Source organism: Hordeum vulgare, chromosome 5H (assembly GCF_904849725.1).
Source record: "Hordeum vulgare subsp. vulgare chromosome 5H, MorexV3_pseudomolecules_assembly, whole genome shotgun sequence".
In the NCBI taxonomy this organism is placed as follows: Eukaryota; Viridiplantae; Streptophyta; class Magnoliopsida; order Poales; family Poaceae; genus Hordeum; species Hordeum vulgare.
In genome coordinates, this window is record NC_058522.1 from 300,901,497 (window position 1) to 300,973,585 (window position 72,089).

General features: G+C 47.2%; 2 protein-coding genes across 2 annotated transcripts; one reads left to right on the forward strand and one right to left on the reverse strand.

Moving 5' to 3' along the window:
- The first annotated feature begins 30,980 nt into the window (after positions 1-30,980).
- On the forward strand, positions 30,981-33,495 carry LOC123400143 (protein LEAD-SENSITIVE 1-like). Its single transcript, XM_045094561.1, has 2 exons — positions 30,981-31,362; positions 32,373-33,495. Exons 1-2 carry the CDS (start codon positions 31,266-31,268, stop codon positions 33,173-33,175), a joined length of 900 nt encoding a protein of 299 aa, XP_044950496.1. The 5' UTR covers positions 30,981-31,265; the 3' UTR covers positions 33,176-33,495.
- Positions 33,496-33,631: 136 nt separating this feature from the next.
- LOC123400142 lies at positions 33,632-37,898 on the reverse strand. Its single transcript, XM_045094560.1, has 13 exons — positions 37,558-37,898; positions 37,304-37,401; positions 37,103-37,185; positions 36,857-36,983; positions 36,273-36,333; positions 36,007-36,104; positions 35,833-35,917; positions 35,555-35,678; positions 35,191-35,292; positions 34,909-34,973; positions 34,296-34,377; positions 34,089-34,168; positions 33,632-34,001 (listed from the first exon to the last, which is right to left on the reverse strand). Exons 1-13 carry the CDS (start codon positions 37,764-37,766, stop codon positions 33,944-33,946), a joined length of 1,272 nt encoding a protein of 423 aa, XP_044950495.1. The 5' UTR covers positions 37,767-37,898; the 3' UTR covers positions 33,632-33,943.
- Positions 37,899-72,089: the final 34,191 nt, after the last annotated feature.

A 72,089-nucleotide genomic window follows, 5' to 3' on the forward strand; every position in this document is an offset into this window, starting at 1 on the left:
TATCTTGATACAGGAATTATAATAATAACTATATTTATTATTGCCTCTAGGGCATAATTCCAACAGTCTCCCACTTGCACTAGAGTCAATAATCTAGTCCTCACATCATCATGCGAATTACATTGTAATAAATCTAACACCCATACAGTTCTGGTGTTGATCATGCTTAGCCCGTGGAATAGGTTTAGTCAGCGGGTCTGCTACATTCAGATCCGTGTGCACTTTGCATATATTCACGTCCTCCCCTTCGACGTAGTCGCGGATGAGGTTGAAGCGTCGTTTGATGTGTTTGGACTTCTTGTGAAACCGTGGTTCCTTTGCTAAGGCAATGGCACCCGTGTTGTCACAGAACAAGGTTATTGGATTCAGTGCGCTTGGCACCACTCCAAGATCCGTCATGAATTGCTTCATCCAGACACCCTCCTTAGCCGCCTCCGAGGCAGCCATGTACTCCGCTTCACATGTAGAATCTGCTATGACGCTTTGCTTGGAACTGCACCAGCTTACCGCACCCCCATTAAGAATAAATATGTATCTGGTTTGCGACTTAGAGTCGTCCGGATCTGTGTCAAAGCTTGCATCGACGTAACCTTTTACGGCGAGCTCTTCGTCACCTCCATATACGGGAAACATCTCCTTAGTCCTTTTCAGGTACTTCAGGATATTCTTGACCGCCGTCCAGTGATCCACTCCTAGATTACTCTCGAACCTACCTGCCATACTTATGGCCAGGCTAACATCCGGTCTAGTGCACATCATTGCATACGTGATAGAACCTATGGCTGAAGCATAGGGGACGGAGCGCATATGCTCTCTATCTTCATCAGTTGCTGGGCACTGAGTCTTACTCAATCTCGTACCTTGTAAAACTGGCAAGAACCCCTTCTTGGACTGTTCCATTTTGAACCTCTTCAAAACTTTATCTAGGTATGTGCTTTGTGAAAGTCCTATCAGGCGTTTTGATCTATCCCTATTTAGGACAGTAAAACTTCACCTAATCCCAGCCCTCTCAAGCCTTCAACATTTTTTGCCATTGGATTCCATATGTTGAACATTGGTGGCCGTTAGATCTTCCGTAAACACTTTTTTTTCAGGACATGGGCTGGCTGTCCTAAAGGGCAGCTATTCCGGTAGCTTTTTTGGCCCATCGTGGTTAACTGGGCTGATATTTAGTTTCTAGCCCATTTCTTCTGCCGATTCGTCGTTGCAAATCTCTCCGCCTCGACTCCTCCTATCCCTGATCTATTCCTCTTTCTATGCGCCTGCACGGTTTGCGCCCGGACTGCGACAGGTCCTGCCGCTGGGGAAGGAGACCATGCGCTTGACCGCTGGTGGGGCTTGCACCCGGGCCGGGATAGTTGCCGCGGCGGGTGAAGGAGTCTGTCCCGGAGCGGCCGGCTCCTCGCCACACTTGACGATCTGGAGTTCTGTACAACCTCCAATGCAATCCGATACTTCGGCTTCTCCTTGGTCAGGGAACTAGCGAAGGTTGCTTGTGCGCAGGCTTCGCCGACGGGGCCGAAGGCCGGCGGCTCCCGCCTGCTTCGACGCTGGTGGCACTAACCAAGCCGGCTTGGGGCTCGGTGACGCTAACAGAGACTGTTTGTGTCATTGTACAGTGAATAAACCGGAGCCACTACCACCTTGGACAGAGGCGAGGAGGGCTTGAGGTTTGTGCCAGCGACGGGGCTTGGCTTGGAGGGACGCGGCTAAGGTGTGGAGATGCATCCTGTTGTCCAGCCATCGCCATTTTGCATCACCGAACAAGGAAGATCATATGGGCGAGAGGAAGGCGTTGCAACCATTCAGATCCGTGGTGAACCATCCATTCCCTACCTCAAGTTGTATGTTACCCAGCCGCCACCGCCAAAAAAGTACAGGACAACATATACCCCACCTATGGACGCAGTGGTCAGCAGCCACTGTTGGATAGAGGAGCTATACTTGTTACGTCAAGATTGTGTGAGCATAGGTGAACGAGGAATCTGTGTGCCCAGCTGTCGTATGTGATGTACCATGGAAATCATATATTTTTCTCTTTTCATTCTCCCTCTGTTATTTAAATACCTTTTTCTTTTCATTTTTTTTGCAATTGATCCTGACGTCAATTATCATCTTTACAGAGGTTGGTACAAAATCATGGTATATTTAGGTTATCAAAAGTGCAGTTTGTTAATGAGCAGCTACTAGCAGAGGTTACGAAATCATGTTCATATATTATGCCTTTTTGTGTGTTTGTGTGTTGGCAGCAGCTGCAGCACATTACAATGATTTTTATGTTTCTCCCCATGTTCGTATTGTGTAGGTTTGATTTGGTTGTGGCAGCAAATGAGAGGAAGGAGATCAAGATCACCTCCGTCTTGCCCAACCTCTTCGTGGCAACCCCAAGGCAAACCAGGAGTAGATTGCCAAGGGAGGCTACACCATCCAACTCCAGCCGGATCCGAAGGATGGTACACCATCGTTCACCAAGGTCATCGTCGTGACTCGTGAGGTTCGTCGTCTATTTGTCGGTCGTCGTGTGTCTGTTTGCCGGTTTCCCACGACAACGGTGGTGTCGGCTCATTTTGGTGATTTCTTATTGTTGGCAGGTTCATCCAGCACAACGGAGTTTGTGGAGTAGGTGATGACCATCGAATCTGACATAGTGCTGCTTGAGGACACTGCTGTCATCCAGAGCAATGAAATCTTGCATTGATATCTATAAGCGGAGCATATATTATAACCTTCAAAATAATGTGCACCTGTTGAGAGATCTGTGATTATGCAATATATCCTCTCCTCCTTTGGATGTTGATGTCAATTCCCCATCTCCAAGGTAACCATACAATCATTTCCATACAAATTTACAAGCTTTGTTTCTCTCAAATCATGCACTCACCCTCGTACAATATTTCATCGAGTCTGTGAATTTTCTCGTGAACTGATAGAGCCAGTTGCAGGTCAAAATGTTCTGATATGTGGAAATGGAAATATTTATGGAGGAAATTTACTTTTACACATTCTATAGATTATCTTTATCCAAATCATGTGGTCTTTTTTCAATTATGAGTTGCAGTAGTATAACATGAAGATTATAAATTAGGTTAGATAGTTTTTGCTCTCTAATTCACAAGTACCTGAGTATAGACTTAGTATCTAATTTTTACCATGTGATGGCACGTACACCGTGCAGCGAATATGATTGAACCTTATAAGCTGGCCTCAAGAACACAAAGATATGTTCATTTTATTTTTCCTCATCCTCATAAATACTCGTTTTGTTTATTACAGTTCCAAGGTATGCAAAAGAAAGCAAAGAAAGCAATGTTTCCTACATATTCCTGTATTTGTCTTTCTTAGAGATAAAACCACCTAATCTAGCTGGGGTCTAAATTTATGAAATTATTTTTTAGTTGTCGAACAAGGTTTCACAACAGTGGTAGCGATAGTTCAAACTTCAAACTTGCAATAGTTCTGTGTCAAATGAAATAAATACAAGAAACGAGCATACCAATCAAGGGTACACTGTTAATGCTCAACTTTTTCAGTAGTGTTGCAGTAAACCTGATTATTGCCAGTTCAACAGATGTTATGTTTTCAACGAGGATTCAAGTTTCCTCTTCTATGTATGTACATACTCATGAAATAAAATTTGATTGAATCTTTGGTGAAATGTATTTCTGTACTAATGCATAACTAAGTAATGATATCTAGCTTGAGCAGCTCAAGTACGGCGCACTGGATACGTGCTAGGTGTACTGACATCTTACACATAATTTGCATTTATTTCTGTTATCTTTTTTGTTGTAATTGATGGGGAACGTCGCATGGGAAACAAAAATTTTCCTACGCGCACGAAGACCTATCATGGTGATGTCCATCTACGAGAGGGGATGAGTGATCTACGTACCCTTGTAGATCGTACAGCAGAAGCGATTAGAGATCGCGGTTGATGTAGTGGAACGTCCTCACATCCCTCGATCCGCCCCGCGAACAATCCCGCGATCAGTCCCACGATCTAGTACCGAACGGACGGCACCTCCGCGTTCAGCACACGTACAGCTCGACGATGATCTCGGCCTTCTTGATCCAGCAAGAGAGACGGAGAGGTAGAAGAGTTCTCCGGCAGCGTGACGGCGCTCCGGAGGTTGGTGATGATCTTGTCTCAGCAGGGCTCCGCCCGAGCTCCGCGGAAACACGATCTAGAGGAAAAACTATGGAGGTATGTGGTCGGGCAGCCGTGAGAAAGTCGTCTCAAATCTGCCCTAAAAGCCCCATATATATAGGAGGAGGGAGGGGGACCTTGCCTTGGGGTCCAAGGGAACCCCAAGGGGTCGGCCGAGCCAGGGGGGAGGACTCTCCCCCCCCCCCAAACCGAGTCCTACTTGGTTTGGTGGGAGGGAGTCCTTCCCCCTTCCCACTTCTTCCCCTTTTTTTTTCTTTCTTTGATTTTTCTTCCTTGGCGCATAGGATTTGGTGGGCTGTCCCACCAGCCCACTAAGGGCTGGTGTGACCCCCACAAATACCTATGGGCTTCCCCGGAGTGGGTTGCCCCCCTCCGGTGAACTCCCGGAACCCATTCGTCATTCCCGGTACATTCCCGGTAACTCCGAAAACCTTCCGGTAATCAAATGAGGTCATCCTATATATCAATCTTCGTTTCCGGACCATTCCGGAAACCGTCGTGACGTCCGTGATCTCATCCGGGACTCCGAACAACATTCGGTAACCAACCATATAACTCAAATACGCATAAAACAACGTCGAACCTTAAGTGTGCAGACCCTGCGGGTTCGAGAACTATGTAGACATGACCTGAGAGACTCCTCGGTCAATATCCAATAGCGGGACCTGGATGCCCATATTGGATCCTACATATTCTACGAAGATCTTATCGTTTGAACCTCAGTGCCAAGGATTCGTATAATCCCGTATGTCATTCCCTTTGTCCTTCGGTATGTTACTTGCCCGAGATTCGATCGTCAGTATCCGCATACCTATTTCAATCTCGTTTACCGGCAAGTCTCTTTACTCGTTCCGTAATACAAGATCCCGCAACTTACACTAAGTTACATTGCTTGCAAGGCTTATGTGTGATGTTGTATTACCGAGTGGGCCCCGAGATACCTCTCCGTCACACGGAGTGACAAATCCCAGTCTTGATCCATACTAACTCAACTAACACCTTCGGAGATACCTGTAGAGCATCTTTATAGTCACCCAGTTACGTTGTGACGTTTGATACACACAAAGTATTCCTCCGGTGTCAGTGAGTTATATGATCTCATGGTCATAGGAATAAATACTTGACACGCAGAAAACAGTAGCAACAAAATGACACGATCAACATGCTACGTCTATTAGTTTGGGTCTAGTCCATCACGTGATTCTCCCAATGACGTGATCCAGTTATCAAGTAACAACACCTTGTTCATAATCAGAAGACACTGACTATCATCGATCAACTGGCTAGCCAACTAGAGGCATGCTAGGGACGGTGTTTTGTCTATGTATCCACACATGTAAATGAGTCTTCATTCAATACAATTATAGCATGGATAATAAACTATTATCTTGATACAGGAATTATAATAATAACTATACATTTATTATTGCCTCTAGGGCATAATTCCAACAGTCTCCCACTTGCAATAGAGTCAATAATCTAGCCCTCACATAACCATGTGAATTACATTGTAATAAATCTAACACCCATACAGTTCTGGTGTCGATCATGTTTTGGCCGTGGAAGAGGTTTAGTCAGCGGGTCTGCTACATTCAGATCCGTGTGCACTTTGCATATATTTACGTCCTCCTCCTCGACGTAGTCGCGGATGAGGTTGAAGCGTCGTTTGATGTGTCTGGTCTTCTTGTGAAACCTTGGTTCCTTTGCTAAGGCAATGGCACCAGTGTTGTCACAGAACAAGGTTATTGGATCCAGTGCACTTGGCACCACTCCAAGATCCGTCATGAACTGCTTCATCCAGACACCCTCCTTAGCCGCCTCCGAGGCAGCCATGTACTCTGCTTCACATGTAGAATCTGCTACGACGCTTTGCTTGGAACTGCACCAGCTTACTGCACCCCCATTAAGAATAAATACGTATCCGGTTTGCGACTTAGAGTCGTCCGGATCTGTGTCAAAGCTTGCGTCGACGTAACCTTTTACGGCGAGCTCTTCGTCACCTCCATACACGAGAAACATCTCCTTAGTCCTTTTCAGGTACTTTAGGATATTCTTGACCGCTGTCCAGTGATCCACTCCTGGATTACTCTGGAACCTGCCTGCCATACTTATGGCCAGGCTAACATCCGGTCTAGTGCACAGCATCGCATACATGATAGAGCCTATGGCTGAAGCATAGGGGACGGAGCGCATATGCTCTCTATCTTCATCAGTTGCTGGGCACTGAGTCTTACTCAATCTCGTACCTTGTAACACTGGCAAGAACCCTTTCTTGGACTGTTCCATTTTGAACCTCTTCAAAACTTTATCAAGGTATGTGCTTTGTGAAAGTCCTATCAGGCGTTTTGATCTATCCCTATAGATCTTAATGCCTAGAATGTAAGCAGCTTCTCCTAGGTCCTTCATAGAGAAACTTTTATTCAAGTAACCTTTTATGCTCTCCAAAAGCTCTACGTTGTTTCCAATCAGTAATATGTCATCCACATATAATATTAGAAACGCCACAGAGCTCCCACTCACTTTCTTGTAAATACAAGATTCTCCAACCACTTGTATAAACCCAAATGCTTTGATCACCTCATCAAAGCGTTTGTTCCAACTCCGAGATGCTTGCACCAGTCCATAAATGGATCGCTGGAGCTTGCACACCTTGTCAGCAATTTTAGGATCGACAAAACCTTCGGGTTGCATCATATACAACTCTTCCTTAAGGAAACCGTTAAGGAACGCCGTTTTGACATCCATCTGCCAAATTTCATAATCAAAAAATGCAGCTATTGCTAACATGATTCTGACGGACTTAAGCATCGCTACGGGAGAGAAAGTCTCATCGTAGTCAATTCCTGGAACTTGTGAAAAACCCTTTGCCACAAGTCGTGCTTTATAAACGGTCACATTACCGCCAGCGTCCGTCTTCTTCTTAAAGATCCATTTGTTCTGAATAGCCTTGCGGCCCTCAGGTAGTATCTCCAAAGTCCATACTTTGTTCTCATACATGGATCCTATCTCGGATTTCATGGCTTCTAGCCATTTGTTGGAATCTGGGCCCACCATTGCTTCTTCATAATTTGCAGGTTCATTGTTGTCTAACAACATGATTGTTAAGACGGGATTACCGTACCACTCTGGAGCAGCGCGTGATCTCGTCGACCTGCGTGGTTCAACAGAAACTTGAACTGGAGTTTCATGATCATCATCATTAACTTCCTCCTCAACCGGCGTCGCAATCACAGGGGTTTCCCCTTGCCCTGCGCCACCATCCAGAGGGATGAGAGGTTCGACAACCTCGTCAAGTTCTATCTTCCTCCCACTCAATTCTCTCGAGAGAAACTCCTTCTCGAGAAAAGTTCCGTTCTTAGCAACAAACACTTTGCCCTCGGATTTGAGATAGAAGGTGTACCCAACTGTCTCTTTTGGGTAGCCTATGAAGACGCACTTTTCCGCTTTGGGTTCCAGCTTTTCAGGCTGAAGCTTTTTGACATAAGCATCACATCCCCAAACTTTAAGAAACGACAACTTTGGCCTTTTGCCATACCACAGTTCGTATGGTGTCGTCTCAACGGATTTCGATGGTGCCCTATTTAAAGTGAATGCAGCTGTTTCTAATGCATAACCCCAAAACGATAACGGCAAATCAATAAGAGACATCATAGATCGCACCATTTCTAATAAAGTACGATTACAACGTTCGGACACACCATTACGCTGTGGTGTTCCAGGCGGTGTTAACTGCGAAACAATTCCACATTGTCTTAAGTGAGTACCAAACTCGAAACTCAGATATTCACCCCCACGATCAGACCGTAGGAACTTGATCTTCTTGTTACGATGATTTTCTACTTCACTCTGAAATTGCTTGAACTTTTCAAATGTTTCAGACTTGTGCTTCATTAAGTAGACGTAACCATATCTACTCAAATCGTTAGTGAAGGTGAGAAAATAACGATATCCGCCGCGTGCCTCCACGCTCATCGGACCACACACATCGGTATGTATGATTTCCAACAAGTCACTTGCACGCTCCATTGTTCCGGAGAACGGAGTTTTAGTCATCTTGCCCATGAGGCATGGTTCGCACGTGTCAAGTGAATCAAAGTCAAGTGACTCAAAAAGTCCATCAGCATGGAGTTTCTTCATGCGCTTTATACCAATATGACCCAAGCGGCAGTGCCACAAAAATATGGCGCTATCATTGTTTACTCTAACTCTTTTGGTCTCAATGTTATGTATATGCGTATCGCTATCGAGATTCAATATGAACAATCCTCTCACATTCGGTGCATGACCATAAAAGATGTTACTCATAGAAACAGAACAACCATTATTCTCAGACTTAAAAGAGTAACCGTCTCGCAATAAACAAGATCCAGATATAATGTTCATGCTCAACGCAGGCACTAAATAACAATTATTTAAGTTCATCACTAATCCCGATGGTAGTTGAAGTGACACGGTGCCGACGGCGATTGCATCAACCTTGGAACCGTTTCCTACGCGCATCGTCACTTCGTCTTTCGCCAGCCTCCGTCTATTCCGCAGTTCCTGCTTCGAGTTGCAAATGTGAGCAACAGAACCGGTATCGAATACCCAGGCACTACTACGAGAGCTGGTTAAGTACACAACAATAACATGTATATCAAATATACCTGATTTTTCTTTGCCCGCCTTCTTATCTGCCAGATACTTGGGGCAATTGCGCTTCCAGTGACCCATACCCTTGCAATAGAAGCACTCTGTTTCAGGCTTAGGTCCAGCCTTGGGTTTCTTCGGCGGATTGGCAACAGGCTTGCCGCTCTTCTTCGAATTGCCCTTCTTGCCTTTGCCGTTTCTCTTGAAACTAGTGGTCTTGCTCACCATCAACACTTGATGTTCTTTACGGAGTTCAGACACTGCGACTTTCAGCATCGCAAACAACTCGCCGGGAGACTTGTTCATCCCTTGCATGTTGTAGTTCAACACAAAGCTTTTATAGCTTGGCGGCAGTGATTGGAGGATTCTGTCAGTGATAGCTTCTTGCGGGAGTTCAATCCCCAGTTCAGCTAGACGGTTTGAGTACCCAGACATTTTGAGCACATGTTCACTGACAGACGAGTTTTCCTCCATCTTGCAAGCATAGAATTTATCGGAGGTCTCATACCTCTCGATCCGGGCGTTCTTCTGAAAGATGAACTTCAACTCCTGGAACATCTCAAATGCTCCATGACGCTCAAAGCGACGTTGAAGTCCCGGTTCTAAGCCATACAAGACTGCACATTGAACTATTGAGTAGTCCTCCTTACGCGCTAACCAAGCGTTCTTAACATCCTGATCAGCCGTAGCGGGTGGTTCATCTCCTAGCGCAGCATTAAGGACATAATCCTTCTTACCAGCTTGTAAGATTAGCTTAAGATTACGAGCCCAGTCTACAAAGTTGCTTCCATCATCTTTCAACTTAGCTTTCTCTAGGAACGTATTAAAATTGAGGATGACACTTGCGTGAGCCATGATCTACAACACAAATATATTCAAAGTGGACTTAGACTATGTTCAAGATAATTAGAGTTCAACTTAATCAAATTACATGCTAAACTCCCACTCAAAAAGTACATCTCTCTAGTCATTTGAGTGGTTCATGATCCACCTACACTATCCCAAGTCCGATCATCACGTGAGTCGGGAGTAGTTTCAGTGGTAAGCATCCCTATGCTAATCATATCATCTATATGATTCATGATCGACCTTTCGGTCTCATGTGTTCCGAGGCCATGTCTGCACATGCTAGGCTCGTCAAGCTTAACCCGAGTGTTCCGCGTGCGCAACTGTTTTGCACCCGTTGTATGTGAACGTCGAGTCTATCACACCCGATCATCACGTGGTGTCTCGAAACGACGAACTGTAGCAACGGTGCACAGTCGGGGAGAACACAATTTCGTCTTGAAATTTTAGTGAGAGATCACCTCATAATTCTACCGTCGTTCTAAGCAAAATAAGGTGCATAAAAGGATTAACATCACATGCAATTCATAAGTGACATGATATGGCCATCATCACGTGCTTCTTGATCTCCATCACCAAAGCACCGGCACGATCTGCTTGTCACCGGCGCCACACCATGATCTCCATCACCATGATCTCCATCAACGTGTCGCCATCGGGGTTGTCGTGCTACTTATGCTATCACTACTAAAGCTACATCCTAGCAAAATAGTAAACGCATCTGCAAGCACATATGTTAGTATAAAGACAACCCTATGGCTCCTGCCGGTTGCCGTACCATCGACGTGCAAGTCGATATTTCTATTACAACATGATCATCTCATACATCCAATATATCACATCACATCATTGGCCATATCACATCACAATCATATCCTGCAAAAACAAGTTAGACGTCCTCTAATTTTGTTGTTGCATGTTTTACGTGGTGACCAAGGGTATCTAGTAGGATCGCATCTTACTTACGCAAACACCACAACGGAGATATATGAGTGGCTATTTAACCTCATCCAAGGACCTCCTCGGTCAAATCCGATTCAACTAAAGTTGGAGAAACCGTCACTTGCCAGTCATCTTTGAGCAAAGGGGGTTACTCGTAACGATGAAACCAGTCTCTCGTAAGCGTACGAGTAATGTCGGTCCAAGCCGCTTCAATCCAACAATACCGCGGAATCAAGAAAAGACTAAGGAGGGCAGCAAAACGCACATCACCACCCACAAAACCTTTTGTGTTCTACTCGAGAAGACATCTACGCATGAACCTAGCTCATGATGCCACTGATGGGGAACGTCGCATGGGAAACAAAAATTTTCCTACGCGCACGAAGACCTATCATGGTGATGTCCATCTACGAGAGGGGATGAGTGATCTACGTACCCTTGTAGATCGTACAGCAGAAGCGATTAGAGATCGCGGTTGATGTAGTGGACCGTCCTCACGTCCCTCGATCCGCCCCGCGAACAATCCCGCGATCAGTCCCACGATCTAGTACCGAACGGACGGCACCTCCGCGTTCAGCACACGTACAGCTCGACGATGATCTCGGCCTTCTTGATCCAGCAAGAGAGACGGAGAGGTAGAAGAGTTCTCCGGCAGCATGACGGCGCTCCGGAGGTTGGTGATGATCTTGTCTCAGCAGGGCTCCGCCCGAGCTCCGCGGAAACACGATCTAGAGGAAAAACTATGGAGGTATGTGGTCGGGCAGCCGTGAGAAAGTCGTCTCAAATCTGCCCTAAAAGCCCCATATATATAGGAGGAGGGAGGGGGACCTTGCCTTGGGGTCCAAGGGAACCCCAAGGGGTCGGCCGAGCCAGGGGGGAGGACTCTCCCCCCCCCCCCAAACCGAGTCCTACTTGGTTTGGTGGGAGGGAGTCCTTCCCCCTTCCCACTTCTTCCCCTTTTTATTTCTTTCTTTGATTTTTCTTCCTTGGCGCATAGGATTTGGTGGGCTGTCCCACCAGCCCACTAAGGGCTGGTGTGACCCCCACAAATACCTATGGGCTTCCCCGGAGTGGGTTGCCCCCCCCCCCCCGGTGAACTCCCGGAACCCATTCGTCATTCCCGGTACATTCCCGGTAACTCCGAAAACCTTCCGGTAATCAAATGAGGTCATCCTATATATCAATCTTCGTTTCCGGACCATTCCGGAAACCGTCGTGACGTCCGTGATCTCATCCGGGACTCCGAACAACATTCGGTAACCAACCATATAACTCAAATACGCATAAAACAACGTCGAACCTTAAGTGTGCAGACCCTGCGGGTTCGAGAACTATGTAGACATGACCCGAGAGACTCCTCGGTCAATATCCAATAGCAGGACCTGGATGCCCATATTGGATCCTACATATTCTACGAAGATCTTATCGTTTGAACCTCAGTGCCAAGGATTCGTATAATCCCGTATGTCATTCCCTTTGTCCTTCGGTATGTTACTTGCGCGAGATTCGATAGTTAGTATCCGCATACCTATTTCAATCTCGTTTACCGGCAAGTCTCTTTACTCGTTCCGTAATACAAGATCCCGCAACTTACACTAAGTCACATTGCTTGCAAGGCTTGTGTGTGATGTTGTATTACCGAGTGGGCCCCGAGATACCTCTCCGTCACACGGAGTGACAAATCCCAGTCTTGATCCATACTAACTCAACTAACACCTTCGGAGATACCTGTAGAGCATCTTTATAGTCACCCAGTTACGTTGCGATGTTTGATACACACAAAGTATTCCTCCGGTGTCAGTGAGTTATATGATCTCATGGTCATAGGAACAAATACTTGACACGCAGAAAACAGTAGCAACAAAATGACACGATCAACATGCTACGTCTATTAGTTTGGGTCTAGTCCATCACGTGATTCTCCTAATGACGTGATCCAGTTATCAAGCAACAACACCTTGTTCATAATCAGAAGACACTGACTATCTTTGATCAACTCGCTAGCCAACTAGGGGCTTGCTAGGGACAGTGTTTTGTCTATGTATCCACACATGTAAATGAGTCTTCATTCAATACAATTATAGCATGGATAATAAACGATTATCTTGATACAGGAATTATAATAATAACTATATTTATTATTGCCTACAGGGCATAATTCCAACAAGCATGCCACCCAAAATTATTATCTCTGTTTTCAAAGCTTGAGCTCTGGCACCTCTGCAAATCAATGCTTCCCTCTGCAAAGGGCTTGTCTATTTATGTTCCTGTTGAGTCATCCTCCTCTTATAAAAGCACCAATTAGAGAGCACCTCTGTCATTTTTATGCTTTGCTTTTAACTGTGTTGAGTATGACTGTGACTGGATCTTCTTTTCCATGAATTACAATGTTTAGTTAGCCCTTGGTCTTCGAAGGTGCTCTGCATTTATGTTTTGCGGTCTTAGAAAGAGCTAGCGAGATACCATCTGTTCATACTGCTTCATGATTGTTTTGATTGAAGTGTTGACGTTTGAGACTTATTATTATTTGCTCGCTAGTTGATTATGCCATTGATATGAGTTTACCGTGAGACCTAGATGTCATTTGCTTATGTGGTTTGCTTGTGATCTTGCTGAAATTCTGGTTATGAGTTAGACATAGTTGCAACAACAAGATCAAACAGAGTTCGTCAAAGTGTTTCTTTTGTCTCTTTCAGTTTGTCGGCTGAATTGCCTGAGGACAAGCAAGGCTTTAAGCTTGGGGGAGTTGATACGTCTTCGTCATATCTACTTTTCCGAACTCTTTTGCCCTTGTTTTGGACTCTAATTTGCATGATTTCAATGGAACTAACCCGGACTAACGCTGTTTTCAGCAGAATTGCCATGGTGTTGTTTTTGCGCAGAAATAAAAGTTCTCGCAATGACCTGAAAATTTACGGAGAATTTTTCTTGAATTTATGAAAAATACTGGCGCAAGAATCAGCGGAGGAAGTGGAGCCGTGAGCCCACAAGCCCACCAGGCGCCCCCCCCCCCCTCCGGCGGCACCTGGCAGGCTTGTGGAGCCCACAAAGCTCCACCGCCTCCAAATCCAGCTCTATTTAGTCTGTCTCGCCCGGAAAAAAAATCAAGGAGAAGGGTTCATCGCGTTTTACGATACGCACGCGCTGCCACCTCCTGTTCTTCATCTGGAGGGCAGATCTGGAGTCCGTTTTGGGCTCCGGAGAGGGGAGATCGTCGCCATCGTCATCATCAACCTTCCTTTATCGCCAATTCCATGATGCTCTTCACCGTTCGTGAGTAATCTCATCGTGGGCTTGCTGGACGGTGATGGGTTGGATGAGATCTATCATGTAATCGAGTTAGTTTTGACGGGGATTGATCCCTAGTATCCACTATGTTCTGAGATTGATGTTGCTACTACTTTGCCATGCTTAATGCTTGTCACTAGGGCCCGAGTGCCATGATTTCAGATCTGAACATATTATGTTGTCGCCAATATATGTGTGTTTTAGATCCTATCTTGCAAGTTGTAGTCACCTACTATGTGTTATGACCCGGCAACCCCGGAGTGACAATAGCCGGAACCACTCCCGGAGATGACCATAGTATGAGGAGTTCATGTATTCACCAAGTGTTAATGCATTGGTCCGGTTCTTTATTAAAAGGAGAACCTTAATATCCCATAGTTTCCATTAGGACCCCGCTGCCACGGGAGGGATGGACAATAGATGTCATGCAAGTTATTTTCCCTAAGCACGTATGACTACATACGAAATACATGCCTACATTAGATTGACGAACTGGAGCTAGTTACATATCTCTCCGTGTTATAACTGTTGCATGATGAATTACATCTGGCATAATCATCCATCACCGATCCAATGCCTACGAGTCTTTTACTACTGGTCCTTGATACGTTACTTTGCCGCTACTGGTGTCACTGCTACTATTGTTACTCTGTTGCTACTGTTGTTACTTTGCTGCTACTGTTGTTACTCTGCAGCTACTGGTTACTGTTGCTACTACTGCTATCACCCTACTTTGCTACTGATACTTTGCTGCAGATACTAAATCTTTCAGGTGTGGTTGAATTGACAACTCAACTGCTAATACTTGAGAATATTCTTTGGCTTCCCCTTGAGTCGAATGAATAAATTTGGGTTGAATACTCTACCCTTGAAAACTGTTGTGATCCTCTATACTTGTGGGTTATCAGCCGCCAGCTGAGTCGCCGCAGCACGGGACTCTTTCACAACCCGGTGGTAATCATCTTCAGTAAACTCCGACTCATCGTCCTTCAGCTTAGGGTAACTAGCTGCTACTTCCTCTGGCTTGAGTTCACGGGCATACGCTAGGCACCAGCTTAGGGTGGTCAGAGCTCCCTTGCGGGCGGCTGGCCTCTTTAGCTCCTCTACTTGTGGTGGCAACGTTGACAAGCAGCCCAACATATTCTTGATGGACTTGATTGGTTCCTTGTTTCCCATTACTGCCTTCATCGTCAGCATGCTCCATGTATACAGCTACTCCGTAAAGGTGTAAATCGCCTTAAGCTTCAGGATGCAGTCGTCTTGGAGATTGGCGGCTCGTGGACCTACAAAGGATAAAACAATGACAATCAAGATTTGGAAACTAACGTTATGACTTCTCTTTTTGAACGAGGGAATTGCTTCTTACCAAAGATGGCTTGAGTCATGTTGGAGACATGCTTTTTAGCCACGAGAGCTCTTGTAGGGTGGCTTCTAACTTTGCCTCGGCTTTTTCTGCCCGCTTGAGGAGGGCGGCTTGATCATCATTGGCTTTCTTCTCAAAAATTTTATGGTCGGCCTTCATCTTCTCCATGTCAGCCAGAGCCAACTGATATTTCTCTTCAGAAACAATCCGAGCATCCTGCTGTTCAGCTAAGCTTTTCTTCAAGTCAGCAAGAGATGACTCGGCCCGGGTCACAGATTCCTGCAAACAAATTTTGGGGAGACAAGTTTCAGAACTGTTGCAAGCAACATCACTGACACTTGGGGGCTAATGTATGATTCTATTCGAAGTCATACAAAATACAAGACCCGACTCATCTTTCAAAAGATGACCCGGCCCTTGGGGGCTACAAGTTGAAGTTGTTATCTAATGCAGGACCCGGCTCATCTTTCAAAAGATGACCCGGCCCTTGGGGGCTACAGGTTGAAGTTTTTATCTAATGCAAGACCCGGCTCATCTTTCAACAGATGACCCAGCCCTTGGGGGCTACATGTTGAAGTTTTTATCTAATACAAGACCCGGCTCATCTTTCAAAAGATGACCCGACCCTTGGGAGCTACAGGTTGAAGTTTTTATCTAATGCAAGACCCGGCTCATCTTTCAAAAGATGACCCGGCCCTTGGGGGCTACAGGTTGAAGTTTTTATCTAATACAAGACCCGGCTCATCTTTCAAAAGATGACCCGGCCCTTGGGGGCTACAGGTTGAAGTTTTTATCTAATACAAGACCCGGCTCATCTTTCAAAAGATGACCCAAGCCTTGGGGGCTACAGGTTGAAGTTTTTCTATCTAATGCAAGACCCGGTTCATCTTTCAAAATATGACTCGGCCCTTGGGGGCTATAGGTTGAAGTTTTTCTATCGATTCAAGACCCGGCTAATCTTTCAAAAAGATGAACCGGCCCTTGGGGGCTATGGACAGATATCGGTCTACCAGAGATTGCAACAAATATTATTTCATCAAGCAACACTAGTTTCCTCGAAGGCTAATGGGTGGAAGAACACATAATAAAGGACGTACCTCATGTTTGACTTTCATCATGTGGATCAAGCTCTTATCCATTTCATAACTCGTCTCCAGGCGACCTACGAAGCCAGAGCAGAGTTGGTCAAATTCAAGCTTCTCATAATGGGGAAGCTTCAGCTTAGTGAGATCTTGTTCTGCGGACGGATGGGATTCTTTTGATGTGTGTTTGGATAACACCGCCGCTGCAGGTTTGGAGTAACAAGTACCAATGATAATTATGGTATCTGGATCTTCAGTCGCCTTGGAAGAACTCGGCGGGTTAACATTGTTAGTAGTTTCCTTTAAAGAGCCTGGAGAGTCATTCCGGACGTCAGGAATGTCATCTGGAGGATCATCATGAGCCGCCGCTTGCTCCTCATCAAGCTCTGGGGCACAGGTGCTCACGCCTAACACCTCAGTCGTCTTAGGAGCAGAAGACAAGTCGCTAGTTTTTCTCTTCTTTGCTTGTGCTCTGAGATAAGGACATCAAAGTTAGAACAAATATCATTATTGGTAAGGGAAAAGGTTAATAAAAGAACTTACCCTTGTACACGAATCATTGGCGGAAGAGCTCACATCACTGAGTCACCAGATGAAGGAGGAGAAACCTGAAAGAATAAAAGTTCAAGGAGTGAATGAGTTGTGAATCACATTTTCTACAAGGAGGAGAGTGTGTTTAATAGAAATATACCTCACTTGTGCGCTTCCGACCGGTTGTCTTTTCAGGTAACCCGGAAACTAAGTCGCCAGAGCGGCTCCGGGTATTACGTTTGGGAGTATACTTCGCCTTCTTCAAAAGGAAATCAGGGTCCAGATAAGAATTTGGGTGAGACATGGGAACTTTTCCACAAATCCGCCTGGCCGGCTTAGGTGAAGAGGAAGTTGAGTCGGAAGAAATATAAATTACCTCAACCATGTCATCTTGGCTCTCATAGTCATCGTCCTACACATAAAGGTAACAGGCTATAAGCATAAGTCGGGGCATAATGATGATAAACAAAAGGGTAAATTTTTACCTCTGGCTATTCTTCGCCGGCTTGGGATTCGCCGACGACGGATGAATCATTGACGGTGGCTTTGCCCTTGCTCGTCTTCTTTTTCTTCTTCTTCGGTGGCGGCTTAGTTGTCTTCTGGGCGGTCACCTTTGGCCTTCGAGACCAAAATGGATCACCTTTCTGATGGACAGAATCAAAATTCAAACCTGGAACACTGACACATATGTTGAAAAAGGTAGATGGAGGCGAATTAGATTGTTACCGGTGGAGCCAGGTTGGTGAGGCAGAAAGGCTTGAGCCCGACCTTGGCACAGTTTTCCAATGACTCGCCAGTTAACTTCTTGATTATGTCAACAATGTCTTTCGAGGCGAGTCTTTTATGATGAAAGCATTGCGGATGATTCACGCTGCCGTCGTATTCGCACATCAGACCATTCCGGCGAATCCGAGGAAGAATATTCCACTCCACCCAACAACGAAATAGGTCAACCCCGGTGAGCCCATTATTGGTCAAAGACCACAGCTCGGAGAAGATGTGGATGAATTCCGATTCTTCTTCTTCAGTAAGTTTCTCTGGCAGCTTGAAGTCCATGGGTAAGCGATCTTCTCTATAACCCGGAAGTGGGTTCTCACCGGGAGGAGAAGTGTCACGACAATAAAACCAAGACTCAGCCCGGCCTTTGGGATGGCTGGGCAGGAGGACAGACGGGAACCCACATTCGCGGCGCCGCTGGATGTTGACCCCCCCCCCCCCTTGAGTTCCAAGTTGGGCCCGTTGAAAAATTTGGTCTGGCGGTTCAGATGGAAGAAGTTCCAAAATAATGGAACCGTGGGCTCTATCTGCATGTATGCCTCACAAAATACTTGAAATTGACAAAGGTTGCTGATGGAGTTGGGTCCCAGATCCTGAGGGTGAACATTGAGGAAATGCAGAGCATCCCTAAAGAACTTTGATCCAGGCAGCTTGAAGCCCTGTTCAAGATGATCAATGAAAATAACTACTTCCCCCTCGGCGGGATTGGGAATCACCTCGCCTGGAGTGGTCCGCCAACCAATGACTTCCTTACAATCAAGGTGACCCGACTTGACAAATTTCTCGACAAAGGCTGGTAGCCAATCGCATTTTGAGATGCTAACCATGACTACAAAAAGAAGAAACAAGGAGGCTCATTAAGGACCATAAAACGTGGTAACTCGCCAGTTGGAGATCTACGGTATGTTTGTAAAGGCCCTATGACTCGCCATTAGGTGACTAAAAGCCTGGATATAAGGACATTCTAACTCGCCAGTTGAGCGATTTATGGTATGTCTATGAAGGTGTTATGACTCTCCCTCCGACGATCAAAAGCGTAGCTTTGGCGATGTTCTAACTCACTGTGGTGGAAGATGGCGAATGGCGATTCAGAAAAGATTATTTCCTTAGGGACATTCCCGGAGTGGGATAAACAAGTTTCTAAAAACTAGCAATGAAATACGGATCTACGGGTGGATCAAATTAAGGAGATAATGCTTAAACGAAGCTATGAAGACTACGAACGCACGAAAGTGACAGGGGTGTCTCATGAATCTATGCAGTAAATACATCAAAATGACCAACAGATGTGGCGGTGCTACTATGCTCTACTACTACGAAGGATCCATTGGAAGTATAGTTGATGGATCTAGAACGAGAGGGGGGTCATCGTTGCATTCCGAGGATAAACTTAGACGAACATGGCAACAAGGTCTAACCCTAATGGGGAAAATGCTTACCTGAGAAAGGAGGACGATCCCCGGAAGAGGATGCGGAAGGTTTGCGGCAGATCTTGCTCCTTAGGTCGGTCTGCAAACGTCCGGGCTGCGATGGCTCGCGGCGAAGCTTCGGGAATGGCGGAGAGACACGGGCGCTGGCGCGAGGAAGACAAAGGTTGATGAGGGAGTCGAAGTGGGGGTAGGTGACGGTGCCCCCACTCCCCCCTGCGGTTCTTTAAAGGCCAGGTGCTGGAATCGAGGAGGCAGGCGCGGGAATAGAGGCGACAAACTAAAAATTTGCAATGATGGCGCCTGGATTTTCGGGATAAATAAATGGCAGTGCGAAAGATCCATTGGGTGGTTGCATCATTAAGTCCCAAAATTGAAGGGCTAAGGTGATGTCATCGAAAAATGCTTGGCGGCTCAAACAATTCATGATGGATGGCGGCTTACCGTTCGTCAAAAGATAGGAGTAATACAAGTCGCCCCAAAATGAGTGGAAGTTTATTGACGTGAATAAATTCAAGACAATCTGGTCCTAATGTTGGGGATGTTACCTGCGGTGTAACCCACCCTAGCTGGGCCGGGTCACTAAAGGGGCGACTCATCCATTGGTAATACAAGCCTTGGCCCAAGGGGCCCAGGAGCCGGATTGCGGTTCAGGATCTATACAGAGGATAGGCCGCCAAGGAGGTTTCCAATCTTGGAAAGCACGGCGACTTAGAGATAAGGAAGACCACAATCTATAGCGTGGCTAGGACTCTTGTAAATCCTAGGGCCTCGGCCTGTATATAAAGGCGAGTCCGTGGGGAAGATAGGGCAAGTTAGAAATCATCAAGAGCTAGGTCAGGCGAGTTACACCCTCCTTGTAATCGAAACCATCATCAATCTACACAAAGCAGGACGTAGGCTTTTACCTCCACACGAGGGGCCGAACCTGGGTAAATCTGAGTCGCGCTTTCGCTCACCCCCTTTGAGTCACCACCAAGGTGCGATGGCTCCTTCATTAAGTCCTTTCACGAGGACATCTGCTGTGACAAAACCACGACAGTGGACTTGCCCGATGATCGGCGAGCCAAAGAAAATAAATGGGTCTTTAAGAAGAAGACTGATGCGGATGGTAATGTGACCATCTATAAGGCTCGACTTGTCGCTAAGGGTTATCTACAAGTTCAAGGGATTGACTACGGTGAGACCTTCTCACACGTAGCGATGTTGAAGTCGGTCCAAACCATGTTAACAATTGCCGCATTTTATGATTATGAAATCTGGCAAATGGACGTCAAAACGACATTCCTAAACAGATTTCTTAAGGAAGAATTGTATATGATACAGCCGGAAGGTTTTGTCGATCCTAGCAATGCTAACAAGGTATGGAAGCTCCAGCGCTCCATCTATGGGCTGGTGCAAGCATCTCGGAGTTGGAACATTCACTTTGATGAGGTGCTCAAAGCGTTTGGGTTTGTACAAACTTATGGAGAAGCATGTATTTACAAGAAAGTGAGTGGGAGCTCTGTAGCATTTCTCATATTATATGTAGATGACATATTGTTGATGGGAAATGATATAGAACTATTGTAAAGCATAAAGGCCTATTTGAATAAGTGTTTTTCAATGAAGGACCTTAGAGAAGCTGCTTACATATTAGGCATCAAGATCTATAGAGATAGATCGAGACGCCTCATAGGTCTTTCACAAAGCACATACCTTGACAACATATTGAAGAAGTTCAATATGGATAAGGCTAAGAAGGGGTTCTTACCTGTATTACAAGGTGTGAGATTGAGTACGACTCAACACCCGGCACGACGGAAGATAGGGAAAAGACGAGTACCGTCCCCTATGCTTCAGCCATAGGCTCTATCATGTATGCCATGTTGTGTACCAGACCTGATGTGAACCTTGCCATAAGTTTGGTAGGGAGGTACCAGAGTGATCCAGGAGTGGACCACTAGACAGCGTTCAAGAACATCCTTAAGTACCTGAAAAGGACTAAAGATATGTTGGAGGTGTCGAAGAGCTCGTCGTAAAGGGTTACATCGATGCTAGTTTCGACACAGATCCGGATGACTCCAAGTCACAAACCGGATACATGTATGTTTTGAATAATGGGGCAGTCAGCTCGTGCAGTTGCAAGCAAAGCATCGTGGCGGCATCTACATGTGAAGCGGAGTACATAGCTGCTTCGGAAGTAGCACAGGAAGGAGTCTGGATGAAGGAGTTCATCACCGACCTACGAGTGATTCCAAGTGCGTCGAGCCCGATGACTCTGTTCTGTGACAACACTGGAGCTATTGCCATTGCAAAGGAGCGCAGGTTTCACAAGAAGACCAAGCACATCAAGCGCCGCTTCAACTCCATTCGTGGATACATCCATGATGGAGATATAGATATTTATAAAGTACATACGGATCAGAATGTCACAGATCCGTTGACTAAACCTCTTCCACGAGCGAAACATGATCAGCACCAGAACTCTATGGGTGTTCGATTCATCACAATGTAACTAGATTATTGACTCTAGTGCAAGTGGGAGACTTTTGGAAATATGCCCTAGAGGCAATAATAAAGTGGTTATTATTATATTTCCAGTTCATGATAATTGTCTATTATTCATGCTATAATTGTATTAACCAGAAACCGTAATACATGTCTGAATATATAGGTCACAATGTGTCCCTAGTGAGCCTCTAGTTGGCTAGCTCGTTGATCAATATATGATCATGGTTTCTAGATCATGGACATAGGATGTCATTGGTAACGGGATCACATCATTGGGGAATTATGTGATGGACAAGACCCAATCCTAAGCATAGCACTAGATCGTATTGTTCGTCTGCTAAAGCTTTTCTAATGTCAAGTATCATTTCTTTAGACCATGAGATTGTGCAACTCCCGGATATCGTAGGAGTTCTTTGGGTGTATCAAACGTCGCAACGTAACTGGGTGATTATAAAGGTGCACTACACGTATCTACAAAAGTATCTGTCCGGTTGTACGAATCGAGACTGGGATTTGTCACTCCGTGTGACGGAGAGGTATCTCTGGGCCCATTCGATAATCCTTCATTATACTGAGCTCAATGCGACTAAGGAGTTAGCCACATGATGATGTGTTACGGAACGAGTAAAGAGACTTGCCGGTAACGAGATTGAACAAGGTATAGGGATACCGACGATCGAATCTCGGGCAAGTATCATACCGGTAGACAAAGGGAATTGCATATGGGATTGATGAATCCCCGACATTGTGGTTCATCCGATGAGATCATCATGGAACATGCGGGAACCAACATGGATATCCACACCCCGCTGTTGGTTATTGACCGGAGAGGTGTCTCGGTCATGTCTGCATGCTTCCCGAACCCGTAGAGTCTACACACTTAAGGTTCGATGACGCTAGGGTTATATGGGAATAGTGTACGTGGTTATCGAAGGTTGTTTGGAGTCCCGGATGAGACCCCAGACGTCATGAGGAGTTCCATAATGGTCTAGAGGTAAAGATTCATATATAGGAAGTGAGGATTTGATCGTCGAAAGTGTTTCGGGCGTCACCGGTAATGTACCGGGACCACCGGGAAGGGCCACGAGCCCCAAAGTGCTACATGGGCCAAAAGTGGATGGGAACCAGCCCCTAGGTGGGCTGGTGCGCCACCACTAAGGGCCCAAGGCGCACAAGGGGTGGAGACGGGCAAAACCCTAGGCGTGGAGGCCTGGAGGGGCACCTTTGGGCCCAAGGCCCACCCTAGGGCGCCTCCTCCACCCTTGGTTGCCGCCCCTTGCCCAATCTAGGGCTGCCGCACCCCTTAGGGTGGGAAACCCTAAGGGTGGGCGCCCTCCTCCCTCTCCTCCTATATATAGTGGAGGGTTTGGGGCTGTTTTGAGACACAATTGCCTCTCTCCACGGCGCAGCCCTACTCCTCCTCCTCATCGTCCTCCGTAGTGCTTGACGAAGCCCTGTCGGAGTACTACGCAGCTCCACCGTCACCACGCCGTTGTGCTGTCAGAGCTCTCCCTCAACCTCTCCTCCCTCCTTGCTAGGTCAAGGCATTGGAGACGTCACCGGGCTGCACGTATGTTGAACGCGGAGGCGCCATTGTTCGGGGCATAGATCGGAATCCACCACGGTCTTAATCGCTGTGAGTACGAATCCATCAACCACGTTCTAGCAACGCTTCCGCTTAGCGATCTTCAAAGGTATGAAGATGCTCTACCCTTTGCACGTTGCCCATTTCTCCATAGATAGATCCTTGTGTGACGTAGGATTTTTTTTGAAATAACTACGTTCCCCAACAAAGGGAAGGAGGGGGGAGCAGCCCTAACCCCTCCTCCAAGGGAGGGTGTGGCGGCCAAGGGGGAGGAGTCCTCCCTCCCCAAGGCATCACCTAGGTGCCTTGCCACTCAAGGTTTCTACCCCCTAGCTGCTTGGCCCCTTGGGGAGGCTGGCCCAATAAGGCTAGGACGCCCCCTACAACCCATGGTGCCTAAGGGGTGTGGTGGAACCCTCAATGGACTTCCGGACCCCTTCGGAATCCTCCATAACCTTCCAAAAGCTTCCTCATACAATACTGGCAAAACCCGAAACTTTTTCGGTAGCCAAAATATGACTTCCCATATATAAATCTTTACCTCCGGACCACTCCGGAGCTCGCCGTGACGTCCGAGATATCATCCGAGACTCTGAGCAACACCCGGTAACCAACGTACAAATCTCAATACTACCATAGCATCACCGAGCGTTAAGTGTGCGGACCCTATGGGTTCGAGAATCATGTAGACATGACCGATACACCTCTCCGATCAATAACCAATAGCAGGACCTGGATGCCCATATTAGTTCCTACATATTCCACGAATATCTTCATTAATCGAACCACGCTGCCAAGGATTCAATCACTCCTGTATGCAATTTCCTTTGTCTATTGGTATTTTACTTGCCCGAGATTCGGTTGCTGGTATCTCCATACCTAGTTCAATCTCGTTACTGGCAAGTCTCCTTAATCGTTCTGTAATACAATATCCCAAGACTAACTCCTTAGTCACATTGCCTGCAAGCTTCTTGTGATGTTGTATTACCGAGAGGGCCTAGAGATTTCTCTCCGTCATACGGAGTGATAAATCCCAGTCTCGATCCATGCCAACCCGACATACACCCTCATGTTGGGGAACGTTGCATGGAAAAAAAATCCTACGCATACGAAGACCTATCATGGTGATGTCCATATACGAGAGGAGATTAGATCCACATACCCTTGTAGATCGCTAAGCGGGAAGCGTTAAGAAAAGCAGTTGATTTAGTGGTATAGCTTCGTGATTCAAATCCCCGTCGTCCCACGATCCGTTCTGATCTAGTGTCGAACGAACGGCACCTCCGCGTTCAGCACACGTACAGCTCGATGACGATCTCGGCCTTCTTGATCCAGCAGGAGAGATGGAGAAGTAGATGAGTTATCCGGCAGCGTGACGGCGCGCCGGTGGTGGTGATGATCTACTCATGCAGGGCTTCGCCCGAGCTCCGCAAAAATCCGATCTAGAGGAAGAACTACGTGGTATAGGTTTGACTTGCACGTGGTAAAGTTGTGTCTCAAAAGCCCTAAAACCACCAATATATATATATAGGACGAGAGGAGGGGCTAGCCTTGGGGCTCAAGGGAGCCCCAAGGGCGCCGACCGAAGGGAGAGGTGGACTCCCACCCCAATTCGGTTTGGGGGAAAGGAGTCCACTCCTTCCTTCCCACCTCCCTCTTTCTTTTTTTTTCTTTTGGTTTTCTCCACTTGTGGCGCCATGGCCCTCTTGGGCTGGCCTCATCAGCCCACTAAGGGCTGGTGCGCCACCCTAGGGTCAATGGGCTCACTCCCAGGTGGGTGGGCCCCTCCCGGTGAATACCCGAAACCCATTCGTCACTCCGGGTACACTGCCGGTAATGCCCGAAAACTTTCTGGTGACCAAATGACACCATCCTATATATCAATATTCATTTCCGGACCATTCCGGAAACCCTCGTGACGTCCGTGATCTCATCCGGGACTCCGAACAACCTTTGGTCACCAACACATATAACTCAACTATACTAAAACATCATCGAACCTTAAGTGTGCAGACCCTGCGGGTTCGAGAACTATGCATACATGACCCGAGACACTCCTCGGTCAATATCCAATAGCGGGACGTGGATGTCCATATTGGATCCTACATATTCTACGAAGATCTTATCGGTTGAACCTCTGTGCCAAGGATTCATATAATCCCGTATAACATTCCCTTTGTCCTTCGGTATGTTACTTGCCCGAGATTCGATCATCGGTATCCGTATACCTATTTCAATCTCGTTACTGGCAAGTCTCTTTAATCGTTCCGTAATACAAGATCCCGGGACTTACACTTGAGTCACATTGGTTGCAAGGCTTGTATGTGATGTTGTATTACCGAGTGGGCCCCGAGATACCTCTCCATCACACGGAGTGACAAATCCTAGTCTTGATCCATGCTAACTCAACGGACACCTTCGGAGATACCTGTAGATCACCTTTATAGTCATCCAGTAACGTTGTGACGTTTGATACACACAAGGTATTCCTCCGGTGTCAGTGAGTTACATGATCTCATGGTCATAGGAATGAATACTTGACACGCAGAAAACAATAGCAACAAAATGACACAATTACATGCTACGTTCATAGTTTGGGTCTAGTCCATCACATGATTCTCCTAATGATGTGATCCAGTTATCAAGTGACAACACTTGCGTATGGCCAGAAAACCTTAACCATCCTTGATCAACTGGCTAGCCAACTAGAGGCTTGATAGGGACATTGTTTTGTCTATATATCCACACATGTATCTATGCTTTCATTCAATACAATTATAGCATGGAGAATAAATTATTATCTTGAAAGAGGAAATATAATAATAATTACTTTATCATTGCCTCTAGGGCATATTTCCAACACCTCACAGATACCTGTAGAGTACCTTTATGATCACCAAGTTACAAAGTGGCGTTTGATACACACAAAGCATTCCCCCCCGTGTCAGGGAGTTGTATGATCCCATGGTCTTAGGAACAGATACTTGACATGAAGAAAGCAATAGCAACAAACTAAGTGATATGATCAAGTGTTATGCTTACGATTGGGTCTTGTCCATCAAATCATTCTCCTAATGATGTGATCCCATTATCAAATGACAACTCATGTATATGGTTAGGAAAACTTAACCATCTTCGATCAACGAGTTAGTCTAGTAGAGGATCACTAGGGACACGGTGTTGTTTATATATCCACACATGTATCTAAGTTTCTGGTCAATACAATTCTAGCATGGATAATAAACGGTTATCATGAACAAGGAAATATGATAATAACAACTTTATTATTGCCTCTAGGGCATATTTCCAACAACGGTGCCCTCCCGAAGGGGCATCGATCACAGAGGACCTCTACATCAACCTTGCTGCTCCCATGGTGATGTATGAGTAGTTCACCACAGACCTACGGGTCCGTAGTTAGTACCTAGATGGCTCTCTCTCTATGTTCTTCATTGCCAAGATCGTCGCGATTCCGCGATGACCTATCTTATGTAATTACTTTTTACGGTGCGTTTGTTGGGATCCCATGAATTGTGGGTTTATGTTTAGATTATTCATGAATAAATATTTGAGCCTTCTCTGAATTCTTATATGCATGATTGTTATAGCTTCGTAATTCTCTCCGATCTATCGGTTTGGTTTGGCCTACTAGACTGATTTGTCTTCACTGGGAGAGGTCGGTTGTAGTGGGTTCAATCTTGTGGTTCTCAATCCCAGTGATAGAAAGGGACATGATACATATTGTATTGCTTCCATTAGGGGTAAAACGACGTGGTTCATTCATATTAATTGGATTTACTTTGTCTACATCATGTCATCATCATCCTCCAATCATTACTCTGTTTATACTTAATACTCTAGATGCATGCTGGATAGCGGTCGATGGGTGGGGTAATAGTAGTAGATGCAGGCAGGATTCGGTCTACTTGTTTATGGATGTGATGCCTATATAAATGATCATTTCCATGAATAAATATTGCATAACTATGCACTTTTGTATCAATTTACTAACAATAATTTGTCTATCCGTCGTATGCCTTCTTTGAGACAGAAGCCTCTCGTGGAAACTATGCCCCAAGTCTATTCACAAACATATTTACAAAAACTCTAAATACCTTGTTGCCAGTATTTACTTTATTTTTATTTCTATTTCTATTTATCATATTATCTATCTACCACTACTTATCGCTTGCAAGTAGCGAGTTCAAGTGTATGCTCTTTTGTGTGTAGGCGGTGAAGACGGGAAATTGTGTGGTCCTCCTATTGGTTCGATAACTTTGGTTCTCACTAAGGGAAATACTTACCTTTACTGTGTTGCATCATCCCCTCCTCTTCGGGGAAAAGCCCAAAGAATATCACAAGTATCAATGGCAAAGCATCCCTCAAGGATGCCCCGCACATATCGGTCACTCCAAGGTCGTTGGGATGTGATCAAGCAAATTTATAGTCGCTGGACCGGTTGCTTGGAGGAAGTCTGCAATGCACCTCTAAGTGGTACCATTAAGACCGGTTATGTGAGTTTGTTTTCACGTCCCAAGTAGTGCAAAATGATTATGTAAGTGGTTGCTTGTGACATACGTTGACATTCTTTTCATTCTGTAGTCCAAAATTGCACAAGAAAGGTACAAGGACATGCAAGCTTCCAATGGCTAGTCATTTACACTAGATCATTTTTGGGAACTGCTTGAAAATAGCGAGAAGTGGAAGTTGATTGACAAAGAATCCCTACCGAAGAGAGGTTCACTCACCAAGTAGGATGATGATGATGAAGATGGCTATGGTCCAAGAAACAATAACAAGCCCGATGGAAACAAAAAGGCCAAGGACAAAATCAAGAGGAAAGCGGAGGCATCAAGTTTGCGGGACAAGATAAATCACATGGTCAAGTCCAATGAGGCATTGGTGATCAAGACATTGGATGCAAAGAAGGAGTTGGCCGAGAAGAAGGCTCAAGAGAAGCAAGAGAAGTGGCAACTACTCAAGGAGGAGACCGTGCACAAGGTTGCCATTGAGGAGAGGAGAGACATGGCCAAGGAAAGGAAAGCCATGGCAAAGCTCCTTCAAGAGGAGAACAAGATCATGATGATGAATTGAAATGACATGGATGTTGGAAATATGCCCTAGAGGCAATAATAAAATGGTTATTATCATATTTCCTTGTTCATGATAATCGTCTATTGTTCATGCTATAATTGTGTTAACAGGAAACAGTAATACATGTGTGAATAAATAGATCACAATGTGTCCCTAGCAAGCCTCTAGTTGGCTAGCTCGTTAGTCAATAGATGATCATGGTTTCCTGGTCATGGGCATTAGATGTCCTTGATAACGGGATCACATCATTGGGAGAATGATATGATGGACAAGACCCAATCCTAAGCGTAGCACTAGATCGTATTGTTCGTATGCTAAAGCTTTTCTAATGTCAAGTGTCTTTTCCTTCGACCGTGAGATTGTGCAACTCCCGGATACCGTGGGAGTGCTTTGGGTGTATCAAACGTCACAACGTAACTGGGTGACTATAAAGGTGCACTACGGGTACCTCTGAAAGTGTCTGTTTGGTTGGTACGAATCGAGATCGGGATTTGTCACTCCGTGTGACGGAGAGGTATCTCTGGGCCCACTCGGTAGAACATCATCATGAGCTCAATGTGACTAAGGAGTTAGTCACACGATGACGTGCTACGGAACGAGTAAAGAGACTTACCGGTAACGAGATTGAACAAGGTATAGGTATACTGACGATCGAATCTCGGGCAAGTTCTATACCGACAGACAAAGGGAATTGTATACGGGATTGATTGAATCCTTGGCATCGTCGTTCATCCGATGAGATCATCGTGGAACGTGTGGGAGCCACTATGGGTATCCAGATCCCGCTGATGGTTATTGGCCGGAGAGCGTCTCGGTCATGTCTGCATGCTTCCCGAACCCGTAGGGTCTACACACTTAAGGTTCGATGACGCTAGGGTTATAGGGAATTGTTATACGAGGTTACCGAAGGATGTTTAGAGTCCCGGATGAGATCCCAAACGTCACGAGGAGCTCCGGAATGGTCCGGAGGTAAAGATTGATATATAGGATGGATGGGTTTGGACGCCGGAAATGTTTCGGGCACCACCGGCAAAGTGCCGGGACCACCAGAAGGGTTCCGGAGGCCCACCGGGAGGGGCCACAAGCCCCGGAGGGCTACATGGGCCAAGTGCGGGAGGGAACCAGCCCCTAGGTGGGCTGGTGCGCCCCCCACGCCTAGCCCATGCGCACCAGAGAGGGAGGGAGGGGAAACCCTAGGCGCAGGGGAGGCCCAAGGCCCACCTAGGGCGTCGCCCCCCCTTTCCCTGCCCTGGCCGCCGCCCCCCTCTCCCATCTGGGCTACGGCACCACCTAGGGTGGGAACCCTAGGGGTGGCGCACCCCCTCCCCTCCTCCTATAAATAGTGGGGGGTTTGGGGCTATTTGACACACGGTTTCCCATCTCCCTCGGCGCAGCCCTGCCCCCCTTCTTCCTCCTCTCTGTCGGTGCTTGGCGAAGCCCTGCCGGGAGACCTCGTCTCTCCATCGACACCACGCCGTCGTGCTGCCGGAGATCTTTCCCAACCTCTCCCTCCTCCTTGCTGGATCAAGGTGCGGGAGACGTCACCGGGCTGCACGTGTGTTGAACGCGGAGGTGTCGTGGTTCGGCACTAGATCGGAATCACGCCGCGATCTGAATCGCCGCGAGTACGACTCCATCAACCGCGTTCTAGCAACGCTTCCGCTTAGTGATCTTCAAAGGTATGAAGATGCACTCACCCCCTCTCTCGTTGCTGGTCTCTCCATAGGAAGATCTGAATATGCGTATGAATTTTTTTGAATTTATGCTACGTTACCCAACAATGGATGGGCTTACCAAAGAATGACATGTCATAGCAAGGGTGAAGATCTTGGAGAGGAAGAGGCTAGCTGGAAGAGGCAATGTGGTGCCAATGTTCGGTGAGCAAGGTGGTTCGGCAAGTGGTGGTGGAAATGGTGGCGGTGAAGATTTTATATGTGATGATGATGATGGATGCGATGTCTTTTGGGTTGTGATGCGAAAACTATGTTCAAATGTCGTCAAAATTGTGTTTAAAATTAAGGAATTTGTGTTTTATTTATCAAAATCCTGGTCAATTGTTTTGTGTGGTATTACGGTTTAAGGACCAAAATAGGCAACGCGCGTAACAGAGGCCGCAAACCCGAACGGGAAAAGAGAATATCTTTTATCGCTCGGGGTTGCGGGCTCTGTTCGGCCATAACCGATTTCGACCTTTAAACCGTGTTTTTCTCTGTCCTTATCCGCGATTTAAGGGTCACAATTTTAAGGGGTTTGCTAAGATTCAGTTCATCTCATCTGTAAACGGTAAAATCATACGGCTTGCAAGATTGTTTAAATATTACACAACCTTAACACATAGACCCTTTTTACTGAGGTAAAACTCATGATTAAATGTATTTTAGCAAAGTCATGTTGTACAACTAAAATTACCTTTGTAAAAGTAAAAAACAAAATTGTTTTTGAAAAAGCTTACCTTGAGTGACGGATCGCACGGCGCTTGTCCTTTATGTTTTCATTTAAAATTCCCTAACATCATGTGTGTTGCAAATTAACTTTCACAACCATACTCATATTGCAAAAAAAAAAAAAAAGGACAAACGAATTGTAAATATTTTGTGCCACGTCAAGCTTCGTCGCAAAAAAAATCTGCAACACATCCCTTGTTACAATGATGAAGGCAATATTGAACGCTGGATCTAACAGCTTCGAGACGATCCGACGCGTAGCCCTGATTATTTTTGGGAAAAATACTTAACAGTGAACGAAAAGGTGATGTGCTAGACAAGGAAACACGAGCAGTCCCGACCCGAGAGAGAAAGAGAGTCGCGGGAGCAACGGCCGCCTTCCTTGTGTTGTGCCCTTGTTGCTTCCTAACCTAGCCAAGCAACCAGCCCTAACCGATTGCCGTCTCCATCCGCGTTCATCCATCCAGGGCATTCTTCGCCGCTAAGCAAGCGCCACCTCGGGTTCGAGGCGGAGAGGGGTCCCTGCCGTTTCAGATTTCTGCAATGCTCTAGCCCCGGTGATCTCTGCCGTTTCGACCCCGGTGCTGGATTCCTCGATGGTGGGGGTGCTGTCGAATCGGGTGGGCCGGGAGGCCCTCGCCGCCGGGGATCACATCTACTCGTGGAGAACCGCCTACATCTACGCCCACCACGGTCGGTAATCCAATCCCTTCATTCTTCTTCCCCCCGCTAGCCGTCTCTATCAATTGATTCGTTAGTTAGCCGAGGATTAATTAAGCAAGCAACCCTGCCGCCATTAATCTCACGCCTGGTTCTCCGGGGTCACCTTGAAGACGCCCTGCAACAATACATGTCTTCATCTCTGAATCAGACTGTTCGGCGGCCTCCTTCTGCAATGCCTTTTATTTTACCTACTATATGGGGACTTAGGTTTACAGATTTGCGACAGGGTCTGGGCTGGGCTTGCCCCCGGTGAGGAAGATTTTCGTCGACTGATGAGGAGAGCTGTTCCCAATAACCATGATCTTGCAACTATTGCTCTTCATTCTTGCTTCGCTGAGTGCGTCTGTGTTCATCAACTGTGGATGCCTATGCTTCAGCGCAGCACGATTGGCCACCTTTCCTTTAAGCCAGCAGCACCAGCGCCACTGGAAGCATGGTGGATGGGGCGCGGATGCCAATCCAGAAGGGGAACACATGAGTTTTCAGACACCATGGTAATCATGGTCGTCTGCTATGTCTGGCGTGAGAGACGTTTTGGGTGGGATCTCCTCTGCGATGTTGGATGTGGCATCAAGGATCCCAGTGAGGCGAGTACTCAGGTCTGGCTGCCGCGAAGGGGTTGACAAGTTTTATGTGACTCAGATGTAGCGCAACAATCGACTGCAAGCTTTGGTCATCCCGTACATTTGTTGCTTGGCTTTCGACCGCTTTCTATATAATACAAAGGCCTGCAAAGCCTTTTCTGTTGTTAGACTAGTGGGCTTTGAAAGCATCGTATAGATTGGTATCTTCCTTCTTAAGCCGCATTTCACTCACGCTCGTGCTGTCTATGCTTGTGAGTTTTCTCCATGCATACGCTCCTTACTGCAATACTTGTTTGTGATGCCCTCTTGACTTGTTTGCTTGTACACATGTGCTTATGTTGTCATAAATAATACTCCGTACAGTAGTACTGACTAATTTGATCTTCCATTTTTCAGGGATATATGCTGGAGATGGAATGGTTATCCATTTTACGAGAGCGGCTGGACATGAAATTGGGACAGGAACATTCTTAGACAAGTTTCTGTTCAGCTCATCCCCGACTACAGCGGATGGACCTCCTTGTGAGAAATGCGGGCACCTCATCAAGCCTCAGGGCGTCATAATGTCCTGTCTTGATTGCTTCCTGGACGGGGGCAGTCTCTACCTCTTCGACTATGCTGTGTCGCCTCCTTTCTTCCTCGCCAAAGCACGTGGAGGAACGTGCACTATGGCACCCTCTGACGCTGCTCAGCTTGTTGTCCACCGTGCCAAACACCTCCTCAACAATGGCTTTGGTATGTATAGCCTGTTTAAGAACAACTGTGAAGACTTCGCGATATACTGCAAGACGGAGCTGCTCGTCGAGACTGCTTATAGCGTTGGACGCAGTGGGCAGCTGGCATCCCTGACGGCTGCATTCAGTGCGGTGGCTTCTTCGCCGCTGCGTTTCCTGACAACTAGTGCTAGTGGTCTGGCAATTGTGACAAGCGGCATGTATTGCGTGGGGCGATATGTGTCAGACATGGGTGTTCGCCGTGATGTGATCAAGGTGCCTGTGGAAAGGCTTGTAGAGCACTGGGTGAACAATGTCACTCCTGCTCTTCCTCAAGGGGCCACACAGGTGGAGACGGCAACACCAACACCAACACCAACACCAGGAGGCTCGCCGGAGCTACCAGGGGAAGGGGAGCTTGCTAAAATGGCAACGCCAGGAGGCTCGCTGGAGCTACCAGGGGAAGGGGGACTTGCTAAAAAGTAAAGCGTTATTTAGCTGCGGTATTGTCGTTCGTCGATTTGGCTTTGTGAGGATTGCTGCTCAATTCCCTTATCAGTGTGTTCCATGCAGTTCTTCATGTAAATTAATCTGCCTCTGGAAGAAGTTGGTCGATCTGGCTGTGACGATTTGCTGCTTAATCCCCTTATTAGCTTGCTGCATGAACCTCTTCATGCAAATTAATCTACCTCCGAAAGCAGCGATATGTCTACTTTGCTTGTATGAAATCTTACGATGTAAGGCGGGAACTTTTAGCCAGGATTTGTCTTGGCACATATTTGAATTAAACCATGTGATGTCATATATTTCTTGGTTCCATTGTAATATCCATTATTTTTGTGTGTTCTTCCCCTTCCACTAGTATTCAATGGAGTTTCTGGTGCTTCCTTGAGCCTTTTCCTCACAATAATATCTAGTAACTCCTATGTTCTATCATCATACTGTTCACCAGGTATTGAATTCCTTTATCTCAACTCGTCAAATAGGCTGGCATGTCCTTTCTCAGTTACAGTTTTGTAATGCTACATATATTGATCATTATGTTATTTACAGCATTTTCTAAAATGTCACACAGGAATGTTATGGAGAGGATTCTCCTTGCTGCAGTCTGCACCGTACTAATTGTGGCTACTTTTTATCCTCGGTAATAACTCCAGAACTTCTCTAAGTTTCTCCAATATTCGATCGACAAAATTAGGATAGAGTTATAAACTGATCTATCCATATTCAACTGTGTTTCTTTCAGTTTTTTTTTCACACGTATATTCCTAGGATAACCTCCTTTGGATCAGTCTCTATCATCCATGAAGGCCTGTCAATCCAAGTGATATAACTATGTCAGCTAACATAACATTACGAGTTAACCACTTAAACTGTGAAATAGGGCAGAGGAAATCACTTGTTCATCACGAAGTTTGTTGTTCCTTGGGATGCACGCTCAAGAAGCAGCTTCCTTGATTCAATTGCTATTCCCTCTGGCTGCATTACAAATAATTGAGATGATCTTAGAAAGTACTCCCTCCAAGTATGAATTACGTTCTCTTATTTCTGTGAGGCGCGGTTGCAACTATTCCATTAGTTTTCCTTCTATCAGAAAACTACTTACCTCTTCTGGAAACCAAACACCTGGTTGCGTGCTCCCCTCCAGAACTGCTTGAACAAATGCAGCTGTTGAATGACCCACCGATCTACAAATCCAACATAAGATTCTTAGATGAGATGTAGATAGATTGACCAGAATAATATTGGGTACTTCTGAACTGGAAAGTACACCGGAACTTGTAAAATGAGCCAGACAGTAAAAGACCCTACAGTAAATAGTGCCCCAAATCTTGAGTATAAATTCCTAGAATTTTAGAGTTGTAAGTTTTGAGTATAAATTTTTCTGACACTTGTGTTGTAATAGGCATAGCATAAAATTCTGCATCCATCGTTTCAAGTATTAAGAACAGATAAAGAGATCTGATTACGAAGATAATCTCAGTTAAAATAGGCATGCTTATAGATTGTTTCCACCTAAAGAAGTTTTGAAACCAATGGAAACTCTTGAATGCTGACTATAATTTCCTGGGACTCGGCTTTATTTGGAGGAAATTAATGTTAGGCTCAATACAAACAACGGGCAAAGAATCTGATAACTGGAAATAAGTAATGAAAAATATCAATTAGGTAACTGATTTTGAGGATGCTCAATTGCTCATCCAGAAATGTGCACTTACACAGATAGTTTCCTATGAGAAAATAATCCAATAGTATTCCGACCATTCGAACATTCCAAGTCTACCTGCACAAACAAAATAAGTTTGATTCAACGATAGTTATCAGTAGTTTCACGTACTGATCTGACTCAGCTTGAGTGGAATTAGTATGCTCTTACTATAGACACAACTGAGTACTATTAGTATGCTCTTACTGTAGACACAACTGAATAATATTATTGTGCTCTTACTCAGGAAATTGCTTGAATATAATTCTGAAATTGAGATAAAGAAAATACTTACTCTCATGGACACACGCTCCCCTACAATGCCATCAATGGCTCGAACAAGGGGGTCAATTTTTTCAACCAACTTTCTGACCTTATCTTTGTCCCTTAATAACTCCTAAAAATGATCAAGTTGAAGTCAAGTATATATACTCCAAATTGGTACCAACTCAACCACATCCTTAATATTGATACTGTACTTTTTTACAGCCCAGTAACACAAATAGTATTGATTAATTGCTTAAATTGCAGGAAAATATATGCTATTGTATGTTTGCAACTTCCAATATCTTCAACTGGTATCGCTAGAATAGCAATGTAAAGAGCTTGAATGAAGTAACTTCGTAAAGAGATAACTGAGAACTGAGAAGAATACATACAACGGGTAAAAAGTTAGCAAAAGCCTCCATTCCCCAATTCCAGAAGAAAGGAGCAGTACCAAATCGAGCACTGACAGTTGGGACACCTAAAAATTTATGAGCACTCTTCACTTCAGGCAAATTCCTGAAATAGACGACGATGCATTTACGGTGTGTCAAAGGCAAGTTATGATAAATAATAATAGTGCCTTTTTTTTTACTACATTGGCTTCTGGTTTGTCAATTACTCCCTTCGTTCCTAAATGGAGGGAGGATAAGATAATGCCCAAATCACTTACAGTAAGTAAACATCTCTCTTTCTGACCCCTTTTCCGAAATCAATGTTGAGAACTCCACTGTAGGGCTTCAATTTGATTTCTTCTCCTAAATAGGTAATTATAATGAATTTATCATCTTTTCCGCCTCACTGAGGAATACCAGAGGTGCATTACTAATGAAAAAGTCAAAAGTACCTTTGTTATACGCAATTACATCCTCCCCAAGAAGCAGAAAACTTGTCGCCAATATTGTTGGGCCAGCACCACCAGAGCCTGCAGTATAATAGAAGAATCTAAAAAGGATTTAGCAATGTGGCCGTAAATATGAGCCCGTAGGAATACTAGTAAGTAGTAATCTGACATGAATAGATGCATCAAGAATCAAATCAAACCACCCCTTCTGTGCTTAATGCCTAATTTGATTTTTTTTCCTTTTCCAGAAAATATAGAACTCCCCTAACCTTAGTCTCTCAGGTTCTCCATCTTCACTTCTTGCAGCATCCACAAGCTCAGCAGCCATCACTGTTAGAAAGCAATACAGCACACGAATAAGCACTAAACATTTAAGATGTGTCACTCTTCTCGTTCTCGATATCTGCAGCTACCCCTTAAATGAAGCATCGCGATCTGTGTAAAAGCCACACACACTTCGTAATGGAATAATACATATGTGATTTAGTTCAGTACTTCGTTCCTTGGTTCCATGGGGCGATTTATTAAAGTTTCCGACAGCTTCAAGTTTACGTGTCTTTCGACTTTGGCATACGAATACATGGCACAAATCAATTTGGTGAATTCACTGATAGTTACCGTGTTGCCAACTCTTTATGGCACTAGCTTCGAGTCAGGAAGTTTCTTTCCATCTGGATTACTTTGGAATAGTATGCCAGTGTCTGTAGTTAAGCGGTGGAGTAACAAAGAACATGGATATTCGTGGTAACGAATGGAAACAAGACAAAGAGCATATACAATTACTGGAAATGTGGATGAAGAAAAATAGCAAGCCAAATTGATGGTGTTGTATGGCATGAATGTGAAGTAATACCGTTGCTCACTCCAGGATATATGCCGGCGGTTGTAATAGCCGGAACACCTTGGGCTTTGGCTTCTTCATGAAAAGCTTTGGCTCTCCATGAATAGTCCATATCATCGCAAACATCGATGTATGCTGTCTGTTCACAAAAGCTTAAGTGAGCCAACAGCCATTTCAGTAAAGTAAAACATCACCAAGTTCAACAGATGCCGCGAAAACTTATGCAGCTGTCCTCAGGGACAGGATGTTTTTAGCCACCTTGGTCGATATCGCGGCCCGCAGGACGGTGCATTCAGCTTCCCTTTGGAAAGGCCCAGCAGTATGAACAACCAAGTCCACATCTGGGGAAAGTTCAAACCATTAGTCAGCTATATGTCCCAATTCCCATGGAGGACGGTTACACGTCTGTCTCAATGAAGCACAGCATTAGCAGGTTATGGTATAATTTGCATTGCTGACCCTCTAGCGCTTTCTCCAACATGGCCGCGTTGCCAGTGTCAATTTCCACAAACTCGGATTGCTCACCGAGCTTAGATGCCAAAGATTCACCTTTCTCCCTGGCAAATTACAAGGCATATATGAAAGAGCGAAACTATATTGATTGGCTCAAATGTGTTAATTAATGAAATGCTAATTAATTATGTATGGAACTAAGAGGCGGTTCTCATTTGCAGTGCATGGAATGCGACTGTGCTGAAGGATGTGGCAGTTACCGGTTCCTGCCGCCGATGAGGATGTTGAGGTCGGGGCTGAGCTTGGAGAGCGCGGTGGCCGTGGAGCCACCGACGCGGCCGGTGCCGCCGAGCACGAGCACGCGGGCGCTCGAGCGCGGCTTAATCGGGGCAGCGGGTACGGTGGCGGTGGAGGAAGCGGCGGCAGGAGGGGTGCGGAGTGGCATGCATGCTCTGACCATGGCGGCCATGCTGCTGCACTGGACTTGTGTTACGCGCGGCGGTCTGAGCCACCCATGCCAACGGGGGAATGGGGGACGAGAGGGTGGGTAGAGCCGTGGGTGCGTGGATGCTGTTTGGTGGCGTACGTGGAGGCCTGTGGGCCGTCGTCGATCGAACCTGCTCTATCAGAAGCAAAACGAAATGAATCGGTCCGGAGAGACCTTTGCTTAGGGCGCTCCAACGTGCTTCAACAAAATCTCCCGCAAATCACTCCACCCCGGACACTTTTGATCATCCACCCAAAGAAAAATATTATGCTTAAATTCCAACGAACACATCTCAAGGTTCGAAATCTAACAAGCGAGAGAGCAACTCTAACGGAACGATCCATTTCTTGCCGTTTGTTTGGGTCCGCGCGGATATAAAAAACGGTTCAACGCGACGACCCAAACGAACGCGCGTCCGCTTTTCGTCCACCTGGCTGATGAGGATATGTACCTAGGGGGTCTTAGGACTGACCTACATGACCTACCCAAGGATACTACATTGAAGAACTTAAATATTACAAGGAAGACTCTGACTGAAAATCACCATGACACATGAGTCACTCGACAGAACATCCACTTGGAGGTTTCTTTCTCCATTCAACAGTTGCCTTTCATTCGGAAGAACCAGAAGTCAGTCGACCGTAGAAAGCCACTCCAGGGAGGCCAACGGGCAGACATTCGATTGGTCGCCATCAGTAGCATTTATTACATACATTATCAATAATGTTCACCTTTATTGCCATGATCGAACCCTTGGTTGCCGGATATTCATGAGGGGCAGCGTACTCTATATAAGCCACCCCTCCCTCTGGCACAAGGGTTCGCACCCTTTGTAACTCACACATTCCACACGACAGAAGCTCCCGAGCACTGAGACGTAGGGTTGTTACCTCCACGAGAGGGGCCTGAACTCATACATCTGTGTGTACAATCTCGTCGTAGCTAGGACTCTGCCCTCTCTCCTTACGTACCCCTAACCTCTACTGTCAGGCTCGTTCCCACGACAGTTGGCGCCCATCGTGGGGCAGGCGTCTAAGCGACTTCCGACGAGTTTGCAGTTTTCTTCTTCGTCATGTTTTCCGGCGACGGTTTGTTCCTCGACCACGAGATCCGTCTCGTGCGCTCACCTTCGACGCCGACGACTCGACATGGCTTCAAGAAGCGCATCTAGACATTGAGGCACTCCCGATTCGCGGGGCGACACACTTCCGTGAAAGCTCCTATGGCGTTCTTCTTCGGCAACCGACGACTCCGGTGTCGTTTGCTCTCCTCGCTGTTCGTCGCCGCAAGCGATCTGGTCGGTCGCGGCTCCAGTGTTGGGTGAGACATGCGGCGGCTCGCCAAGCGCCATCTCCGCAGATTGCGGCTATCGAGCCCGCCGAATCACTTCACGGCGTGTTTGACTCGGCGTCGGATTAGTCTGACGTTCCTTCCGAGTGCGAGAGGTGCGATCCAGCGACTGAGGTTCTTATGGCGGGTTCACAGCAAAGCCCGCCTGGTTACGGCCACGACAAGCGTGAGGTTGGAGAACCATTGAATGAGCAGCAGCGCCGAGATGAGGAAATTCTCAATGAGCGCACCCGGCAACATCCACTAGTTTCCAGTCGACGTCAGCGACAGTTATTTCCGGGTGGATCTCAGAACAACGTCCAGGTATTCCGTACTCCAGTTCTGAATGTAGCAGCCGCTGCTAGGATTGCATATTCCATTCAACCGTCACGTTCAGAGGCTGGCAGAGGTTTGGAGCAGATCCGAGCATTGCTTGGGGCAACACAACAGCAGAATTCGGTTGTTTCTGAGTCACACAATAGGTTACATACAGTGATTCACCCAAGGCAGACACAGTTCAGTCGGCTTACAGCCCGGGGTCACCTTTGAGTCGCAGGGGCGGAGGTTACCGTGAAGATCAGTACAGAGATCAGGGGCGAGATCATTTTGCTCCTCGTTATCACCGCGATGACCGCCATCGAGTGCTTACTCCCGTGCAGAGTGGTTCATATGTGCCCCGACACTATGACAATAGACGCCCGTTCGGCGGTGAGCGGAATCCTGGGTTCGATGCAAGGAATGTCCTCTTACAGAAGCAGATTGACAGGGGTAGGCCTCATAGGCGGCTGGAATAAGCAAGTTCACTGGTGAGTCAAAGCCGGAAACATGGCTTGATGATTACCGAGTGGCGGTGCAGATCGGTGGAGGAAATGACAATGTAGCTATGAAGCATTTGTCTTTGATGTTGGATGGTTCGACCCAAGTGTGGCTTAATCAGTTGGCTCCTTCTAGCATCTACTTTTGGGAGGATGTGACACCCCGGTATCAGTTGACAGTTATTTCCGGGTGGATCTCAGAACAACGTCCAGGTATTCCGTACTCCAGTTCTGAATGTAGCAGCCGCTGCTAGGATTGCATATTCCATTCAACCGTCACGTTCAGAGGCTGGCAGAGGTTTGGAGCAGATCCGAGCATTGCTTGGGGCAACACAACAGCAGAATTCGGTTGTTTCTGAGTCACACAATAGGTTACATACAGTGATTCACCCAAGGCAGACACAGTTCAGTCGGCTTACAGCCCGGGGTCACCTTTGAGTCGCAGGGGCGGAGGTTACCGTGAAGATCAGTACAGAGATCAGGGGCGAGATCATTTTGCTCCTCGTTATCACCGCGATGACCGCCATCGAGTGCTTACTCCCGTGCAGAGTGGTTCATATGTGCCCCGACACTATGACAATAGACGCCCGTTCGGCGGTGAGCGGAATCCTGGGTTCGATGCAAGGAATGTCCTCTTACAGAAGCAGATTGACAGGGGTAGGCCTCATAGGCGGCTGGAATAAGCAAGTTCACTGGTGAGTCAAAGCCGGAAACATGGCTTGATGATTACCGAGTGGCGGTGCAGATCGGTGGAGGAAATGACAATGTAGCTATGAAGCATTTGTCTTTGATGTTGGATGGTTCGACCCAAGTGTGGCTTAATCAGTTGGCTCCTTCTAGCATCTACTTTTGGGAGGATGTAACACCCCGGACACACCCATCGGCGGTCGTTACTCCTGGCAGGATCTAGACTGGCCCCACATATCAATACTAGTCTTTTCTACGCACTTTGTCCTCACTCACACGCACCCAGGATGAACTTCCCGGTCGGTCACCCATCCTAGAACTACTCCGGTCACCCATCCTAGAACTACTCCAAGCCGAGCACGCTTAACTTGGGAGTTCTGTTTGAATGGGCTCCCGGAAAAGAAGGAATTCCTTATTGATATGAGTAGTCCATCATCCCTAATAAGCCAGGCTATCACATACACCACCACTCAGAGGAACCGACGTCCTCGTCGGGCCACAGGAGCGTTCCCTCTTGGTACAAACGTCTGTGCATCCAGTCCAGTACATGTACCATGCAGTGTGCCACGACGGGTCACAAACGTCATGAACAACATGCCTGCGCACCTGTCTGCAAACATCCGTGTAACCGCGAGGGTCGGTTCTGATACCAAACTTGTAACGCCTCGGACACACCCGCCGGCGGTCGTTACTCCTGGCGGGATCTAGACTGGCCCCACATATCAATACTAGTCTTTTCTGCGCACTTTGTCCCCACTCACGCGCACCCGGGATGAACTTCCCGGTCGGTCACCCATCCTAGAACTACTCCAAGCCGAGCACGCTTAACTTGGGAGTTTTGTTTGAATGGGCTCCCGGAAAAGAAGGAATTCCTTATTGATATGAGTAGTCTATCATCCCTAATAAGCCAGGCTATCACAGAGGACCTTGCCCGAGTGTTCACCAAAACTTTCGAGGGCACGTGAAAACGTCCCGCTGGTTTGTCTGAGCTGCATCGCTGTGTGCAGAAACCGAATGAAACTTTGAGGGATTACATTCAACGTTGGACCACCCTCCATCACACGGTGGAAAATGTTTCTGAGCACCAAGCCGTCTGCGCCTTCAAGGCCGATGTTAGGTACAAAGAGATTTATCTGAAGTTTGGTCGGACGGGAGATTTGTCCCTGAGCAAGATGATGGAGATTGTCACTCGGTATGCCAATGGCGAAGAGGAGGATCGCCTCCGCAGCGGCAAGGGAAAGGCAGTCGACAATGATGCTGGCGGCGGCAATTCCAGTCGGAAGCAAAAGTGCAAAGCCGATGGTTCTGCTCAGGAAGAGGCAGACGCTCTGACGGCGCAAGGAAAGAATAAGGGGAAACCCAAAGGCAATTTACCCCCAAGAAATCAAAGAATCAGTCAGGAACGAATATCCTAGATATGCCGTGTGCAATCCACACGAAGAAGGATGAGGAAGGCAATTTGATATTGCCCAAGCACACCACTTGACAATGCAGATTACTGATCCAACAGTTCAAAGAAGGATGGTCGAGTGGGAAAACTTCTAAAAAGGAAGATGATGAAGATAAAGAGGATTTTCCTGAGGTCAATGCCACTTTGATGATTTTTGTCGATGTAGAAAGCAAAAGTCGACTGAAAGTTATTAACACAGAGGTCAATATGGTTGTTCCTGCCACCCCTACGTACCTCAACTGGTCTCAGACTCCTATAACCTTTGACCAGTCAGATCACCCCACTCATGTCGCTACCCCCGGTCGACAAGCTCCGGTGGTGGATCCTAATGTGGGAGGCACTCGTCTCCGTAAGGTTCTCATGGACGGAGGGAGTGGATTGAACATCTTGTATGCAGATACCCTCAAGGGGATGTGCATTCCGATGTCCCGACTCAGTGAGAGCAACATGCAGTTCCACGGAGTCATCCCTGGGAAGAAGGCCAAGTCACTCGGTCAGATTGCATTGGACGTGGTGTTCGGCACCGACAAGATTTTTCGCAAGGAAAAGTTGACGTTTGAAGTTGTAGACTTCCAGAGCGCATATCACGCCATCCTTGGTTGACCGGCTTATTCCCGTTTCATGGCCGGTCCATGTTACGTGTACCTCAAGCTGAAGATGCCCGGACAAAAGGGTGTGATCAGAGTCATAGGGAATCTACAAAGGGCTGAGAAGTGCCTTCAGCAAGGCTCCAAGATTGTCGACCATCAAATGGGTGTGGTCGAGTTGGAAGAATATTGATCCTGCCGATCTGGTGCGTTCCAAGAAGCCCGCTTCTGAGTCTGCTTTTCAGTCGGTAGGTGATGTGAAGCAAGTGAACATTCACCCAACAGATCCTAATGCTGCCCCGACCAACATCTCGAGGACAGTCGACAGCAAATAGGAAGCCACGCTCATCCAGTTCCTCCATGAGAACTGGGACATCTTTGCATGGAAGCCTTCTGACATGCCGAGTGTATCTAGGGAACTGGCTGAGCACCGACTGAGAGTTGACCCGAAGGCCAAGCCCGTCAAAGAACACTTGCATCGATCGGCGGTAGAGAAGCGGAAGGCAATCAGTGAGGAGGTGGCTCGACTCTTGGCGGCTAAGTTCATACGCGAGGTTTACCACTCCGAGTGGCTCGCGAACGTCGTCATGGTCCACAAGAAAGATAAGTCGCTCCACATGTGTATTGACTTTAAACGTATCAATCGGTCCTGCCTGAAATATCATTTTCCGCTCCCCCGCATCGATCAGATTGTCGACTTAACTACGGGATGCGAGCGTTTATCTTTTCTTGATGCATACTCTGGTTACCATCAGATCCGTCTATTTGGTCCATGATACGTCCATTTTGCATCATGTTTTCATGTTGATATTTATCGCTTCTTTGGCTGTTATTTCACTTCACGGTACTATTCTTATGCCTTTTCTCTCTTATTTTGCAAGGTTTACATGAAGAGGGAGAATACCGGCAACTGGAATTCTGGCCTGAAAGTGGAGCAAAGTTGAGATACCTATTCTGCGCAACTCCAAACGCCGTAAAAATCAACGAGGAATGTTTTCCCGATTTATCAAAAATACTGGTCCGAAGAAGTGCCAGAGGGGCACCAGCGGGTGCCCACAAGCCTACACGGCACGGCCACCCCCCAGGTCGCGCCATGGGGGCTTGTGGGCAGCCCACTGGCCCACTTGCTCCCCTCTTTTGCTATATGGAGGGTTTCGTCCAGGAAAAAAATGAAGGAGGAGCTTTTTCGTGGTTTCGCCGCCGCCACGAGGCAGAACTTGAGCAGAACCAATCTAGAGCTCCGGCAGGACGATCCTGCCGGGGAAACTTCCCTCCCGGAGGGGGAAATCGTCGCCATCGTCATCACCAACACTCCTCTCATCGGAGGGTACTTGTCGTGGTTTTTTAACGGCAGATGTCCTCGTGAAAGGACTTAGTACTGGAGCCATCGCACCTTGGTGGCGACTCAAAGGGGTTAAGCGGGAGAGACACGGCGATTTACCCAGGTTCGGCCCCTCTGAGGAGGTAATAGCCTACGTCCTGCTTTGGTGTGTATTGATATGGATTCAATTACAAGGAAGGCGTAACTCGCCTAAACCTAGCACTCGATGATTTCTAACCTACCCTCTGTCCCCCGTGACTCGCCTTTATATGCAGGTCGATCCCCTAGGGTTTACAAGGATTCTTTCCTTCCTACAACTCGTGACCCCTGTGGTTTCTAAGTCGCCATCTTCCGAAGCTTGGAGACCTTCCAAGGGCCACAACCGTCATACGACCTTGATTCGGCCACAACGAGGCCCAACTAAATGTTTGGGTGAATCGCCCAATGGATGACCCGGCCCAACTAGGGCGGGTCATCCACAGGTAATATCCCCAACATTAGGCCCCAAATTGACTTGAACCTTTTCTTTTTCATGCCAACACCTCTACTCCATTGAAGGCGATTCATCCCTCATTTTTCTTCATATGTCAAAAATCGTACACCCGCCATTGGGCACTGAAAATCCCTTAAGTCGCCAAACCATTACTGATTGGCCTCTTCTTACTCCTCGATTTTCGGGAAGATAGCCACAACTCCAACGGATCTTTTAGCGCATCATTTATCCCGAAACTTTCGGCGCACATTTATAGCGAATCTTTTATCTCCCGGCGGTTCACGCTCATGGCACCTCGATTCTTGCACCTGCCTCGATAAATAGGCCGAGGGGGGGGGGGACAGAACTGTTGCTTCTCACCTACCAGTCCCATCACCTTCCTCCCCACCGACACAGCGAGAAAACCGCATCGCCCTGAGGAATCCGCCGCCGTCCGTGCCTTCGGCCTTCACGCGAGGAGCTCCGGTGCCGCATGTGAGCTTTCGCCGTCGTCCACCCTCGCGCCGCAATCAACATATCCGCCATCGGCATTGTCGACCGCATCGCCATCGGCCACCTCGCCGTTCACTTCGAACCTTGCCGCCGCCGGAAACTTCTCTGCTCGACGGGACGCCCGCGCTTCTCCAGCGAACCCCATCTCTGTCGACTCTTCTCTCCCAACAACATCAGGTTAGCCTTCCGTCTATCTTTAAGAATAAATTTACTTCCTGTTCGAGCTTCCGCCATTGCCGTGTTCTTGAAGCTTGTCACATATAGATGCTATCTGCTTCGAATCGATTAACACGAGTGTCGGTAGAATAGCTTAATACCCCGAATACTTTCACCTATCCGTTGTACTTGTGAATCCTTGAAAACAACATCTTTCACCAAGCGATGGGCATCATCTGATAATAAACTGTCGTGACTAGTCATTTTCTCTAGGTTTTTGCGTCTGTCTGATAGATTCACTCCTTTTTTACTGTTCGCAAAAAGTTGTTTATAGTCTTCATCTTCTGGTACTCCAAACGAATGCCTTCACCGTCCCCAGAATGCAACCCTTGGGGACAGCCATCCTTCCATAAGTTGCCATAGTGATCCAACCCGCCCCTTTGATCTGGCGGGTCAAAAACCCTTTTTTAACCAAAGCACCTGTCGGGTTAAATGAACTGATTTTATCCCATACAAGAGGCATCCAAGACATGTAATATCATACTTTACTTATTTGTAGCATGGGCGCCGTTTTCAAGAGTGACTGGCTTCCTACCAAGGTTGACGACTCCATTTTAGCCGATTATGTGAAAACGGGCAGCTTGGATCCTCAGGACGTTATTGGCTGGCGCACCGGGTTCGGAGAAGACCTCCGTAACCCCAAGGAAGGGGAGATAGTCGTTTTTGTTGAACACCTGGAGCGAGGTTTTAAGCCGCCCGGATCAAAGTTTCTTAGAGACGCCTTATCTTTCATGAACGTCCGCCTCCAGGATCTGGGACCTAACTCTATAAGTAATTTGTGCCAGTTCCAAGTTCTCTGTGAGGCTTATCTGCGGATCGAGCCTTCTGTCCCCTTATTCTGGCATTTTTTTTCATCTGAATCGCCAAACGGAATTCCACAACGGTCCCAGCTTGGAACTTGGTGGTGTCAACGTCCAACACCGCAGGGATAGCCCATTCCCCTCACTTATCATGCCTAGCCATCCCAAAGGCTGGGGCGAGTCTTGGTTTTACTGTCAAGAGACATCTCCTGCTGGCGAGAACAAACTTCCGGGCTACAGGCCAACTCGCCTTCCAACCAATTTCAAGCTCCCAGACAAGCTCACGAGGAGGAAGAATCGGAATTCATCCCAATATTGTCCGAGTTAAGATCCTTGACGAACAACGGGCTTACCGGGATCGACCTAATCCGCTGCTGGGTCGAATGGCGCATCCTTCCTCTGAGCCGCCGGGACGGGCTGATGTGCGAATTTGATGGTACCCTGGATCATCCTCAATGCTACTTCCATACGTCTTTAACGGAGAAGGACATTGTCACCATTATCAAAAAGCTGACTGGCGAGCCTGCGGGAAAATGTGGCCAAATCGGCCTCAAGCCTTTCTGCAAAACTAACCCGGCACCCAAGGTAAACAAACCTAAACCGCCCTTGGTTTTTATGCTTTATGCTTCATTTGTGTTTGTAGTTTTGTAACATATGCCATTTCAGAAAGGCGATAAGTTCTGGTCGAGGAAGCCCAAAAAACAAGCCATGAAAAGTGCTAAGCCGCCTTCAAAGAAAACCAAGGGTAAGGGCAAATCTGCCGCAGCTGAGCCATCTGAAGTTGACGAATCTCAAGTCGGCGATGCACTTTCAGAGGTAAAAATTCGTCCTCCTTTCACTCGCCATTCATTGCTGTTAACCTTCGTATTTATATATCTCTCTCTCCTTGTAATAGAATGAAGATAACGAAAGCCAAGAAGACTCTGTTGAGGTAATTTCTGTTTCCTCCGATTCATCTCCTTCTCCACCTAAGCCGGCCCGGCGAATATGCGGGAAAGTTCCCTTCTCACATCCAAATGCTTATTTGGACCCAAATTTCCTACTGAAGAAAGCACAGCACGGCTCAAACCGGAAAACACGAAGTCACTCTGGCGATCTGGTATCTGGCTTACCAGCAACGAACAAAAGAAAGCCAAGCGAGGTACTTTTTATGAGTAACCATTATTCATGCTTCTTTGGATCACATTTGTAACCCGCCTGTATTATTGATGTACAACTCTTGCAGAACTCTCCTCTCACTTCCGGCGACTCAGTGATGTCAACACTTCCACCAAATTCGGGTTCCGGGGTAAGTCTTTTGATAACCTTGCCTCGACTTTTGAGAATAACGATCTTTTCAATTCCTTATCGTGCTTATTACCTTTTGTTAGGGCACAAGCCAAGAAAAGAAAAACCAGTAGATCAACTCCTGATGCAACTTTAGAACCCCCGAAGAAATCAACTCCGACTCAAGACAATCCGGATCAGGCTGAGCCTGCGATTCAAGTGGATCTTCCTGAGTCACCGAAGGAAACAATGGATGCTTCTAAATCGCCGAACCCATTGATGACAACAGAAGACACAGATGCTGTAGTTATTACTGGCTCTGGCTTTTCTAAGCCGGCGGCGACAGTTTTGTCCAAACATGTAGCATCCTCCTCTCAGGCCATTCCTGAGTCTGGGCTCTCCAAGGCAAAACTTTCCGACTATGCAAATTTGGAGTTTAAGGAACTCTGTTCTGGCTTTGCAAGTCGCCTGGAGGCGAGCTATGAGATGGAGAAAAACCTGCTGAAGATGTTAAACAACAAACATGAGGTAAATTTTGTTATACTTATATTATTCCCATTAACCCCCAAGGGCCGGGTCATCAGTAAAAAGATGAGCCGGGTCTTCGAAAATTTAGAAAAAGCTTCGCGACCAGTAACCCCCAAGGGCCGGGTCATCAGTAAAAAGATGAGCCGGGTCTTGAAAATTTAGAAAAAGCTTCGCGACCAGTAACCCCCAAGGGCCGGGTCATTAGTAAAAAGATGAGCCGGGTCTTGATTTTTGTATAATTTCACCTGAAAAAATTATACATTAGCCCCCAAGTGTCAGGGATATTGCTTTGCAGTAATTCTGAGACTTGTCCTTATTTTAAACTCTCAATAGGAAAACCTTGCTCAGACCGAATCGGCGCTGGGAGATTTAAGGAAAAACTTAGCTGGACAAGAAGACGCCCGAGCTAAGTCGGAGGAAAAATGTCAATTGGCTTTGACCGAACTGGTAAAACTTAAGGCCGAGTTGAAAGAAGCTCAGGCTGAACAAAATGCCGCCTTGAAGAGGGCTGAAAAAGCTGAAGCTAGGCTGGCCACTGTACAACAGGAATTGTCCGGCTTAAAGCGTCATATCTCCAACATGACGCAAGCCATCTTTGGTAAGTTTTACTTAAACCTTTGACCCCCTCCTCTCTTCTTTGTTTTGCTTATGACAAGTCGCTAATCATCATGATTCAGGTCCAAGAGCCGCCAACCTTCAAGAAGACTGTGTGTTGATGCTGAAGGAGATTTACACGCTGACAGAACAATTATACACATGCAGTGTCTTGAAAGTTAAAGCTGTGATGGGTGCCAAAGAACCTATCACTTCCATCAAGAAGGTGCTTGGCTGCTTGTCCACACTTCCCCCTCATATTGGCGAGTTAACTCGGTCAGCCGCCCGGAGAGGTATTCTGACTGCCCTGAGTCGCTGTTTGGCATATGCCCCAGAAATCAACGTAGAAGAAGTAGCTGCAGGCTTCCCTCAGCTCAAGGATGATGGGTCCGAATTTGTTGAAGAGGAATATCAGCGAGTCGTCAAGAATTCTCGGCAGGCCACGACTCAACTTGCCGCAAGCCTTGACTTAACAAAATACCAGGTGGCTTATGATAGCAGAAACAAGAAGGTCAGCCCGCCAACCTTTGTGACGACCAGCCTAACTCCTCGGCGACCCAAGAATCCTTTCGACTGGGAGGCGGACCTGGCATCAGTTCTGACTGATGAAGATGACTTTGCTGCTTTGGCCAAGTGCAACTGGGTACTGGGTGACTTGCAAATCGAAGTCGGCCAGAGCTCACATCAGGACGATCCCGACGCACCAGCAAAGTCAATTTTATTGAGTTTGTCCTGAGAGCCATGTAATAGGTCCCTCTTCCATAAGTCAGCACTGTTTTTTGATGATACCTCTTGCAAGAATCTTTATATCGCCCTTAAGACGACTTGAAATATTTGACCCGACTTTTTATAAGAGTCTTTTATAGCGCTTAATTCGCCATGGATGAAACAACTCTTATCACCCTCCTGTCTTAAGCCTTGAAAATAGCATATGTGAAAACAAGCAAATTATAGATATTTTCAACAAGCATCAGAAAGAAGAGGCTTAAAACCTTCAGAACTATGCCACAACGAAAAATAGCAATAGTAATTTCGTCGGCTCATAAGGTCGCGACAGGGGGAGGCGAGTCAGAAAGCTCGTGCACCCACCCTAAATGCAGGTTTCGTCGGCTCATAAGGTCGCGACAGGGGGAGGCGAGTCAGAAAGCTCGTGCACCCACCCTAAATGCAGGTTTCGTCGGCTCATAAGGTCGCGACAGGGGGAGGCGAGTCAAAAAGCTCGTGCACCCACCCTAAATGCAGGTTTCGTCGGCTCATAAGGTCGCGACAGGGGGAGGCGAGTCAGAAAGATCGTGCACCCACCCTAAATGCAGGTTTCGTCGGCTCATAAGGTCGCGACAGGGGGAGGCGAGTCAGAAAGCTCGTGCACCCACCCTAAATGCAGGTTTCATCGGCTCATAAGGTCGCGACAGGGGGAGGCGAATCAGAAAGCTCGTGCACCCACCCTAAATGCAGGTTTCATCGGCTCATAAGGTCGCGACAGGGGGAGGCGAGTCAGAAAGCTCGTGCACCCACCCTAAATGCAGGTTTCGTCGGCTCATAAGGTCGCAACAGGGGGAGGCGAGTCAGAAAGCTCGTGCACCCACCCTAAATGCAGGTTTCGTCGGCTCATAAGGTCGCGACAGGGGGAGGCGAGTCAGGAAGCTCGTGCACCCACCCTAAATTCAGGTTTCGTCGGCTCATAAGGTCGCGACAGGGGGAGGCGAGTCAGAAAGCTCGTGCACCCACCCTAAATGCAGATTTCGTCGACTCATATGGTCGCAACAGGATGACACAATTTGCTTTTTAATAGAGAAGCCCCCAAGTCGGGGAAAATTTTATTACTTCGTAATAAAACTGAAAAACTTACAAAGTGCAAAACTTAAGAGCTTTAAGTGTAGTAAGGCCGCAAATGGGCGATATTCCAGGGGCGAGTTGACTCAGCCTCCGTGGTCGGTCGATTAGTCCGAAGATCCACCAAATAGTAAGAGCCATTGCGGAGGTTCTTGCTGACGACGAACGGCCCTTCCCAAGGGGGTGACAAGTTGTGCATGCGTGCTCGATCTTGTATTAGACGAAGTACTAAGTCGCCTTCCTGAAAGGTCCGACTTTTAACCCGGCGACTATGATAACGCCGCAGATCTTGCTGGTAGATAGCCGAACGGGCCGCAACCAGGTCACGCGCCTCCTCCAAGGCATCCAAAGAATCTTGACGCGCCAGCTCATTATCTTGCTCCACATATGCGGCGACTCTAAGGGAGTCATGCCTTATGTCCGTAGGAAGAACAACCTCTGCTCCATATACCAAAAAGAAAGGGGTGAATCCCGTGGACCGGTTCGGGGTAGTCCGAATACTCCACAGCACCGAAGGTAACTCTTCAACCCAACACCCTGGAGTCCTTTCCAGGGGAACCATGAGTCGGGGCTTGATCCCTCGCAAGACCTCCTGATTCGCCCGTTCTGCTTGCCCGTTAGATTGCGGGTGAGCAACCGCAGAAATATCAAGTCGTATATGTTCTCGACGACAAAAATCCTGCATCGCCCCTTGGGACAAGTTAGTTCCATTGTCAGTAATAATGCTGTGCGGATATCCAAATCGGAAAATCAGCTTCTTCAAAAATTTGACCGCTGTCTCCGCATCGCAAGCTCCAACAGGTTCCGCCTCAACCCACATGGTGAATTTATCAACTGCCACCAATAGGTGGGTCTTCTTGTTGGAGGACATTTTAAAGGGACCAACCATGTCCAGCCCCCAAACTGCGAAAGGCCAAGTAATGGGAATCATTCTCAATTCTTGAGCCGGCACATGAGCCTGCCTCCCATAACATTGGCACCCTTCGCACCGACGAACTATGTCTTCTGCATCTGCGTGAGCCGTCAGCCAAAAGAAACCATGACGAAAAGCCTTTGATACCAAAGAACGTGACCCGGCGTGATGTCCACAGTCTCCGGAATGAATGTCATTTAGGATCGCACATCCTTCTTCAGGGGAGACACATCGCTAAAAAACCCCAGAAGCGCTCCGTTTATACAACTCGCCATTAATGATGACCATGGATTTGCTGCGCCGAACGATCTGGCGAGCCAAAACTTCGTCGGTGGGTAACTCGCCGCGAGTGAGATAAGCCAGATAAGGGAGAACCCAATCCGGAATGACATGGACAGCTGCCACGAGCTGAGTCTCGGGATCTGGTATCGCCAATTCCTCCTCTGAGGGTAAGACCACGGATGGCTTATGCAAGATATCCAGAAAAACATTAGGGGTTACCGGTTTTCTCTGTGAGCCGAGTCGCGAGAGGGCGTCAGCTGCCTCGTTGAGTCGCCGGTCAATATGGTCTACCTGATAGCCATGAAAATAACCCGCTACGTCAGACACAACTCATCTGTAAGCCGCCATCATGGGATCCCGAGAGTCCCAGGTACCCGAAACTTGTTGCGCCACCAAATCGGAATCGCCAAAACACCTAACTCGTGTTACGTTCATCTCTTTCGCGAGTCGTACGCCATGAAGCAAAGCTTCATATTCCGCCGCATTATTAGTGCAGGGAAACATGAGTCGGAGAACGTAACAGAACTGATCTCCTTGAGGGGATACTAACACCACACCAGCCCCCGAGCCTTCCAGCTGCCTAGATCCATCAAAGTAAATAGTCCAGTAGGTAAGGTCAGGCCGGTCTTCCATAACCTGTAGCTCGGTCTAGTCGTTAACGAAATCAACCAGTGACTGGGATTTGATAGCTGCGCGGGGAGTATACTGTATGTGATGAGACCCAAGCTCTATCGCCCATTTGGCGATTCGCCCTGTTGCCTCCCGATTCTGGATAATATCACCAAGGGGAGCAGAACTCACCACTGTGATCGGGTGCTCCTGGAAGTAATGCTTAAGTTTTCGACTCGCCATAAACACCCCATAGACCAGTTTTTGCCAATGCGGGTATCGCTGTTTGGAAAGAGTTAACACCTCGCTGATAAAATATACTGGGCGTTGTACCGGGTATTCCTTCCCTTCTCCCTTTCTTTCAACGACCACAGCCACACTTACTGCCTTGGAATTCGCCGCGATATACAGAAGCATAGGCTCCTTTTCAGTCGGGGCTGCCAGGACCGGCGGGTTAACCAATTGGCGTTTTAGGGCCTCAAGTGCCTGGTCTGCCTCATTGGTCCATACGAATCGATCAGACTTCCTTAATAATTGATAAAGAGGAATCGCCTTTTCCCCTAGGCGACTCACAAAACGACTTAAAGCCGCAATGCGACCTGCCAGCCTTTGAACTTGATTAACATTCGCCGGCTTTCCGAGAGAGGTAACTGCTTCGATCTTGTCCGGGTTAGCCTCGATGCCGTGCTCCGATACCAAGAAACCCAGCAATTTTCCTGCAGGTACACCAAAAACGCATTTGGTAGGATTTAACTTCATCTGATATACCCGTAAATTATCAAAAGTCTCCTTAAGGTCTTCAAGTAGTGTCTCCCCCTGGCGGGTTTTGATCACAATATCGTCGACATAGGCATGGACATTGCGACCAATTTGGTTACGAAGACAATTCTGGATACAACGTTGATAAGTCGCCCCCGCGCTTTTGAGTCCGAAAGGCATGGACACATAGCAAAAGGCCCCGAAGGGGGTTATGAAGGGCGTCTTCTCCTGATCTTCCACGACCATCTTGATCTGGTGGTACCCTGAATAGGCGTCCAGAAAACACAATCGTTCGCATCCCGCCACCGAGTCAATGATTTGATCGATGCGGGGAAGAGCGAAAGGATCTTTGGGACAAGCCCTGTTGAGGTCTGTATAGTCAATGCACATACGGAAAGTGCCATTCTTCTTGAGTACCAACACCGGGTTAGCCAGCCATTTGGGGTGAAAAACTTCCACGATGAACCCGGCGGCTAAAAGGCGGGCGACTTCTTATCCAATCGCCTTGCATCGTTCCTCGTTGAATCTGCGAAGGTACTGCTGGATAGGTTTGCATTTTGGGTCAACGTTAAGATGGTGCTCAGCGAATTCTCTCGGTACACCAGGCATGTCAGAAGGTTTCCATGCGAAGATGTCCCGATTCTCACGGATGAATTCGATGAGCGCGCTTTCCTATTTGGGGTCCAGACCCGTCCCAATGGTGAACTGCTTAGATGAATCGCCAGGCACGAAATCGATTGTCTTAGTGTCATCCGTCGGTTTGAACTTGAGGGGCGACTCAGAATCTGTAGTCGGCTTCTTGAGTGGTGACATGTCGGCCGGGTCAACATTGGCCCGATGGTGCTTGAGTTCTTCCGCCGCACAGGCGACTTCCGCATAAGCCGCATCCCCTTCTTTACATTCCTTTGCGATCCTTCTATCTCCATCAACCGTGATGGGTCCTTTAGGACCAGGCATTTTGAGCTTGAGGTAGACGTAGCACGGGCGGGCCATGAAGCGGGCGTAAGCCGGTCGCCCGAACAGCGCATGGTATGGGCTTTTCAGCTTGACCACCTCGAAGATTAGAGACTCCGGTCTGTAATTCTGCGCAGTTCCAAACGCTACTGAGAGCCTGACCCAGCCTATGGGATAAGCCGACTTGCCCGGGACAATTCCGTGGAAAACCGTGGTCGAAGGCATCAAGTCTTTCTCCAATAGATTCATCCTCTGGAAGGTGTCGAAGTATAGGATATTGATGCTGCTGCCACCATCCATTAATACCTTTGATAGGGTGTAACCCCCCACTTGGGGAGCCACTACTAATGCCAGGTCGCCCGGGTTATCTATTCTTGGCGGGTGATCCTCCCTCCTCCATGTTATGGTCTGCTCTGACCAGTGGAGATATCTGGGAATCGCTGGCTCAGTTACACTGTACGCCCGGTGACTTACCTTTTTATCACACCTGCAAGCATTAGTGGTGAAAACGTGGTACTGCCCATTACTTAGCTGTTTGGGATTGCTGCGGAAACCTCCATTGTCATCCTGGTCCTGTGGAGCCCCCTGTGGGGGTGGCTGCTGGAAAACTCCCGGCGGGTTGTACTGCCGCTGGTGGTGCACCGGATACTGGCCGCCGCCTGGTTGCGGGCCTCCCTGAGCCCCCTGTTCGGGAAAGCCGCCGAAGGGGTTCTGCCTTTGGTTAGATGTGGCGAGTTGGCCCTGGCGCCGGTTTGGATCTTCGTTTTGGCTCTTCTTGATTGCCTCCGCCCGAAATTCTCGCATCACGAAACAGTTTTCCCAAGAATGACTCGCCGGGCCGTCAGCCATGGCGTGGTGCGGGCAAGGGCCCTTGAGTAACTCTTCATAGTTACGCGGGCTTTTCCCACTGAAGCCTCGGTTCTTCTTTTTGCCATCATTAGCATTGGTGTTGGCGACCAAGTCCGAGGGCTCCTCCTGCGGTCTACGCTTGCCATTGGTCCCCTGGTTGTGACGGTTGCGCCCCTGGAAACGGGTATGGTTTTTGGATGACTCGCCCTTTTTGGGCGAGTTAGCCTTGCCATCCTCGCCGGGATCCTTAGTATCATCGGCCTTGGCATACCTAGTGAGGGTGTCCATTAGTTCGCCCATGTCTTGGACCTTCTGTTTGAGTCGCCCCAACTTCTGTACTAAGGGCTCGTAATGACAATTGTGCTCGAGGATGAGCACGGCTTGAGCCGCCGTAATACCATCTGACGAATGAATAATTTCTGCTACCCGCCGCGACCAATGGTGGGCCGATTCGTCCGGGCACTGAACACAGTGTTGTAGATCGACAATCGTCATTGGACGTTTGCAGGTTCCCCGGAAGTTTTTGATGAAACGCTCTTTTAACTCGGCCCAGGACTGGATGGAATTGGGAGGTAAATTTTTCAACCAGGTGCGTGTCGACCCCTCAAGCATCATAGTGAAGTATCGGGCGCAAACTGCCTCGTTTACGTCGAGCATGTCCATGGCAATCTCGTAACTCTCGATCCATGACGTTGGTTCGAGGTCTGGTGTATAATTAGGTACTTTCCTTGGTCCTTTAAAGTCTTTGGGCATCCTTTCGTTCCGAAGGGCCGGGGATAAGCATGGTACCCCAACTCGCCCTCCGCCCCCTCCGAGGGGGGCCGTGGCGTCTTGGATATTCGGGACATCTCGGTCCGGCGGGTTCCGCTCGGGCGGGTTGTCCTGCGGGAAGTGTCGCGGCCCATTGTTTACGGCAGGCTGGTCCTCCGGCCTGCTCCTGGTATAGCTTGCCTGAGGGGTGGAGTGCAACCTCTCGAGGCTATGCGAGAACTGGGCGTTTTGAACCACCGCTGTTTTCAACATCTCGATGGCGTTCCTCGCTTCAATCTCAGCTGGGGTGTTGTCGTGAATCGGAAGGGACTCCAGGTGGCGAGTTGCGGCAAGCACGTTATCCACCGGGTTGGAGAAGTGGCCTTGAGGGGTCCGTAAACGAGGAATTTGACCCTCAATCGGCTGAACCGGCGGGTTAGGTGGGCGGCCCGGTCCTCCCGCCGGGGCGGCTCCCATCCCGGGGGTTCGGGGAGTGTCGAACAGGCGGGTCGGGTTGAGGTCATGGGGCAGGCGACCCTGGTGTCTCCGCTGATGGACGGCGTCGGACGCGCGCTGTTCTCTTTCGAGCCGCCAGTTGTCAGTGTTTAATCGCATCCTTTCGGCTGTGATTTGGGCTTGTCGAGTCTCGATCCTGGCGGACTCCATCTCAGCATCCTGGTGGGCCTTTGCCACCGCCTCTCTGAGCTTTGCTAATTCTGCGTTTATCTCCCCTTGGTTCTCTGGCGTGAGGGGAGTCGCCATTAGTCTCGTGATTTCCGCCGCTAAATCCACCAGGACTGCGGATGCACTTCTGGACGTCCCACCGGTCCCGTCACCTCTGGTAGGGTTTTGTGCGGGTTGAGTTGCCCCAGCCATGTAGATGGCGATCTGGCGGTGCGTTCGATCAAGGATTTCCGGATCCATGGCCAGCGACAAGCCTCCGAGACCGTCCCCATGGAGAGACCGGATGGAATCTGAATCGCCCATGGATGACTCATGGTCAGAGTTGACCGGGGTAACTTCCTGAGTCGCCAAGTGTTCTGGTTCCTCCGATCCCTGCGTGAACCCCACAAAGACCGGGCGAGTTAAATTATGTGTTATGACTGGGCGGACGTACCTGGCCGGCTCGACGATGTTGGTGGAGATGTCCGGCTCAGGAACGGATGATCCGATCATGCCGATGAAGATATTGATCTTGCCGAAGGGGACCCTGTAGCCAGATTCGATCGAATTTGCTTCAGGTCCCCATCGCTGGTTGTCAATGTAGGCTATCCCGCGGCGGCTCCGAATCATGAGCGCCGTCGCGTAACTCCCAAACCCTGGTAGGGCTCCCTTTGAGAACTCAACTCCACCGTGCGTAGGCCCCATGGTGGGTGCCAACTGTCGTGGTTTTTTCACGGCAGATGTCCTCGTGAAAGGACTTAGTACTGGAGCCATCGCACCTTGGTGGCGACTCAAAGGGGTTAAGTGGGAGAGACACGGCGATTTACCCAGGTTCGGCCCCTCTGAGGAGGTAATAGCCTACATCCTGCTTTGGTGTGTATTGATATGGATTCGATTACAAGGAAGGCGTAACTCGCCTAAACCTAGCACTCGATGATTTCTAACCTACCCTCTGTCCCCCGGGACTCGCCTTTATATGCAGGTCGATCCCCTAGGGTTTACAAGGATTCTTTCCTTCCTACAACTCGTGACCCCTATGGTTTCTAAGTCTCCATCTTCCGAAGGTTGGAGACCTTCCAAGGGCCACAACCGTCATACGACCTTGATTCGGCCACAACGAGGCCCAACTAAATGTTTGGGTGAATCGCCCAATGGATGACCCGGCCCAACTAGGGCGGGTCATCCACAGGTAATATCCCCAACATGACTCGTCACCATCAACATCTTCATCAGCACCATCTCATCTCGAAACCCTAGTTCATCACTTGTAACCAATCTCCGTCTCGTGACTTCGATTGGTACTTGTAAGGTTGCTAGTAGTGTTGATTACTCTTCGTAGTTGATGCTAGTTGGATTATTTGGTGGAAGAGTTTATGTTCAGATCCTTGATGCTACTCATTACCACTCTGGTCATGAATATGATTATGCTTTGTGAGTAGTTACTTTTGTTCCTGAGGACATGGGATAAGTCATGCTAATAGTAGTCATGTGAATTTGGTATTCGTTCGGTATTTTGATACGTTGTATGTTGTTTTTCCTCTAGTGGTGTTATGTGAACATCGACTACATAACACTTCACCATTATTTGGGCCTAGAGGAAGGCATTGGGAAGTAGTAAGTAAATGATGGGTTGCTAGAGTGACAGAAGCTTAAACCCTAGTTTACTCGTTGCTTCGTAAGGGGCTGATTTGGATCCACTAGTTTAATGCTATGGTTAGACTTTGTCTTAATTCTTCTTTCGTAGTTGCGGAAGCTTGCGAGAGGGGTTAATCATAAGTGGGATGCTTGTCCAAGTAAGGGCAATACACAAGCGCTGGTCCACCCACATATCAAACTATCAAAGTAACAAACGTGAATCATATGAACATGATGAAACTAGCATGACAAAAATTCCCGTGTGTCCTCGGGAGCGTTTTCCCTCCTATAATACTTTGTCCAGGCTTGTCCCTTGCTATAAAAGGGATTGGGCCACTTTGCTGCACCGTTGCTACTTTTGTTACTTGTTGCTCGCTACGAATCATCTCACCACACAATCACTTGTTACCGACAATTTCAGTGCTTGCAGATATTTCCTTGCTGAAAACACTTGTCAGATCCTTTTGCTCCTCGTTGGGTTCGACACTCTTACTTATCGAAAGGACTACGATTGATCCCCTATACTTGTGGGTCATCAGTCCACATGAAATAAAGACGACCTTCATCACCCCTTTCGGGTGTTTCTATTATATCACCATGCCTTTTGATGTGAAAAATGCTGGCGCTACTTTCATGCGTATGATTCAGAAATGTCTGCTCGAGAAAATCAGTCGGAATGTTGAGGCTTATATGGATGATATTGTAGTCAAGTCCCGCAAAGGTTCTGACCTGCTGACTGACTTGGCAGAAACATTCACCAACTTGAGGAAATATGATATCAAGTTAAATCCGACCAAGTGCACTTTTGGAGTTCCTCGTGACAAGTTGCTCGGTTTCCTTGTTTCCGAACGGGGAACCAATGTCAATCCCGAGAAGATCGGTGCCATCGTCCGAATGAAACGCCCTGAGCGTGTGCACGATGTCCACAAGCTCACAGGCTTCCTGGCGGCATTGAGTAGGTTTATTTCTCGCCTTGGAGAGAAGGCGGTGCCTTTATACCGACTGATGAAGAAATCTGATACGCTCGAGTGGACTCGTGAGGCAGAAGCAATGCTTGTCGAGCTCAAAGCACTGCTTTCCACCCAGCCGGTGCTTGCTGCTCCACACAGCAAATAACCCCTGCTCTTGTACGTTGCAGCCACTAACCAAGTCGTCAGTATGGTTCTCACTATCGAGCGAGAAGAAGAGGGCAAGGCTTTTAAAGTCCAACGTCCAGTTTACTATATCGCTGAAGTGTTGACTCCTTCAAAGCAAAGGTATCCTCATTGTCAGAAGCTCGCCTATGGTATATATCTATCAGCGAAGAAGGTGGCACTCTATTTCCAAGATCACTTAGTCTCAGTTGTGAGTGATCCTCCATTGTATGAGATCCTCAACAATCGAGACGCGACTGATCGAGTGGCAAAATGGGCTATAGAGCTCCTGTACTTTGATATTAAGTTTGAAGCAAAGAAGGCAATCAAATCTCAAGCGCTTGGTGACTTCATGGCCGAGTGGATAGAACATCACCAGCCAACTCAAATCCACTCAGTGCACTGGACCATATTATTTGATGGCTCTAAGATGCTGAATGGGTCTGGTGCTAGTGTGGTATTGGTATATCTGAAGGGTGTCAGGCTCAGTTATGCCCTCCAGATTCACTTTGATTCCTCCAATAATGAAACTGAATATGAGGCACTCCTCTACGGGTTACGTATGGCCATATCCCTCGGGGCCCGGCGCCTGATGGTATACGATGATTCAGATTTGGTGGTTAATCATGTGATGAAGGAGTTAGATGTCAGGAACCCTGCCATGACTCGATATTGCCATGCAGTGAGAAAGCTTGAGAAGAAATTTGAAGGTTTGGAACTCCACCATATTCCCCGAGTGAAGAATCAAGCAACTGATGATTTAGCAAAGATCGGATCCACTCGGAGGATTGTACCTAGCAATGTGTTTTTGGAACGCCTACATTCTCCTTCGATGCAAGAAGACCCCTTCACTTAAGAGCCCCCGCAAGGAATAAGAGCCTCCAATCCGACTGAGGTTGACGTCCCGGCAGTCATAGATCTGGTCATGGAGATTCTGGTGATTACACCCGATTGGACGGTGCCATATATTGCATACATACTGAGGCAAGAACTGTCGGAAGACGAGGTTGAAGCTGGACAGATCGTCTGCATGTCCAAGGCCTTTACTATGATGGATGGACAGCTTTACAGAGAAAGCATAACTGGCGTAACTCAATGGTACATCTCTCCAGAGGAAGGTCGACTGATTGTGGAGGAAATTCACTCGGGGTCCTGTGGTCATCATAATTCCTCTCGGACGATTGTTGCCAAAGCATACCGAGCTGGTTTCTTCTAGCTGCGCGCCAACGAAATGGCTAAGGAAATTGTTGAACACTGTGAAGGATGCCAGTTTTACGCAAACTTGTCACATAAGCCCGTGTCCGCCGTGAAGACTATTCCACTTGTCTCGTCGGTCGCCGTATGGGGTTTGGATATGGTCGGTCCTCTCCGAACGGGCCAGAGTGGATTCACACATCTGCTTGTAGAAGTCGACAAGTTCACCAAGTGGATTGAGGCTAAACCCATAAAGAAGATGAATTCGCACACTGTTATCAAATTCAGGAAAGAGATAACGTTCTGGTATGGAGTTCCCCACAGTATCGTAACAGATAATGGTTCAAACTTTGACTCGGAAGAGTTCAGATAGTTTTGCTCCGCCCAAGGCACTCGGGTGGATTACGCATCCATCACGCACCCCCAAACTAATGGCCAAGCTGAGCGAGCAAATGGCCTTATCCTTCAAGGGTTGAAGCCTCGACTCATGAGAGATCTTGAACATGCAGCTGGAGCTTCGGTTACTGAATTGCCGTCTATTCTGTGGGGTTTGACGACGACTCCTAACCGGTCGACTGGGCGCACTCCTTTCTTCATGGTATGTGTAGTCGAGGCCGTTTTGCCAAGCGATCTCCTTCACAATTCTCCTCGTGTAGATCTTTACTTAGAGGCTGAGGCTAAACAAGCATGAAAGGACGATGTATATCTCCTGGAAGAAGAACGTGAAATGGCTTTGATTTGGTCGACTGTGTACCAGCAAGATCTGCGTCGCTTCCATGCAAGGCACGCCAGGAGTCGGTCGTTCCATGAAGGTGATCTTGTGCTCCAAGTGGATCAACAACGGCCGCACAAGCTCGCCCCCGCATGGGAAGGTCCTTTCATCGTCACCAAAGTGTTGAACAATGGATCCTACCACCTCTTCAACCTCAAGAAGAATATCGACGAACCACATGCCTGGAACGCGGATTTACTTCGACGTTTTTATACGTGACGACTGAGTTGTTTAATGTAATAAGAGTACTCTAGACAATGTTGTTTATCAAAGTTATGTCTCCCACAGTCTTTTGACGATTCCAGTCGTGCAATCTCATATTTAAAAAACACTCCGAGTGGTGAGCGATCCTCCCACTCAGGGGCTTAGGTGCGAACCAGTCCTCGCCTAAGTTTAAAAACACTCTGAGTGATGAGCGGCCCTCTCACTCGGGGGCTTAGATACAAACTAGTCTTTTCCTAAGTTAAAAACACTCCGACAGGTGAGTGATCCTTCCACTCGGGGGATTAGCTGCGAACCAGTCTTTGCCTAAGTTAAAAAACACTCGGAGTGGTGAGCGATCCTCCCACTCAGGGGCTTAGCTGCGAACCAGTCTTCGCCTAGGTTTTAAAAAACTCCGAGAGGTGAACAACCCTCCCACTCGGGGGCTTAATTGTGAACTAGTTTTCGCCTAAATTTAAAAAACAACACTATGAGTGGTGAGTGATCCTCCCACTCGAGGGCTTAGCTGTGAACCAGTCTTCGCTTAAGTTTAAAAAACACTTCGACTGATGAGCACTCCTCTCACTCGGGGGTTTAGCCGCGAAAAAGTTTTCGCCTAAGTTAAAAATCCTGCCGAGTGAATAGCATCCTATACACTCGAGAACTTAGCTATGAACAAGTCTTCGTCTAAGTTAGAAACTCTCCCGAGTGACGAGCACTCCTCTCACTCGGGGGCTTAGCCGCGAACAAGTTTTTGCCTAAGTTAAAAATCATGTCGAGTGAATAGCATCCTATTCACTCGGGAACTTAGCTGCGAACCAGTCTTCGTCTAAGTTAGGAATCTCCCGAGTGACGAGCGTTCGTCTCTCTCGGGGACTTAGCCGCGAACAAGTTTTCACCTAAGTTTAAAATCGTGTCGAGTGAATAGCATCCTATTCACTCGGGAACTTAGCTACGAACTAGTCTTCGTCTAAGTTAAAAACTCTCCCGAGTGACGAGCACTCCTCTCACTCGGGGACTTAGTCGCGAACAAGTTTCCGCCTAAGTTAATAATCCTACCAAGTGAATATCATCCTATTCACTCGGGAACTTAGCTGCGCACTAGTCTTCGTCTAAGTTAGAAACTCTCCCGAGTGACGAGCGCTCCTCTCAATCGATGACTTAGCCACAAACAAGTTTTCTCCTAAATTGAAAATCTTGCCGAGTGAATAGCATCCTATTCACTCGGGAACTTATCTGCGGACGAGTCTTCATCTAAGTTAGAAACTTTCCCGAGTGACGAGCACTCCTCTCACTCGAGGACTTAGCCGCGAGTCAGACCTCACTTAAATTAAAGGTTGTTCTGAGTGACACGCAACACTTTCACTCGGAAACTTAGTTGCGAACCAGTTTTCGCGTAAGTTCAAAATTCTTCCGAGTAATGAACATCAATCTCACCCGGAAACCAAACGAACTTAGCCAAGCAAAGGATCGGAAAGCAAAATGCAGATAAATTCAGGATCTCTAGCGCGGATAAAAGTTGTCCCCACAAACGGAAGTACTTAGGCTTAAACCCAGAACGAAGTTTTAAAAGGTTACACCATCACTCGGCATACCGAGGCAAATAAAGTTTTTACTTCAAGCAAAGTTTTTCTCAAGCACCGCTCGGCTCACGGGCTCGTCGAAGGTGTCCACATCTATCCCATCGGTGATCCGGGTGGGTGCTTCGACGAAGGTCTCCATGAAGTCTTCGAATTGAAGTTTCTTCGTGTTGGCCACCTAGAGAGCCTTCAGCTTGTCCTCCTTGGCCTCCTTGCAATGGACCCGGACGAGTGAAAGTGCCACGTCAACTCCGTAGCAAGCAGCATATTTTTTCCATGCGTGTACTCGACTGGGGATCTCGTTGAGGCGGATCATCGTCGACTCAAGGTCAGTCTGGAGGGTGTCTTCTGGCCACAATTCTTAGTCGATCTTCACCAGCGCAACCCTCAGTCGAGTGATATACCCTTGAACACTCCTGAGACGAGCGTCAAGGCAAAACATGTTCATGGCCACAACGTCCCCGACGGGTGACTTGGTGGGGTCCAGACTTGGCTTGATCTCCTCAGTTTCCTTGTCAAAGTCTTGGCAGAATTCTGCACGAAGTGAAAATGAAAGTTGGTTACGCTACTGTTCTATGGAAATTAAGGAAATTCACTCGACGGAAGAAGGTTACCTTCAAGCATGTCGATCACCTTCTTCGCAAAGTCTCCCAAGTAGTTCTCTAGATCGCTCCTTCTCTTGGACAAGTGTTCAACCTTCTTGATCCAATCGTCCCGTTCTTGCTTGAGTTTGGTGTTCTCTTCTTCCAAGTTACTGGCTGCGGCAAGCTTCTTCTGAGCGGCCTCGTTTTTCTCCCTCGCCGCCTTCTGAGCATCAGCGAGTGCCTTGTCTTTATCTTCAAGCGCCTTCTTCATGGTATCTAAAGAAATAACATTGTTGAGTTGCACTTGGAGTCAGCGGTTCTCATCACGCACGTCTGTTAGAGTGTGGACACTTGGTTCAAAAGATAGAAGATGAAAGTGATAGTGCAATTGGTCGACAAGAATTACCTCCCACGGTCTTCAGCTCGGTCTGTGCGCGGTCTAGGTCATTCTTGGTCACCTCCAGATCCAGCTGAAGCTACCTTTTCTCCTTCTCCAGGTCGACGTACTTAGTCCCAAGCTCACAAGCTTTCTGAAATCATCAAAGAAGTAGTTCAACCGACACTAATATTTCTCCACTCTCTAGTGGAAAAGAGCAAGTTCAGTTGACTGGATGGCGGCCCGCCGCCCCACCCCACACCCGTGCAAAGCGTCATATCATGGTTGATGGAAATGATGTCCATGGAACCTGCAGGGTAGGTCTTGCTAGTTCAGACCTTTCCATCCCTAAGACAAGCATTCATAGGTGGAGACACTAAGAAAAAAACTCACTTGACAGACCGAGTGACAGGCATATTCCAAGTACGAAAAGGGACCCAGAGTCCAAGTTCTTAAGACCACTGCCAATCGTAAACGATTGACAATAGTCTCGGGGACTATACCTAGTGGGTGCATCCAGCATGCCCCCACTGGATACGACACCACTCGACCAGGTCCGACCTGTCCGAGTAAAAAAAATGCAAACATGCAAAATTTTCTCTATCAGACCCGTGTCGATGCAAGCACTCGACAGCGGTCCCGAGGACTACACCGAGTGGGTGCACTCAGCGTGCCCCCACTGGACCAGAAATCACTCGACTAAGACCTGATCTACTCGAGGGGAAAACAAGCAAGTATGCACCAAAAGAAAACACCAAGTGGGTGTAGAGTCGACTGGATGGCGGCCCGCCGCCCCACCCCACACCCTTGCAAAGCGTCATATCATGGTTGATGGAAATGATGTCCATGAAACCTGCATGATAGGTCTTTCCAGTTTGGACCTTTCCATCCCTAGGACAACCATTCAGAGGTGGAGACACTAAGAAAAATAACTCACTTGATAGACCGAGTGAGAAGTGTACTCCAAGTATGAAAAAGGACCCCGAGTCCAAGTTCTTAAGACCACTGCCAATCGTAAACGATCGACAGTAGTCTCGGGGACTACACTCTGTGGGTGCACTCAGCGTGCCCCCACTGGATATGACACCACTAGACCAGGTCCGACCTGTCCGAGTAAAAAAAAAGAGCAAACATGCAAAATTATCTCTATCAGACCCCCACCGATGCAAGTACTCGACAACGGTCTCGGAGACTACACCCAATGGGTGCACTCAGCGTGCCCCCACTGGACCAGAAATCACTCGACTAAGACCAGATCTACTTGAGGGGAAAACAAGAAAGTATGCACCAAAAGAAAACACCCAGTGGGTGTAGAGTCAAGATGGACAGGAATTCAATCAGAAATGAACTTACAATCGCACTTACTCGGACATTGACACGAAGTGCTGAGCTAGCATGATAAGCCAACTTACTGTCCTCGTATGCCTCCTTTGCTTGCAACATCATTTGCTCAGCCTGGATCATGGCCTCTTTACCAGCTCCATTCTGGTCCTCTGGGACGCGGTGCAGAAGGAACGTGGACGTCAGATGAGTTGGCGTTGTAGTTGGGGTCACAAGAGTTGCATGAAATTGCCCAATTAGCGCTGAGACTAGAAGAGTTGAAGTTGCTGGCAGGGTATTCGACAGTGGAACCTCAAGTCCAGCTTTGGCTCGGGAAGAGTCACCAAGTTCTTGAGATAATGCAACACTTGACCTACGAGGCACCTGCCCCGATGATGTCCTCCGAGCGCGTACATGTGGGGTGCCCAAGGCCACACCTTCACCCCCCGAACCCTGATGTGGCTCCTCATCATCTTCCAAGTGGATGACGTCTACAGCTGCCAATCGACAACGTTAACTTATTCAATCGACGAATCGTCTCCAAAAAACGGAGCAGGGTGAAGATTTGTTATACCTCGTTGAGAGGTGGCCACGTCAGCAATGTCCACTTCCATGTGCTCCTCTTCATATCGAGGAGGCGACGTCACCAAGGTAGCAGCTCTAGCAAGAAAATTCCACTCGTTCAACAAAGACATGAAGTTCCACAACAACAGAAGAAGGAAAATGAACACTCATGTTGAGGCGACGGGCACGACGATATTCATACGGGGCACAACCTTTCGAGGTTTTTGTGCATTAGACCTGAGCTGTTTCACAACATTTTCAGTCGACCCGGATGTTGCGGCCCGGTCGCGCTTCGGATTCTTGGTGCTCGATGCCAAGGTTCTGCTTGGGACAACCGCCGGGTCTTGGCACTGCTTGGATCGATTCTCGATGCACGGAGGAGACTGAACCTCTTCCTTGCTCTCCTCTGAGTCGTCATCACCGCCTTCACTGTACTCGGTGTAATCCACATTTGTTCTTCCGTCTGCGCTCTCTTCTCCATCATCAGGCTATTCTCCGTTTGGCACGGGTGAATACATGTTCATTAACTCCTCCAAGATACAAACAGTAAAGTCAGTCAGCTGAAGACCCAATCACTCAACGAAATATGAAAGCATTCAACAAAGATATAACTCACCAGGTTCTGCTACGGGTTCGCGACAGAGAAGGGCATGATTCGCTTGGCTCCCAGAGGGTTGTCACGGGCTTCGGTGATGCTTCTGAGCCACTGCGCAATAGTCTCCTCAGAGACTTCCTCTGGATGTGTCCAAGTGGTGTCTTCGGCGCCCAAATAGTGCCACATAGTGTAGTCCCTCGCTTGGAGGGTTGGATTCACCGACTAAGAAATGCCTCTAGTAGGTCCATACCAGTCACTCCGCCATGGATCAAACCTACTAGTGCATTCACTAAAATTCCTACCCGGACTTTCTCTCCCTCTGTCACGGACAATGTTCTAGGAGTAATGGGTCTCTCCAATGTGAAGGGGAAGGCCAGTCGACATATTGGGAGATGCAACATCTTTACAGTAAAACCAAGTGGACTGCCAGCCCCGAACAATTTGAGGAAAGGTCAATGATGGAAATGCACTCTTGCTCCTCTTTTGGAGTCCCAGGCCACCGCATAGCTGGGTGACATGGGTCTAACTATCACTCGGGTTGGCCTTTTTGACCGACTGAGACCAGATGGTGAAGATGTGTTTGAACAAACCCCAATGAGGAGGACATCCCAAGAAGCATTCACATGAACGTGGCGAGATATGCAATGGCATTTGGAGGGAAATGGTGAAGTTGTGCGCTGTTACATCTCCAACGTATCTATAATTTTTGATTGTTCCATGCCATTATATTATATGTTTTGGATGTTTTATATGCATTAATATGTTGTTTTATATTATTTTTGGGACTAACCTATTAATCTAGAGCCCAGTGTCAGCTTCTGTTTTTTCGATGTTTTTGAATATTGCCGATAAGGAATATTAAACGGTGTCCAAAGGGAATAAAATCTCCGGAAAGATTTTTCTTGGACCAGAAGACACGCCAAAGACTTGGAGTAGGGGTCAAGGCAATTGCCAGGAGGCCACAAGCGTGCAGGGCGTGCCCTGGGGGGGTGGCCGTCCTTGGCTTGTGGCCCCCCTGCAGGTCTCCTAACCCTAATTCTTGGGCTATAAATTCCCAAATATTCCAGTATCGCCAAAAAAGCCATGAAAATACTTTTACGCCGCCGGGAGCCTCTGTTCTCGAGAGATCCAAACTAGGAGCCTTTTTCGGTAATCTGCTGGAGAGGGAATTGATCACGGAGGGCATCTACATCAACTCCATTGCCCTTCCGATGATGTGTGAGTAGTTCACCATAGACCTACGGGTCCATACCTAGTAGCTAGATGGCTTATTCTCTCTCTTTGATCTTCAATACCATGTTCTTCATGATCTTCATGGAGATCTATCCGATGTAATACTCTTTTGCGGTGTGTTTGTCAAGATTTGATGAATTGTGAGTTTATGTTCAGATTATCCATGAATATTCTTTGAGTCTCTTCTGAATTCTTATATGCATGATTTCATATCTTTGCAAAGTCTCTTCGAATTATTTGTTTGGTTTGGCCAACTAGATTGGTAATTCTTGCACTGGAGGAGTGCTTAGTTTTGGGTTCAATCTTGTGGTGTCCTCACCCAGTGATAGTAGGGGTAGCGAGGCACGTATTGTATTGTTGCCATCAAGGGTAAAAATATGGGGTTTTCATCGTATTGCTTGATTTTAGCCCTCTACATCATGTCATCTTACTTAATGCGTTACTCTGTTCTTCATGAACTTAGTACTCTAGATGCAGGCAGGAGTCGGTCGATATGTGGAGTAATAGTAGTACATACAGAATCGTTTCAGTGTACTTGATATGGATGTGATGTCTAATATGCATAATCATTGCCTTGGATATCTTCATAATTATTTTCTTTTCTATCAATTGCTCCACAGTAATTTGTTCACCCACCGTATTATTTTCCTTTATGAGAGAAGCCTCTAGCGAAACCTATGCCCCCGGGTCTATTTTCCATATTATATTTTCAGATCTATAAACCAAAAATACCAAAAATACTTTCCTGCAATTTATTTACTTTAGTTTTACTTTTAGATCTACCAATATTTTATACATATATCTATCAGATCTCATCCTTGCAAATAACTTTGAAGGGATTGATAACCCCTTTATAGCGTTGGGTGCAAATGTTTGATTATTTGTGTAGGTACTACTACTGGAGTCTCGCTTTGTCGGGGAAACCGACACCTATGGGAAACTCGAGGAGTCCCTTGATCGTTCGGCGGGGAGAGAGAGGTACGGCGTCGAGAGCGTAGCTAGCAATCAACACCGACAAGGTCTTTTACCCAGGTTTGGGCCGCTTGGCGCGTAAAACCCTACTCCTGCTTAGTTTGTATTGTGTGTTTGCTGTAGGGTGATTTGCTATAGTAACTTACTAGCTGATTCGGGAGTTTCCGATCCCAAAAAGTCCAACCCCTGAGAATGAGCCTTCGGCCTCCTTTTATAGGCAAAGGAGTCACCAACAGTGTGCTCACGAGGTGCATAGCGAACAGTGTTCAACGCTCTTCTTCTTCGGTGGTGTCAGGGGCAGTAAATGCCTTGTCTGACCCCTGACCTGTCGCAAGGTGGTACCGACACGTACCCAGGTGAATCGAAACCTGGGTCTTGTGCTGGCGCATGAAGGATGTGTTGGAGCGGTCGGATTGTGGTAGAAACGGGGGAGGACACCTGGCGAGCGGAAGGGGCTTGCTGGCCTGGAGTCTCTGTCGGACGACTTGGTCACCTTCCCGGCAAGGAGGGCTTGCCTGGGGCTTGAACACTTTCCCGGCAAGGAGGGCTTGCCGGGGGCCTCGCCAGTTTGTGCGAGCCTTCCCATCAAGGGAGGCTTGTCGGGGTCTTGCTAATCTTCGGGAGTCTGCCCGGTGAAGTGGGCTTGCCGGGGCCTTGGGAAATTTCCCGGCAAGGAGGGCTTGCCGGGGCCTTGCATCTGGAGCCCTTGTACTCCACTCCCTTGGAGAGAGGGAAGGGCATGGCATTGGTGGGTCTTGGATTGCCTTCGTGCTATTCTTCCCTGTGCACTGCTGCAGGGGCGTCGCCGATGCCCGTGCACAAGTCTAGGGCACAAGGGACCCCAGTCTCTAGTGCACCGACACACTTTTTCCTCCTACTGGATTGATACCTTGGTTGTCAACAAACGGAGGGAAATACTTATCTACTTCGCTGCATCACCCTTTCCTCTTCAAGGGAAAACCAACGCAAGCTCAAGAGGTAGCAAGAAGGATTTCTGGCACCTTTGCCGGGGAGGATATATAGCAAGATTACCAAGTACCCATCACAAACTCATCTCTTGCATTTACTTTATTTGCCATTTGCCTCTTGTTTTCCTCTCCTCCACTTTTAAAAATATTTTTAGAAAATACCAAAAAAAATTGCCTTTTTATTCGCCCTTTTTTCGTTCGTCTTTCTGTTTGCTTGCTTGTGTGCTAGATTACTTGCTTTGTCACGATGGCTCAAGAGAATACCAAGTTATGTGATTTTTCCACTACTAATAATAATGATTTTATTAGTACTCCGATTGCTCCCACGACTAGTGGAGAATCTTGTGAAATTAATGCTGCTTTGCTCAATCTTGTTTTGAAAGAACAATTTTCTGGCCTTCCTAGTGAAGATGTCGCATCCCATCTAAATACTTTCGTTCAGTTGTTTGATTTGCAAAAGAAGAAAGATGTGGATAATGAAATTGTTAAATTAAAGTTATTTCCTTTCTCACTATGATATCGTGCCAAAACTTGGTTTTCATCTTTACCTAAAAATAGTATTGATTCATGGAATGAGTGTAAAGATGCTTTTATTTCCAAGTACATTCCATCCGCTAAGATATCTCCCTTAGGAACGATATAATGAATTTTAAGCAACTTGATCATGAGCATGTTGCACAATCTTGGGAGAGGATGAAACTAATGATTAGGAATTGTCGAGCACATGGTTTGAGCTTATGGATGATTATACAATTTTTTTATGCGGGATTGAATTTTTCTTCTAGCAATCTTTTAGTTTTAGCTGCGGGTGGTAATTTTATGTAAATCACATTAGGGGAAGCTACTAAACTCCTAGATAATATTATGGCAAATTGCTTTCAATGGCATACCGAAAGATCTCCTACTAGTAAAAAGGTGCATGCTATGGAAGAAAAAAAATACTTTGAGTGGAAAGATGGATGAATTAATGATATTTTTTGCTAGTAAGAGTGCTCCTATTGATCCCAATGATATTCCTTTGTCTTCTTTGATTGGAAACAATAATGAATCTACGGATGTGAATTTTCTTGGTAGGAACAATTTTGGCAATAATGCGTATAGAGGTAATTTCAATCCTAGGCCGTTCCCTAGTAATTCCTCTAATAATTATGGTAATTCCTACAACAATTCCTATGGAAATTATAATAAGATGCCCTCTGATCTTGAGAATAATCTTAAAGAGTTCATTAGATCTCAACAAGGTTTCAGTGTTATGATTGAAGAAAAATTGCTCAAGATTGATGATTTGGCTAGGAACGTTGATAGAATTTCCTTGAGATTGATTATTTGTGAAAGTGTGTTATATCGACTAGAGGGGGGTGAATAGGCTACTTTTACAATTTCATCATGGAGGAAATTCCTAGTGAGGAAAGTCCTCAGTCATGAACTGAGTGCAGCGGAAATAGTACAAGATCAGAAGTGCAAAAACATCTACTGCAAAGTACGCGTCATGATTTCAGAGATTCGGTTTGCACAGGTCACAAGTGCATGATAAGCACGTGAAGATTAACTCAGGTGAAGAATTGGAGGTGAGGAATTCAGAGAAAGTCTTTAGTCAAATTCTTCAAATAGTACAGATGAAAGTCTTCAACATGCAATTGAGGAAATGAGAGAGTTGAGGAAATAGAACCAGTAGCTCGATGAAGATAGTTGTTGATGACCCAGTTCCAACAGTTGTGATAGTTGTACGTATGGTTTGGAGTAGCTTGGTATTGAAACCAAATGATAAACAGTCCCAGGACACACAATCCCTACCGTATTCTCCTTGAGCTAAGGACACACAATCCTCGCCCAACACTCGTGGTAAGTCTTCAGGGAAGACTTCCAAACCCTCACAAACTCGATCACCCGACGATCCACAATTGACTGTTGGATGCTCTAGACCATGACGCCTAGCCGTCTGGAGGATGCACAGTCCTCAAAGGTAACAAGCGTCGATTCCACACAGGAATAACTTCTTCAGTGATGCTCAATCACTTGGGTTTTGGTTTAGGTTTGGGTGTTTGGGGTATTTCCTCACTTGATGATTTTCACTCAAAGGCTCTGAATAATTTGGGGTGCTCTAAATGACTAGTGTCAGTTTCTCTCGGAGCAGCCAACCAACTAGTGGTTGTGGGGGGTGGCTATTTATAGCCTGGGAGCATCCCGACATGATTTGACAAAAAACACTTTAATAATATGACCGTTGGGTGGATAAGTTCTATGAAAGGTGGCGCGTGGCGCGGCAACGGTCGGAACTTTCAACTATGAAAGTCCTCATGTCTCTCATATTCCTCACTTTGAGGCTTTGGTAGTTGTAGGTTTGGGTTGAGCATCATCAGGAAATTCGTTCCATAGTATTACCTCGACCCCCTTTAACAGTTTAGTGTTCCTATGACTAAAGTGTAAAGAAAATGAAACAGAAAGAGTAAATCTTGAAGCTTCAAAGTCTTCAGAGTGTTTTCTTCAGGACACACGGGATTCCTCATCTTTAATATCTTCATGAGTAATATCAGTTTCTTCGCAATTTCTTCGCAATCAAAGTCTTCAAGGAATGACCAAAGTCTTCGCCCGAAGACATACATTTTTAGGGGTCGATTTTCATCGAATATCTCAAACTCCTCAGCGATTTATAGAGCATCTGTACACTCACAAACATATCGGTCTCTCAACCTATAAGTCTTTGAACCACCAAAATCACTAAGGGGCACTAGATGCACTTACAATCTCCCCCTTTTTGGTGGTTGATTCCAAATAGGTTAAGTTTTCAACGGGGATAATAATATGAAGTGTAAGTACTGAGTTTGAGGAATTTGAAGGTAAGGTAAAAGAGAAACTCCCCGTGAAGATGTGCATGTTTTGAGGAATTTGCTTTGAGAAGCAAATGCACATTGATGATATATTTCATGGAGATCTCCCCCTGTATCTTGCAATTCATGCATGCATTTGACATATAGTATGAGGAATTTG

Bases quoted from the DNA above. Each gene is read 5' to 3' on its own strand.
- LOC123400143 (XM_045094561.1), top strand. From the start codon at position 31,266: ATGGTGGGGGTGCTGTCGAATCGGGTGGGCCGGGAGGCCCTCGCCGCC. The intron at 31,363-32,372 runs GTCGGTAATCCA...TCCATTTTTCAG, and splicing joins CTACATCTACGCCCACCACG to GGATATATGCTGGAGATGGA.
- LOC123400142 (XM_045094560.1), bottom strand. From the start codon at position 37,766: ATGGCCGCCATGGTCAGAGCATGCATGCCACTCCGCACCCCTCCTGCC. The intron at 36,984-37,102 runs GTGGCTAAAAAC...TTTTGTGAACAG, and splicing joins GGGCCGCGATATCGACCAAG to ACAGCATACATCGATGTTTG. The intron at 34,169-34,295 runs GTAAGTAGTTTT...TTTGTAATGCAG, and splicing joins GTGTTTGGTTTCCAGAAGAG to CCAGAGGGAATAGCAATTGA.